At 42.5% G+C, this 72,089-nt stretch overlaps 1 long non-coding RNA gene across 1 annotated transcript; it reads left to right on the top strand.

Annotated features, from left to right (window-relative positions):
- Positions 1 to 34,061: 34,061 nt before the first annotated feature.
- On the top strand, positions 34,062 to 46,519 carry LOC144584731 (uncharacterized). Its single transcript, XR_013539157.1, has 2 exons — positions 34,062 to 34,168; positions 44,574 to 46,519. It is a non-coding gene; the product is annotated as an uncharacterized LOC144584731 (long non-coding RNA).
- Positions 46,520 to 72,089: the final 25,570 nt, after the last annotated feature.

The following is a 72,089-nucleotide window of genomic DNA, read 5'->3' as shown; positions in this document are numbered from 1 at the left end:
ATACAAATATGAATATCCCCCCACAGGTGCAGATAATCTCTAATTATGGGCCTGCTAGGTTTTTAAGAGAGGCTTCCTCTTGCAGAGTCTAATGTAAACCCCAGCATTTCTAGGTAGGCTTGGAGACGGAGACATCACTGCTGGGCTAGATGGATGAATGGTCTGCTAGTATAAAGAAGGCTTAAGCACAGGGTAGCCAAGACTGTGCTGCAGCTGAGCATCCCTAACCCTCCATTATTTGCCCTCCTGCCACTGGCTTGCTGTTGCTTTCAAAACATCCAAATGGAAGGGGCAAGAGAAATTCTGGCAGCCCCTCTACTGACTATTCTGCCATGAGACGAGGGGGTGGAGAAGAACATGTAAAAGGAGGTGGAACAGCTTGCCTCCCGAGGTGGCTTTCCTAGGAAAGCAAGGGGAGAGAAAAGCTGTGGAAAAGAGGAAGGAAAGGGACTCTGTTGCCAGGTATGGCAGGAAACATTTACCTTTTTATTCTGATGATGGATATGTCTTAGATTTTTTTTAATAAACTTTGAGCAAGCCTGCAAAGACATGGGTGCTCCTGAGAGGTTATATATTAAACTGGTCCATTCCTAAGTTTCTGGACAATTAGCTGAAGTTTTGGCAATGCGAGGTGAAGATGAACTAACTTGGCCAAATTTAAGGACCTGGTTTACCGCCGCTTTGGTTTTATGCCTGAGGGTCTGCGTCAACAGTTTAGGAGCACAGTGGTGCCTCGCTTGACAACAATAATCTGTTCCAGCAAAATCACTGTACAACGAAATCGTCATCAAGCGAAAGTAAAAAACCCATTAGAATGCATTAAAAACCAGTTAATGCGTTCTAATGGGCGAAATATCTCATCGTCCAGCGAAGATCCTCCATAGGGCGGCCATTTTCTGGTGCCTGTCAAGCAAGGAATCCATCCTAAACACAACGGGGAGCCATTTTGCACAGCAGGTGGCCATTTTGAAACCCAACAATCAGCTGTTTTTAGATCGTCGTAATGCAAAGAATCGGTTCCTGAAGCAGGGAACCGATCATCGTGAAGTGAAAATCGCCCTTTGAAACATTGTTTTGCGATCGCAAAAGCGATTGCAAAAACCTGGTTCTGGGAGAAAGCCTACCATTTATCACGTCAACAGCCTGAAACCATATCGAGACAGAGCAGCTCTCAGACCAGAAGAAAAAGCTATGGACATTTTGTTTGATTTGGAAAATGCCAGAAATTGTGTGGACAATTTTGTTCATTCAGGTACTCCTGATGAGCAGGAGTGGCTTTCTCAAATCCTGGAATACTACCAAGTGTGCTTTCTAATAAACCTGGTTCTACTGATTTGGTTACCCATGCTATAGATACTGGGGAAAGCCTGCCTGTGAGGTCCAGTCCCTATAGGGACTCATGCTGTGCAGATTGAGAAGGAGATTTTAAAAATGTTGGAGTTGAATGTGATAGAACCAAGCAATGCAGAATGGGCCAGCCCCATCATCATTGTGCCAAAGAAAAATGCTTTGGAAGAAGTTTTAGATGAGGTCAGATTTTGTGTGGACTACAGGAAACTGAACAGCCTAACAGTTCCTGACCTCTATCCTTTACCTAGGATTGATAACCTCATAGAATGCTTAGCCGCCTCCCAGTTCATTAGCATAATAGATTTAAGCAGTAATTATTGACAATTCTGTCTCGAAGAAGGATTGAAAGACAAATCCAGTTTCATAAGCCACCTAGGAATTTACTGCTTCAAAAGATTATCATTTGGATTAAAGAATGCAGGAGCGACATTCCAGAGGATGATGGGCAAACTGTTACATGATCTACCTTTTGCTTCAGCATATTTAGATGACATGGGTATTTTTAGCCCCAATTTTGCTACGCATATGTCTCACATTTAAACTGTGTTGTGTAGGTTGCAGAATGCTGGCCTGACAGTCAAAGCCCGCAAGTGTCAGTGGATAAAAGGGGAAGTTTTGTATTTGGGTCATTTGATTCAGCAGGGGGAGATTCATCCAAATCAGGCCAAAATTGACACCATTCAGAAGTGGCCTGTTCCACTTCAAAGCAGCAGGTCCAATCATTTTTAGGCCTGGTTGGTTACTACAGAAAATTCATTCCTAATTTCAGCAATATAGCTGCAGATTTGACAGAGCTTACAATAAAAGAATGCCTGTCAAATTGAGCTGGACACAGAAGTGCCAGAGAGCCTTTGATGCTTTGAAAGCTAAAATTGGTTCTTCTCCTATTTTGAAATCACCTGATTTTGACAAGCCTTTTATTTTGCAGACTGATGCTTCTGATTGGTGATTAGGAGCTGTGGGGGGATGATGGAATTTGTCATCCTATTTCCTATTTCAGTAAGAAGTTATTGCCCCATGAAAGAAGTTACTCTATACCTGAAAAAGAGACCTATTCTGTTGTCTGAATACTTCAGCATTTAGGCCCTTACCTATGGGGACGCAGGTTTATCCTGCAGAGTGACCATCATTTGTTAGTCTGGTTACAAAAGATGAAATCTCATAACCAAAATTCTTGCGTTGGAGTTTAACTTTACAGGATTTTGATTTTGAGGTTCAGCACATTCCTGGGAAGCTGACTGTCATCATAGATAACCTGTCCAGGATGCATTGTGGAATTTCAGATGCGGCAGATGGCTGAAGAAGTGTTTTCTGATTCAATGGTTCCTGGGCATGATCAAAGTGTAATTCTGTTTTACTACTAACGTGACTATTTTCTATTTTCCAGACTTCCAGTCTTTTCCAGACTTCCAGAAGTGCTTAACCTAGAGTTCTATATTCAATTGCTGCTGATAGAACTTACTCTACCTCGTGTTTTGCTAGTTATGATGCATAATTAAAATGTGCCCTTTATTTTATTGTATAACTGTAACACAGTCAGTGAAATTACTAGGCCAAAATATGTAACCTAGCTTTTGTTTAGGCAAAAATGTAGGGTCATATGTAGCTCTATATTTTTGAAATTTAAAGGGTGGTGTGTGATGGAGTTGAAGCAGTGTGGGATATATAGTCAGAGAAATGTAATACAGAGTCAGACAGATTCTGTGTGCAGGTGATTTGAGACACATTGGAATGTGTTTTTCTAAGTGCTATGAGAGTGTTTTTCCTAAGACCAGTACAGCGTGGTTTCAGATAAACCTGAAGGTCAAACAGAGAGGCCCGTGGAAGACTCAACATTCTGGAGAAGAGATAAAACACCTGGATTTCCATGGGAATTGAGGGCAGAGGAAGGTGTTACTGCCTCTTGAAGCTAATTGTTTAACAGCCATGAAATGTTAAGAAGAAGGGTGGAATTAGAGAATGTAGAAAATGGATGATGGGTTATGTGGGAGAAGTTTGATTCCATGATGATGGGAGAAAGAAAAAACTTCATGGTTTAAGTATGTGACCTGAAGGAGAGAGAATGTAAGGAAAGAGAAAGAAGGAGATGGGGCTAGCCCACCTTAGCCCAGTTTAGTAGTGTTTTTTTATTTTAATGGGGATTGTTTATTTTATTTAACTGTAATAATCTTTGAAAATGTTCTTTATGCTAAAGCATGAGCAATATAAACTGATTCTATGAAACTCTATTTTTCCAATAAAAATAATTATAAAAACTCTTACAAAAGGACTGGTCTCTTGAATAGCAGGGTTTGGCTAAATCCAGGGAGTGGAGAGGGCCACAAACTAGCTATCTTTAAGAGTCCTACCTAACTGAACTGTTGTGAGTTCTAAGGAATCACAAAGCCTAGTACTTGCAAAGTACTGGATAATAGTGTTTTTTAAAGGTCAGACTTGTTCAAGGGGCTTACGCTATGCATTGCTGAGGTGTTGGGACTTGCCTCAGTGCAAAGGTGATAGGTAAGTGGCCTGTGGAACCCTCTAACCGAGTGCTAAGCGCTCCTTAGGGAGGCTTGGGCACCACAGACAGAACATGGTTGGCCAGCACTGCACTGTCTTCAGGACGGCATGACCTCAGGCCATGGGACTCACCCACAGGTGTGATTAAGGGGTCCTGTGAGACCTCTGCTACAATCATTATTCCTCACTACAGCAGACCCCTCTATGTTTGTTGAAAGTGTGGCCCTGGTTTCAACCCATCACTTGCGTCTTGCCTCTTTATTCCAGGAGGGAGGGGGCAAGGCCTTTTAATTTATTGATGTTTGGAAGACTGTCACCCTCTTTCCTTTACTGTTACCTGAAGTGACTTCATCTAGTGGACTTCTCCCTATGTTCCTGGACTGAATCTCTCAAAGCGGTTGTGGGGACAGCCTCTTGGATTTCTAATGGGATTGGGAAAGAAGAGAGAAAAGAAAAGCAGCAAACAGCACCCCATCCACTACACATGTACTGACATGCAGAGCTTGCCCTAAGGCTGGTCGTCACAGAGATGTAGCTCATTTCCATACCCTGTACTTTGGGTTTTGGTGTTTGTTCATCTTTGTTTGTTTGTTTGTTTAACTTATATGCCACCCACACTACCCAAAGGTCTCTGGGTGGCTTACAGCAATTAAAATACAGTAAAAACTATAATACAATTAAAACACAATTAAAATATATACTCTAAAAATTGCCATCAGGACCCACAGTTAATATTATTTCAATTAAAAGCCTGCTGATGATAATGCTGTTATTGTGTGTGAAGATTTTATTTTGATTGTTATCATGAGTGATTTCTCTTTCTCATCTGAATTGTTTTCTGCTGATGAATTCATGAGCATGGTCAGGATCATGATGTGTTGATCCATGTGAATGATGAAGTCTTGTGCCTGCATAGTTCTGTGGTTGACTGATTTCCCCCCCCCAATGTATTGCTTACTTTTGAGGGTTCTGTAGGGCTTAATTGGGTCTAGCACCCAAAACTAGAATGGGAAATCCACAAATAAAGAACCCAAAACATTAGGGTACTTTTTGGTTTACCAAAAAGATCTGTACCTGAAAGAACACAAAACCGAGAGAAGAGTCTCCAGAAATAACTGCAAATGAAAGAAACATAACATTTCCCTTCTGCACATCCCTACTGCTGGCCACGAAGAGATGAAATCAGAAGCAGCAGCACCTCTGTTTCCTCCCTTTGGTTTGGTTCAGACCCATTTCATGAGCAGAGACACAGCTGCTGCAGCAGCAACAGCAGCTTAGGGGAATCCTGCCCAGCAGAGGTTAATCTGACCCACATAGAACTGTGTGAAAAAGCAACGTTTTCCCCTCACCTATGTCAAAGGCGCTTCTTGCTGTCATCCTCACACAGCCCCTTCAGCAAAATGGTGGCAGTGGTGAGAAAGATGGGGTGTGGGGATTGCATTAAATCGCCCCTGTTCCCTCGCCAGCTGCTCAGCATTTGCACATTATACAGCTGAGATATGTAGCATCTCTTTGGATTTAGGGAAGCTATGACAGATTGTCTTGTAACATATGTGGTACTGCCTGGAAATAAGCTGCATCCCTGTGACGGCCAGGCTGAGGGTGTGCTCAGCATGTCTGCGTCTGTGCTGTGGCTGTGGGGAGTACTGTTTGCTGCTGCTCTTTGCTCTAGTCTCCCCTAATTCCATTACAAATCCAAGAGACAGGGACAGTTCATGTTCTCCATGCAACTTCCCTCCCACTGCAATATTTACAACAAGCCATTCGCCTTCGATCTTTGATACCTGCCACTTATTTCATTGCCACCCATGATAACTGCTGCTAAGTACATATGCTAGATGCATGACTGAGTGAACAGGGTGATAAATACAGCAGCGAGAGAGGGAAGTGCTTTGTGATTGGAGAAAATGACTTTATGAAATCAAGTGGGCATTTTTGGAAACTTGCATGTCTTTCCATCCACTCTCATATTGTTCACATTGGAAGCTGTCTTATCCTGAGCCAGATATTCTTCCACCTATTGTCAACTATGCCTGGCAGCCACAGCTGTCCAAGGTTTCAGGATGGGTTCTTCCCATAACTTATCTGGAGATACCAGGATTTCATTCTTCAACCTTCTGCATACACCACATATATTCTGCCACTGAGCTATGGGCCTTCCCTTCTACTCCACATACGCAGAATTTTGAATTTTGCTTTCTTTCAATAGGCTCAGAATGGGATGTCGAACACGACTGGACAAAAATTGTCAAGGGGAACCTTTACCTTTACCTAATGCCCTGGTTGCAACTCATGGGAATCCAGGAATCTTGAATTTAATGAAAGACATAGATTTCTTTCCATTGAGCAGCAATTCTGCCATTTCGGGGGATTCCCTCATTGAACTACAATTCCCAAGGTTCCTGAAAGATAATAATGGCAGTTAAAGTAGAATTGCACTGGTATACCTTTGCAGTACCGATATGCTTACAGCTGGCTGGACAGCTCAGTGAGTTAGCCAGAGGTTGGTAGTTTTCCCACTGTGCCTTCCAGGAGATCCAGTATGTGCAGCCTGCACAGTCCCAGGATGTGTCCAGAAGAAAGCAATGGGAAACCACTTCTGAATGGTTTTCTACCTAGAAAATCTTCAAAAGGCTCACCATATGCCAGAATTGGCTTGACAGCACATGATGTTGATGATGATAAATATACTTCTTTCCTAAGAGAAATAAAGAAATATGAAGCCATAACTGGAACAGAAAATTTTTGAAAACAAAACAAAAGAAGACAGCATTTATGTCTCTTTTTTTTTAACTGCAGTCATCCTGGAAGATAACATGAGGTACTGAATATGTCTGGGGACATGTTTGTTCAAGATGAATATCAAAACTTGGAATTGAAAGTGGGAGTCTTTTTCAAGAGGAGAGGAAGGAAGCCAAGAATGAGTGAGAACAAGGACCTGGGACTGCAATTATTTACTGTAACAGATAACTCATATCGAGAGCATGGCAACAAAGTGCAGGCCATGAACTCATGAAGAAAGCTGCTTGAGGATGTCTTCACATCCCCAGAAGAGGAGCTGGGTGGTCTTGTGTCAAAATTGTCCTTGCTGGTTGAACATTGTCTGGTTACCCTCCTCTCTGGGAACTTGGTCTGTTTCCCATTTTCACATCTTGGTCTTCTTTCTTTTGTAGATGTTCCAAATGGATGAGAACAATCAAACAAACAACCCAATTAAATCAAACAAAATGGACTGAAGCCACTGGGAAGGAATGCACCAAATTTGGATGTGGTGAAATTGCTCTTGTCCCCTTGGTTGTCCATGTGCTCGCACAGAAGGCTTGGAGAACTCTATCTTGAATGATCCTTCCCACAATTAAAGGGTTTGCAGGCATTTTAGTTGAGGGTAAACCAGAGAAGCAAGATGGCAGCTCATAAAATTATATATGACTGGAGAAGACTGAATTGGATTTTCTCTGCTTTAAATAATGGGATCCCATCCTATATTTATAGATCGTGGGGGCATCCAGTGAAATGGAGTAGTGCTAGATTTGAGGCAAACAAAAGACAACACAACCAGAGTTTGATACTGATATATTGCAATCAATAAAGTTACTAATTACATTGGACATTTTCTAATGTAAGTGGACAGGTATTTCTAAAATGAAAGTGGTGGACATAAATTGTAACTTTTGCATGAATGTTTCTCCAGTAATGCTTTAGGATTGTAGTTAAGTCAGCAGTGGAACAACAAAGAACAAATCTATACCAACAATACACCAAAGTGTAAGCACACTTCAAATCTCTGTGATTCCCATAACACACAGGGAAACACTGTATTGAAGCTCCTTTTCCAATTACTGTACTTTTCCTGCTGTAGGTAAAACATGTCTACAGGTGCAGCTTGAGGACATAGACAAGATATTTGCATGCTGCAAAGCCACCACTTCTTTTCTGGATTTTTGCCCTTCATGGCTCCTGAAATCAGCTAAGGAGATGACTACAGAATGGGCTATGATAGATACCTCTGTCCATAAAGGACACTGTCATAAAACCCATTGTGAAGAAACCAAACAGCACCGAATGACTTTAATAACTACAAGCCAATTGCTAACATACCTTCTTGGGCTAGTAGATCAAGAAGGGGGTGGCTGACCAGCTGCAGGCATTCTTAGAAGACACAGATGATCCCTTAGAGTTTGGGGTTTAGGCCATGTCATGAAACTGAAAAAGCATTGGTCACCATTGCATGACAATCTTGTATTATAGACTGACATCTATCCCAGGGAAAATTCTGGAGCAGATTATAAAGCAGTCACGCTGCTAGCACCATGAAAACAATGCAGTAATAACTAGAAGCCAACATGGATTTGTCAAGAACAAATCCTGCCAGACTAATCTGACCTCATTTTTTTTTTTGATCAGGTAACCTCCCTGATAGACGGAGGAAATGCTGCAGATATAGTATTTCTTGACTTCAGCAAAGCCTTTGACATAGTGCCCCATAATATTTTCATTAGCAAGCTAACTAGCTGTGGGCTGGATAGAACAAGTACCATGAGGATACAGAGTTGGTTACAAGATCATACTCAGAGAATTTGTTGTCATCAACATGCACAGCTCTATCTTTCCTTTTCTTCATCTGCAGGTGATGCAGTGCATGTCGCGGAACACTGGCTGGGATAAGGAACTGAATGGGGACCAGTAAATTGAAACTGAATCCAGATAAGACAGAGATCCTGTTGTTGGGGGGAGGTTCACCGTGAAAACCCCAACAGGAATATTCACCTGTTCTTTATGGGATTACAATCCTGAAGGATCAGATGGTCAAGAATGCTTTTTATCGACTTTGGCTTGGTTGCCCGTCTGTGTCCCTTACTTGGAGAGGAAATGTCTAGCAACAGTGGTTCATGCTTTAGAAATCTTAAGATAGGCTACTGTAATGCTCTCTGTATGAGACTGCCCTTGAAGCTAGTATGGAAGTTCCAGCAGGTTCAAAATGTGGCAGCCAGACTGATTATAGATGTCAATAGCTAAGAACATGCATCTCCAGTTCTGGCACATCACCACTCACTTCTTGCTTGCTTCTCTGCTCAATTCAAGGTACTGGTTATTACCTATAAAGCCCTAAATGGTTTAGGATCCCAATATCTGCTGGAATGTCTCTTGCACAAAGGACCTACCTGTCCAACCCATTCCTCATACTCGTTATTGTTAAAAACAGCAATACTTACAGAAACCAAGAAAATTGCCACCTTTCTCAATTGTGGCCCAGTATCTGCGGAGCAAATTACCAGTAGAGGTTTGCCAGGCACCCTTTCTCCCAGTTTTCAAGAAATTACTGTACTGAGAACAGAATTGTTTAAAGCTGCTTTTGATAATGTATGCCATTTGATGTCTAATTGTAATTTAAATATGTTTACCTATGTCAGATTCAGTGAGTCATGTAGATTTATTTTATTGTTTATTGTTTATCTTTATTAGCATTATTATTGTATTACTTGTAGCTTATATGTGTTAACTACCCAGAAAGTGCATATATTCATATACTGGGCAGTATATAAGTTGAATGGATGGATGGATGGATGGATGGACGGACGGACGGACGGACGGACGGACGGACGGACGGACGGACGGACGGATGAACAAACGAACATGATTTAGTTACAGCTTGTGTTTGTGTGTGTTTGTGCATGTGAGCATCTGCACATCCTGTGCTGCGAATATTTTACGACTCTGTGCATACCAGTAACATGTGTCCGCTCCATTTTCTGCACTTTCTTGCCCCCAATTGTGTTTTTTAAAAACTTCTCCCATTCTTCAGATTATCATGTCTCCTTACTCGTGTCCCTGTCTCCTTTATCTTCCTTATCTTCTCCTTTTTTTTCTCCTTTGCTCTATTGCTTTCTCCTAGTCCCCTTATTGATCACCCATGCTTGCAAAATTGTATTTTTATTTTTTGCAAAATAAAATGAACCACGAACAATAAAATCAAAACATAGGTTGTATGCACCAAAAATCCAGAGTGCCTGATGATGTTCCGTATGACATCACTAGCACATGTTATACCCACAAAATCCACTTTCAATGTTTGCATGGCCACATGCAGTTCTAAAATCCAGAAAGATGGAAGCAGAAACTGTCTAGTAGCAGTGGTGTGTGCACTTACAAGTGCCTTTGCAATACAGGGAAAGTCAGCATCTGGAATAGATTTTGAAGAGTTGTAGATCTGCCCAAAAGCTGCAGATGCCTAAAAAAGAAGTGAAATCCATTTTGGAATTCTGCCAAGTTGGTTGCTGCCATTTGGGGAGGAGGAATGCTATGTGCACTGCTTTCAGTTCATTGCTGGAGAGGGGGTGTATAAAAGTAAATAATGAAATCATACTGGCCATTGTAGTAGGAAATAACATACAGCAATATGTCGAAATTCCAGTTAAGTTACAAAGGCATTGGTACATAATTAAAATACTGTGCCTGAAGTCTCTTTGCACACTTATGCAAATACAGTGCTGCCCTGCTTGACGATTACCCCACTTGACAATGAATATGCAAAACAATGATTCCCATGGGGTTTTCTGCTTTATGATGATCAGTTCCCTGCTTCGGGAACCAATTTTTCGTTTAACAATGGTTTTGAAACAGCTGATCTGCGGGTCGCAAAATGCTCCCTGCTCTGCAAAATGGCTCCCCGCTGTGTTTAGGACTGATTGCTTGCTTTACAGGCACCAGAAAATGGCCGCCCCATGGAGGATCCTCACTGGACGATGTGGTATTTCCCCCATTAGAATGCATTAACCAGTTTTAATGGGTTTTTTACTTTCCCTTGAGGACGATTTCACTATACAGCGATTTTGCTGGAATACATTATTGTCGTCAAGTGGGGCACCACTGTTGAAGGATATTGTCTTAAGAGATCTCCATAGACATTTTCTGTTGCATGCCAAACTGTGTGACTCAAGTATGCAACAGGTAATGCCTGTGGAGATTTCTTAACTCAAGGCAATTTACTTCCAAAAGTTACACTGTTTGCAATTTAAGCCCTCTGTTCTATGTGGAAATTAATCATTTGAAGGCTAGTATGCAAAGCACATATGAAGAGACTGGGGTGTTACTGGGTGGCTTTGAGCCAGTCACTACATTTTAGCAGGACTTTCCTCACAGGAGATCAGAAGAAAAACATGCCTGTTCTGGAAGCTGGGAGAGAAAACAAGTCCTACATCTTTGTGGTGAAACCTGTATCATTGCGTCTCAAACTCCCCCCCCCCCAAGTTTTTAATCTTAGATGGAAATTTAATTTAAATGCAAATACTGCCAGGAGGAGTTGGGGAGGGGTGTCTGTTTCTCACTCTGCATTGTCCAGACCAGCACAGTTGAAGTCTCCTAAATAGAGATGGGGACAATTTTTTTTTTTAAAAAAGGCCATTGATTTTGATCCATTATTTGTCAAAGTTAACAGATCAACATATACGAATATACAAATATTCTTCGATGAATTGATGCATCAATCTTTCTATTTGTCTGGACTTTAAATGGCCATAACACTGGCCTCGATGACCTAGAGACACCAAATTTGCAGGGAAGTTCCTCAGATGCTTTTCTATGATTCCTCAAATTATGGTGAACATTAGATCATGGACCACCGAGTTCTATAGTCACAAAGAGGACCCCCTTGCAGGAAAGCTCCCCCCAGGTACTTAGAGAATCCAAAATCAAAACAGAGCTTCTTATGTCTTTCCCCAACACACCTGCCAACTTTGGTGAAGACTGGATATTCACCCACAAATTGGGTCCCCCCAGGAGAGTTTACCCCACAACACAGAAGCCCATGACATTGAGGGAGTTGTATTTAGCCCCAGCAGAATAAGAGGTCCCTCTCGCAGAGGCATGCATGAGGCATCGAGTTTGTCTTCAGCTCAGCACAACATCACATTTGCCAATGAAGTAGAGTTTGCCCTCAGGAGGACTGGAGGCAAGGAGGTATTTGGCAGCACAGCAGGCTTTTTGGCTCCGCTGGGCACTGAGGACGTTGGCAGCAGGAAAGCAGGCTCTTTTGGTCCTATAGGGCACTGAGGTAGTTAGCAGCAGCAAAGTGGCATGTGCTACCCCATTGGTTAATCTAACCGGTTAATCCATGTGGGGCTTTTGGAGCCTGATCAGGACCACAAACTGAATCCGAGTGATGGGGTGATGGGCTAATGCCTGGAGAGAAGAAGATGCCAATCCACGATTTCTGTCCTGATTCACCAGACCTTCTAATTGGCACCAGCAAGCTCAGAGAGACTCCCCAAAAGGTACTGAATATATACAAATATTAACAGATCGACAGATCAACGAATAAAACCAAAGAAATTTTTGTCCAACCATATTTGTCTAGATTTATATTTTTATGAATACGGATCGATGATTATTTGACGAATCAGCTATATTCGTTGGAAAAAAAGGATCCACTTTTATAGTCGTCCCCATCTTTACTCCTAAACAAAAGAAGGAGGTTAAAGAAATAAATATAAGAAGGAAAGAGAGAGAGAGAGAGAGATGGAAAGGAAGAGAAGGGTTTTTGGTTGGTGGGTAAGAATTTTTTTTTTAAAAAAATTCATGTGGCTGTTTCCTTCTCTCTAAAGTTTAACACAAGAGTATAAGGAGAGGGAGGAATAAATTCATGGGATGGTAAAGATGCAGAAGAATGACAATAGATCATTAACACAGAGATGAAGGTATTGAGATGTTAATTATTCAAAACTGCAGGTTGTAGTTGGGGTGATTTAATTGTGTGCCAGATGATTTGACTGTGATACAAATGCAAATAATTGGTTTTAGGTCAGAGAACACTATATGTCAAGAGTATGTTAAAGGATACAACGATTTTACACACATAAGATGTTATAGAAGATGGCTTATTAATATATGTAGTTTCTAAAAATATTTATTTAAATCCTTAGAGAAACACTGGCATTTGTGTATGTGACCTCATACAGCTATCTTCCTCTCCAATCTCCCTTTTTTGTAATTCCCTTTTTCCCAAATGAATATATCTGTCATTTTTATTTTGTCTATATTAAACATCATCATCAACAACAAATTCAAGTTCTTTCCACCTTAGATTAGATTAGGCATCCTTCAGTCTTGAGAGACTATTGCAACATGCTCTGAATGGAGGACTTGGAAAAGCATTTAGTGTGGCTGAGAAGGCCAATTCTTTCCATCTTATTTATGAAGAATTTTGTGATTTATGATGAACTCTTATTAAAACTTTTGCTCCAGAAATTATTCCTGGGTGACACATGTAGAACAGAGCTGTGCATCACATGCCCTTATTCCATTGCAGTGGGAATTATTTTGGAGCTCGAGTGTCAAAGAGGGAATGTGCAGGGAAAGATCTGTGAGGGTAAGGAGACAAGCTTCAAGAACAGATCTCCATCCACCCCATGTCACAGTTCTGTTTTTTATTTTATAGAGAGGAAATTTATCTCTAAGCCCTATGGAATGGTCATCTTAACAGTTCCAAAATCCATAGGACTGGATCTTTAAACATGTCTTTAATTCTGTAACTGGTACAATTCAAATAGAAACAATAAGTGGAACTAGGAGTATATAAATTTGACCATCTCTATGAAAATTTGAAGGAAGAATGTTTTCTTAAGGAAAAACAACCCCTGAACAATTTATATCTTCTTCATTTCAAATGCTGTTTAGATGAGTTTGCCTTGGCCATTGCACTAACCAATGGCTTTCCCCCTTCTCACTCTGTATTGAGTTTTATTTCATCTGACAGTAAATCTGTTTTTCTCTTCATGTTATCTGTTCTACCGCCCTCCACCCCACACACTTCTTATCTGCCCTTTCCCCCTTGTTTTCATGTTATTTGCTATCTGATGATAAACCTTCACCCTGGCTCCAGCACCTGGAGGGCAGTGTACCCCCAGAGATCATCCAAATATTTGCACTGCACCAGCCTGTGACTGACTAGATGTGAGCCAGCCACCCAAGTGAAGGCAGCACTGGAGAAGAAGAGGGTGTGATGTGAGCACACTAGAGTTGGTTCATTTGGCTCTTGGCTTATGTCTAAAGGCCCTTGCAATGTAGATCAGTAAAGGGGATGGCTTGATTGGGCGGCATGGATAGAGCATGAAGTATGGTAACAGAGAAGGAAGAACCAGAAGATACGAGAAGGATATCCCCATCACCTGTGGCAGGTTTTACCAAATTGGTTTTAGTGAAATGCTACACAGACCACTCATCTGCACTGTTTGCCTGGAGGGCCTCAGCCAAATAGTGCAGACCGTTCTAGACTAAGGGGAGTGGGAGACTTTCACGTTACCTTTGCAAAAGGTGCATGTTTCTGATCAACGAGTTAGGACTCGTTGATCAGAAATAGAAGATATTCTCTTTTCTACTCTCAGTCACTGCTTCCAGGAGCCCGTGAAGTCTCAGACAATCTAGCTGCTCCTGGAGCCACAGACTGAGAGTATTCAGTGCTTCCTCATCCTCACACATTATAGGAATAATCTTGTAATCTCGCACTTCTAGAGGCCAAGAGGTTACTATATCATCTGTGGGTGAAATATGAGCTATGATGCTTTCTCCTAGATTGATTTTCTTGTCCTTCAGGAAACAGTCCTTGATTGCCATATTATGAATTATACTTATACGGCTGTACACATATACTCTAAAGCAGGAATGGGGAATCTGTGCCTCTCCTGACATTCTTAGATGACAATTCACCTCATCCCATTAGAAGGCAATTTTCATTGTTGCTAATGGATCTGACAAGAATTGCAGTCCAACAACTTCTGAATGCCAGTTTTCCCAAAACTTTTGTAAGTTTCTTCTTTGGGGGGCACGATAATGTTGAGGTGACCCTCTATGACCGATTGGTCTGATACCAGGTTAGGCTATTTGTCCTCATTGCCCCAATAATGTGCCCTATCTCAGTCATGTCAACAGCTCTCGGAAGTGTCCCTCATATTGCTCTCCACAACAACACAGAAGCTATGAATGAAGAGAGACTGAACTCCCAACCTGGAGCTGCTCCAGGTGATCAAAGTATCAAGGCAAAAAGCACTGTCAGAAAGCAGTCAGAAGACTAAATACAGGTAGATCAAGTGGATAGCTGACAACCAAGGACCTTCCAGTCAGGGAGCAAGGTACAAAGACAGTGGTCCAGCATGCTGTGCCTACAGCTTTTAAGCTTCCACCAGAGCGTAGCTATAGGCTATCAAGTGCTACCTGTAGATTTGTTCACCTTATAAGAATTATCCTACTCATTAATAACTCCTTACTCACAGGAAGACATTCTAATCAGGCAGGTGCCCCACCTCTTGTAGCTGATTGAATCTTAATTTTTAGTTTTATATACTTCTGGAGCTGGATAGCCACTTGGCTTGCACTTCTGATTAAGAGAAGACACTATCCACAGTGTGAAGGAAAGACTTCAGAGCTGTCTGCCCTGAAGATTTCAGACCCCCTTGTTTGCCCCAGTATCCTGCAACACAGCCTACTTTTCCATAATATTTGGATCAGAAAGCCTCAGATCATCCATCAGAGAAGATTTATTCAGTGGTGCTGTATGGCAGCTTCTTGATCCTTTTTAAAACTACAGAATTGAACCTGAGAACCACTGTAATCCATTGAGATGCAACCTGGTGGTGTGTGTATAATTTGTTCTCCTGCCCACCACATTCCTTTTCATTCTTTCAGGTGGTGACTTCGGTGAACTTGACAGTCTCTTTAATTCATATCAGGCAGCCCTCTGGAGATACAAAGAACACGTCACTGTTTGGAACAGGAGGACATCCTAGTTGTCAGTAAAGCCATCAGTGAAGAAGAGCAATGGATTTGGTACAAGAAAAGAGCAGAAAGTGGAAATGAAACAGTCTTTGATAGCAATTTTGATGCCCTAAGTGACAACATGTAGAGGTGTATGGTCAGTGGCAGAGTGGGGTGGAATGAGATGGGATGGAGGAGAAGGCAACAGGCAGGCATCAGACTTATGATCAGGGCAGGGAACACTGCAAATGAGCAAACAGTGCACAGAGATGAATAAACTGCCGTCAAACATAAATCAAACATAAGCAGAAGAGTACAACAAACAGCCAGCCAAAAAAGAGTCAGATCCTCTCTCTTCCTCTCTCCCTTTCTTTCTCTCTCCCGCTGTCTCTCTCTGCATTTGTTTGTTCATTAAGGCTAACCCACCCAAGCCAGAAATTGTTACTTTTTTTGGACTTTACCTCCTGGAACTCCACATCCAGCACAGCCATCGGCTGTGCTTAATTGAGGATTCTGTCAGTTCCACTCCAAAAAAAGTACCTTTTTTTCAAATTGTGCTGAAATCTCCAAATCAGGTTATAAGTACAACAATGGTAGGGTGAAAATGGGGAGGAGGGGAGAGAGATAATTGTGCAAACAAACAAATACAGTGAATAATACTTTTACTGGGCCCTAGAATGGAGAATTGTCAAGCTTTCAAGTTTGATAGGACTTTTCTTCAGACTGAGCATGGGAAAACTGGGGGGAAGATAGACAGAAAAGTCCAAAATAATCCTATATTCATGCTGAAGCTTCAAGACCTGTAGCTAAAACTCTTAAGATATAGAGTCATTAGGCATCCTCATTCTTGAGAGATGATGGGAACGTGCTCTGTATGAAGGACTTGGAACAGTGTCTAGTGTGGCTGAGGAGGCCAATATGAGAGTGACAATGCCTTCCACGCTGAAGACAAATCCGATCTGTCCCTTGTCCAGCTCCCTGATTTGGCTGGTTTCAGGACTTCCACTTTGCCTCGGCCTGCTGGACAAGGGTCTCTTCAAATTCGGAGAGGCCATGATGCAACGCCTGCCTCCAGGCTGAGCTCTCAGATGTCAAGGTTTCCCATCTGTTGAGGTCCATTCCTAAGCCCTTCAGATCCCGCTTGCAGATCTCCTTGTATCGCAGCTGTGGTCTCCCTCTAGAGCAATTTCTCTGCACTAATTCTCCATACAAGAGATCTTTTGGAATCCAACCATCAGCCATTCTCACAACATGCCCAAGTCAGAGCAAACAGACAGCTGCTCAACCAACCAGAGAAAAAACCCGCAGCAGAAGTGGCAAATGGCTGCAGGAAAACTGCTTACAAAGCCTCTTAACAAGCAACTCCTCCACAGCCCTTTCAGTGGTTTCTAGACAGGGAGTACTCAAAAGCGGCTGACCATTCCTTTCTTCTAGGGGCATCCTGGGACTGCTTCCCAAGGCTACACAGGCTGGCCCTTCTGGGATACACAGTGGCAGAAGTGAACTCTCAGCCTCTAACTCACTGAGCTATCCAGCCAGTATTATGTACATAGAGTATAGTATATATTTTGGTTTATATTCTATGCTTTATGATTGTTGTGTGACACTGAAGTGTTCAGATGTTTAAAAATTAGCAATGAATATTGTACGGTATTCAGACATGTAAGTGATCTTGAATAAAAGGATGATGGGAGCCATTCTCCTCTGGCCATCACTGCAGTCCATTCAGTTTATCTGAAGAAGTGTGCTTGGACACATGAAAGTTTATGAGAAATAAAAATTACTTAGTTTTGTTGGTGTTATATGACTTTCTGATTTTTCTTCTGTTACAAAACAGATTAACGTGGCTACCTGCTACATTAATTCTGCAACTGTGGCTTTAAATGATGGGTGCATTGAACTTGTTACAATTCAAAAAGGCTGGTTGAATTACAAATCCATATACTTAGAGGAAAATAATCCTGTGGCTCATATCTTTTGAATAGTGGCCAATGTATTTTTACAAAAGTAGATTAGTGGGAACTCCATTTGATTTGTGTAGGGTTGTAATTCCTTGTTTGTCTCCTCTCTGTGAGGATGAATATTATCCCCTATAGGGATAAGATTGTGTCCGACTCTTCGTGACCCTATGGACCAGAGCACGCCAGGCCCTCCTGTCTTCCGCTGCCTCCCAGAGTTGGGTTAAATTCATGTTGGTTGCTTCGATGACACTGTCCAGCCATCTCATCCTCTGTTGTCCCCTTCTCCTCTTGCCTTCACACTTTCCAGACATCAAGGTCTTTTCCAGGGAGTCTTCTCTTCTCATGATGGCCAAAGCATTGGAGCCTCAGCTTCAGGATCTGTCCTTCCAGTGAGCACTCAGGGTTGATTTCCTTTAGAATTGATAGGTTTGTTCTCTTTGCAGTCCAGGGGACTCTCAAGAGCCTCCTCCAGCACCACAATTCAAAAGCATCAATTCTTCGGTGGTCAGCTTTCTTTATGGTCCAGCTCTCACTTCCGAAATCTCTACAGGGGAAACCATAGCTTTGACTATTCGGACTTTTCTTGGCAAGGTGATGTCTCTGTTTTTTAAGATGCTATTGAGGTTTGTCGTCACTTTCCTCCCAAGAAGCAGGCATCTTTTAATTTTGGGGCTACCTTGGAGGATTTTGAACATAACCTTGCTAGCATGGGAAATGAGTGCAATTGTATGGTAGTTGGAGCATTCTTTGGCACTGCCCTTCTTGGGGACTGGGATGTAGACTGATCTTTTCCAGTCCTCTGGCCACTGCTGAGTTTTCAAAACTTGCTGGCATATTGAATGTAGCACCTAAACAGCGTCATCTTTTAAGATTTTAAATAGTTCCACTGTTATTCCATCACCTCCACTGGCCTTGCTGTTAGCCATGCTTTCTAAGGCCCACTTGACTTCACTCACCAGGATGTCTGGCTCTAGGTCACCAGCCACACTATCTGGGTTGTCCGGGACATCCAGATCTTTCTGGTATAGGGATAAGATAGCACACTTCAAATCCATGAAAGGTTGTTATAGAGAAAACGGACAGGATCTGTTCTGAATTGTTCCAGAGTGTAAGGCACATGATAGGACACTTCTTCTTTTCTTTATTTGTTTCAGAGCATTGCACGATTTAAAATGATGGACATATATGCAAATGTAAGATAGTCTGTTTTTGCCCAGAAGCAGGCTACTTCAATTGTGCTGTATCAGCCACCTATTAGATTTTCTTTTGTACCCATGGTGGAGCATGAATTGCATGCACAGAAGTGCTGCATTGATTGAATTTCTCCACACTCACAGAAAATTTGCCCTGTATCCAAGTAGCCCCATTTTACTTGATTATTCTTTGATCTTCCTCTTCCCTTTAAAGTTTATTAAGTGACTTCCAGAGGGTCCAGCCAGAATCTTGTCCTGGAGGGAGACACTCTTCTGTATTCATCCATTCAGCAGGCTGTGTTGTTCTTGTTCTCTATAGGCTTAGCCTGGTTTAATATTCACAGTCTGAGATGTGTGAGTAGAACTTTTCCTTGATTTTAGCTATCATCTAGGAGCTTGGTGTCCATGAACTAGATGGGTTTATTGCTGCATTACCCTATTTCTTTCATTATTTCCTAGCATCTCTTGATAGAATCCTGAAGGGGCAATGCCTGGCAAATAATAGATGTTTTCATTGGGGTCGGTGTAATGCAGGATTGAAACTGGCTGCCTGAAACGTATCCCCATTTAAAAGGTCTGCACGCACACATAATGGGCTCATATTACTGGAAGCCAGATATCTGTTAACTATCAGAAAAAAAAACTTCCTAACTGTTTGAGAAGAACAACAATGGGCCCAATCACCTCAGGTGAGCATTTCAACATTAGAACCATTCAAGATAAATTTAGACAACCATGTATCAGATATACTTTGATTTGAATTACTGCATTGAGCAGGGGGTTGAACTTCACAGCCTCTTCCAAATCCATTATTCTATTCTTCTATAGCTGGATCCAACTGGTAGCCCTGTAGTGGATGCACCGAATCAATTAGATTTACCTAGTACTGATGGATTATCCAATAACCAACTCATGGGGACTACTAAGCAGTTTTAGAAATTTAGGAACATCACTGGTTATTTTTGTGACCAGACAGCTATTTTGTTTTTCTGAATGATTTGGAAGCTGTGTGCAAGTTTTAAATAGGGATTGTACAAAAGAATAATCCAGGCTGTCGACCTCTTTAGCAACTTCTGCCTGACCATCCCTACACAGGATTTGATACAGTAATCAGTTGTTACTTCACCAAACTATGTTATATGTTATGTTATATATATACTTGTTTATTTTGTGTGTTGTAAGCCGCCTAGAGTGGTCGTAATTGACCAGATAGGTGGGGTATAAATTGAATAAATAAATAAATAAATAAATAAATAAATAAATAAATAAATAAATAAATAAATAAATAAATAAATAAATAAATAAAAATAAACTAAATCTCCAGTTTCTTGGTGGTTCCCATTATATCTCATTTGAATTGTGCTACTGTATTATCATGGTTATGAAAAGAGGGGATAGTGGGAGAGAAAGATGGAAAAAGGGTAGAAAAAGACAGCTGACGATCATCGTCATCGTCATTGTTGTTGTTATTGTTATTGTTATTATTGTTTTAATTTAATTTCTGTACCACCAATCTGGCACCCCAGGCCATTCTGGGCGGTTTACACAGTACAATAAAATAAAATATAAAGACAAAACAACACAATAACAGGACAATAATAAAAAAATAGTTAATATGATATAGACAAATTAAAATTATACCAGACAGACATTAAAATAAAATATTGAAAGCATGGTAGGGGTTGAACATTAGCGAATATCTGGTTATTTAAGCACTGTTGCATCAAGGTATTATAGAGTCCGGGAAGTCCTGTCTACATAAAAATGTTTTTAGTAATTGCTTAAAAATTCCCAATGAAGGGGCCAGGTGGATTTCGGGTGGGAGAGCATTCCACAATTGCAGGGCTACTGCCAAGAAGGCTCGATTTCTGGTCACTGTTTTCCAAGCCTCTCTCTCTCAATTGCCCAGCCTGGGAAGATCTTACAGGATGGATAGATTGGGTCAGAAGGAGGTGTTCTGCCATATAAAAAGGTTCCAAACTACTTAGGCTTTGTATGGTAACACTAGGCCAGGGTCTAGTGAAGAGGTGGTGGCCCTATAATGGTCAAACATCCTGTCAACCTCAGCTGACATTGCAGGCTGAAATTGTGTCAGTTTCTCTGGGCAAGATGGAGCAGCAGATGTCTTGGCTTGATCAATGCCCTCGATACAATCTAGTAGTTCCTGGTGGATGATCTCCACTTTTTTTAAAAAGAAGGCTGCAAATTGGTTACAAGAGACTCCTGGGAGGCCTGTCCTTGTGACCAATCCAGGATAAATCATGCACAATATGAAAAATTTCAGCTTGGTAGCCAGGAGCTTCGCTTATCTGGGAGGTGAAGTAAGATTGTCTTGTAGCCTTCACTTTAGCTAAGCAGATGTCAGATGCAATTGTTGCGGCTCTCAGATCAGCTTCTGTTGGGTCCTGTCTCCAAATGCTCTCTGACCTCCTCCTATTGTGCCTCATCACACATAGCTGCTGGTTATACCAAGCAGCTGGACGTGTTCAGCAAAGGAAGGGGCATTTAGGTGTGACTGTGTCAGCTGCCCTGGGGGTGGCAGTATGCCACCCACCCACCAGAGCTTCGACAGGAGCACCAACTAACTCAGCCAGTAACCCCTGCATTGCAGATGAATCTAATAGCCTGCGGGGGCCGACCATCTTAGTGGGGCCCTACTCTCCATGGGGGGGGGAGGGAATGCCACAGAAGGGTTGCATTTATCAGCTGGTGGTCCAACCATGTCATGGGGACCGATGTCAAATTAGGCACCCTCGGATCACTCTCTCCCTGTCCAGTTGAGAATACCAGGTCTATTGTGTGACCAGTCAAGTGGGTGGGCCCTTTAACATGTTGGGAGATGTCCAAGGAAACCATGGTTTCCAAGAAATGAAGAGCTGGACCTGTAGCCCCAGTCTTGGCATAGGCATTGAAATCCCCGAGGACAAGAAGCCTGGGGGACCTCAATGCCACTGCGGAGACAAAGCCTGTCAGCTCCAGGAAGGAAAGTGCTGGGTCGTAGGGAGCATGGTAAACCAGCACCATCTCTCTAGGTACAGAATCATAGGAATCAGTGGAGAATACCAAGATTTGCATGTACGTAGCTTAGTTTGGGCACAGAGCAGTGACTGGAATTGATTGGAGAAGGCAAATAGAGAGAGTTAGCTAGAGTTTTGAAAAGAAACAGAGCAGTTTTGTTGCAGGGACATAAGCCCTGTTGGGAAAAGAAAGAGAAGGGAAGGTTTTCAAGACAGCAGTTCACCACCTTCAGACACATTTTTATCAATGTATGAAAGCTAGCCTAGGCTTTCAAATCTGGTCACTCAAGTTCTGAGTAACCTAGCCTACAAATGAGTACACACAAGTGCATTGACACTGGAAATCCTTTCTGATCCCTATTCTGAAAGGTAATGTCTCAGTTTCCAAGGCTGCCATAATAGCATCAAACCTCCTGTATTCGGTGCTCAAAAGGTCACATGTCTAACTTGATCATTCTAAACGTGTCCTTTTTTTTCTTCCATGAAGGAGCCTCTTGAGTCTTTGAAACCATGCTGAAGTGGAAACAGGGTCAAACTTGGAGCGGTTTGTGAAGAGCACTGATGGCATTTAGGGGAAAACAGCATCGTTGAGGAGGTGGCCACCCAACCTTGAATGATGCCCTTGACCTTAATCTCTCCATTGGCATTTGCATGAGAATATTGAAGAATACAGCTGGGATTGCTAAACAAACAAACATACTGTGTGTGTTTCAGGAAGCTGTATCTTTATTTTCATTTTAAAAATAGATACTTGGTGCCCGTTTAAAGAGATATAATTACTTTATTCCACATGTGCCATTTTAACAGGGTCAACAGTTGTGGGAGAACAAGGTCCCTTCTCTGTTTCCTAATCTCCTACCTCCAAGGCCAAACCTACCCCTTTTATGAAAACCAGAAGATTTTGTTTGTAATTCACAAAAAGAAAGACGTTATGTGATGGGGGATAGCCTTAAAATGAATTGTACCCCATTGGAGACTTTTTGGGGAGGTATCCATTGGAGGCACAGTTTTTCCCCAGTAATTCAGAGACTCTAGGGGGGTTTGAAGGCTTCTGTTGACTACTTGGGGAGAAAGAGCTTAGTGGCCTGGATATGACCCACAGATTGCACTATACTCACCCTTGACCTACGGTATATGGGTTGGACTCAACATCAGAGGGAGATGAAGTTGCTGCCAAGAACCCTTCCACCTGCCTTCTTTCTGCTGCAGCAGATAATCTTTCTCCCATCCCCTCACCTAAAAACTGCCACCCATATCCTGCCATTTAAAAAATACGTTTAACTTGTTCTAGACTTCTCCATAGCCAAAGATGTAAGGAATGGGCTACAAGCAATAAAATAGAGCAATTCTAAAACAATGTAAGGGCTTGAAAACAACTGAGCAACACTGGAGTTAATAGACAGCCAAGCAGACCCAAATGGGCAGTAGTTGCCAATCAATGTTCACATACTGGATTAGTTCAACGGCTTCCTGTTTTTCTCTTTGCTGAACAGGGAACTTGGGTTTAGCCCTAGGGTGCCAAAATATAGGGAGTGCCGAAATCTGGAGGTGAATCTACTGGTGTTAGAATAATATGAATAAAGAAAAAGGTCTCCTTGCCTGATTCTCTTGGTTTTTTCTCTGAAGGCATAAACGTTCTACTCATTTGGGGGAGGATATTCTCTTATGCTTACGCTTTTTCTTGGTGGGAGCTTGCACCCAGGCCTCAGCACAGAATGGGTAGAAGCAAATGACATATGCCCTAGGGTGCCAAAACGTCCAGTTATGACTCTGTCTTGCTGTCATGTCCCCATTCTGCCTGGATCCAGTCCAAATATGTAGGAATCCTTGGTGGATTTTCAAAGATTGCCAAGACCCTACTATCATCCTGAGATCCAGGTTAAGTCGAGAAAGCTCTCCCTTCATATCAGCTTCTATCTTTGAGGAAAGAAAGACATCAGCCAGACTGCTTTCCATCATGCCTGGAATGAACAGATAACCCATTTTGCAGTAGCATTTTGTAATGTTTTTCTTTTCTCTCTTGAAAAGCATGAGAAAAATTAAGAAAATGCAAATGCATCACTTTTTATTAAATAAAAAGAAAAGGAGGAGTCTGATCAGCACCTATGTCTTCAATTACATTGTAAAAAAAACAAAAGAAAAAATATACCATGCCTCCAACCCACTCACATGTTCTTTATTCCAGACTTGCACTGCTTTGAAGTGTCCTTCCATCTGCTGGCTGTGAGTTGCTAACAATCTGATGACTCCCGACTGTAGATATTTGGATAATAAGGAACTGTGTTATCACCATTGACATGAGGAGTTGGGAAAAGCTATGTCTAGTATGGACAGAATGTCACAAAAATGAAACGGGGCTGTACTCTAAAACAGAGCTGTTATAATTGCCAGGCAAGAACCACGAATGGTAAATCAATGCCCTGTATTTCTCTTGTCTCCCTTGGCATTTTAATCCTTCTCGTTTTATATCCGGGGTGAACTAGAAAAGCTAGCAGTGAGAGGCTAGATCTGCCAGCCGTGCCCTTTTCTTTAGTGAGGCTGTGCACAGGTAAAAGGAAGCGGATTTTGAAAGGAAAGGTTGGGGACGGAGCCATGGAAGGCAGTGCTTTATGGAATCTGGAAGATATTAGAGGACTCAGAGGAGGAGGAGGAGGAGAAGCCAAGGTAGAATTATGGGTTGATCCTGATATAACCAGCAGAGCCTGAACAAACATACTGTTCCCAGACTATCAGCTTTTCAGACTCTGAAACTTGTTAGGCCATTACTCTTCATTTCTTCAGGACATTTATGTCCTGCCTTTCCAATCAGCATTCAAGATGGCTTGCAAGGCAGCTTTAAATGCAATAAAAGGCAAATTGCGAATAACAAGGAGGGAAAAAAGTGGGGGAAAAGGAGGCAAGCAGCCAGTGTGAGGTAGCAGTTAGGCTAGGAACTCAGGCTACCTGGATTTAAATCTCCAGTCAGCTTTGAAACTCAATGAGTACCTATTGTTGGGATCAGAGGGAAGGAGAAGATAGTTGCATATGCTGCTTGGATGTTTTGGGGGGGAAAGGTGTGCTATAAAAGTAGCAAATAAATTAGTGAAATAAACTGGAGCCAGTAGTTCCAAATTAGTCTAAACAACTATGAAATGCTATGCACCATCAAGTTAAAAGCAGCTTATGGCAATTCTATAATTAGTAGCTTCCCATAATAAGTCCTACCTTTAATAGCCCTGTGTGACAGCCTCCTCACACGTCACAGAGGAGCTGCCACATCACTCTCACACACACACTATAATCACGCTGCCATCAACCACTCCTTCATAAGACTCTTCTGACAAATGTATGATTTTAAAAATAAAAACTTGTATTTTATTGATAACAACAGAAGGAATGGTAAATCACTTTATCAACTAAAATAAAAAGGCAATCAGTAATAATAAAGTATCCCCTCATACACACTCTCTCTCAGACCTTCACTAACACAGTACTTTATAACATGTACAAGCCCTAACTCCCTAAGTCCCTACCAGACCCTATCCAAGCCCTATCTGACTCACACATCATTCACTCCCCCCTTAAATACCATAGCTCCACCCTCTGAAGTCCCACCTCCCGTCATGCTATAGGCAGATGAACTCCAGCCACAGCAATGACAGGCAGATGACATCATCGCTACCGTCACACCCTGCTCAAGTCTTGGGCACACAAAACTGGGGCCTCCTTGTTGATGTTCGGTCACATTCAGCTTTTCTTATGTTATTGTCTTATCCATCAAGTCTTGTCTTCTCATGACATGACTAAATGATGATAGGCTCAGTTTGGGACATTTTAGCTTTGTGAGACAGATGTACAGATGGAAGGTGTGTCATCTACTCCTAGGAAAACATAGGACATTACCCTGGCTGAACTGAAGGAACTGGCAGAAAGAATCACTAGGGATTTTGGTTTAAACCTGGAGATGTTAGAAAACCCAGGAAAGAAAGAACCAATTTTGTTGTTGTTTAGTTGTTAAGTCATGTCCGACTCTTCGTGACCCTATGGACCAGAGCAGGCCAGGCCCTCCTGTCTTCCACTGCCTCCAGGAGTTGGGTCAAATTCATGTTGGTCGCTTCGATGACACTGTCCAGCCATCTTGTCCTCTGTCTTCTCCTCTTGCCTTCACACTTTCCCAACATCAGGGTCTTTTCCAGGGAGTCTTCTCTTCTCATGAGATGGCCAAAGTACTGGAGCCTCAGCTTCAGGATCTGTCCTTCCAGTGAGCACTCAGGATTGAACCAAGGAACCAATAGAGGGCATTATTTTGGCAGCAAATGCGAAGGAAACGAGGAAGAGAAAGGGAGAAGGGGAGTTAGTGGAGACAGAAGAGTTCTGAGTGGCTGAGGTAAAGAAGGAGGATGAGAAGGACTGGGTTGAGTTAGTAAAAGAGGCCCCCTGGACTGGGGAATGGATCACCCTTAAAGTATCTCCAGAAGTGGTCGAAAGGGAATGGCGTGAGAAGCCAGGAAGAAAGCCTTCCTACTGGGGAGAGACTGAGGGGAGAGAGCAAAGAAAGGGAGAGATTTGCCAGATAAGCTAACAATAGAAAGGCTAGACAATGTCTAGATTCCCTTGGGACCAATCGTGGCACGACCCAGTTACGGATCAAGGTTTGCAAAGATGCAGGCCATAGAGTTTGGGAACCCGGATGTTTCACAAGTAAACCAATTTTTGAAATGCTGAAGTTTCTTCTACCCCAGTGACAGTGGATTTAATATTGCCAGTTGAGTTTGGTTAGACCTGAAGATGTTGCTGTAAACGCTGTTATGAAAGATCCATGGAACCCAAAAAGAGTTCTAAACATGTCTTTTATTAAAGAAGAAAATACATTAATACATGAAGAAAAGAATAAACCATTAACTGTTTTAAATGAATGTACGTCTGATGTTCAGCAGGAAAAAGAGGGTGCAAAGGAGGGTGTGAGCTTGCCTGAACCTCACAAGCTTCTATCAAGAGTTTAGGCTTGAGAAGATCTGCTGTTGTTCTTATGTGCTATCAAAGCATGGCCCAGTTACAGTGACACAAAAAAGGTTTCCATGGCCAACAAAGGATTTGAGCCTAGGTCTCTTGAGTCTTCCTAGTCCAACACTCTGGCCACTACATCACACAGGCAATCATGGTTTAAACTACAATCCATTGGGGGTGTGTGTGTCTTACTGATGGTCCATATTATCCATAAATATTTCCTCCAACACCACATTTTGAATGCATCTGCTTCATGTCACCTTTCTTTGTTGTCCAGCTTTCATATCCTTACATAGTAGTCAGGAATACCTTAACATGGCTAAATTGGATAAATCTAAACATAAATACAAAAAACACACTCACAGAAAATAAATCCTTAATGAAGTATATTTCTTCCTGCCAAAGGATACAACATTTGTCGTTTGTTGACCTTCTGCTGGCAAGTAATAATAACAGAAAAGAAAATAAAGAAAAAAAAACACACACACAAAGAGAGAGAGAGAGAGAGAGAGAACTTTATTCAAAGAAGTCTATTGCTGAAGGAGTTTTAATGGGTGGATACAATTATTTCTTCTTGACTGATGTGCTTTAATTTATATTTAAATTCTTCTGAATATTTTAAGTGATATTGGCTCACTTCAATTGTATTAGTATTAGCTAGTACAGTAGTTACTTGGATACCATATGACAAACTTATCAAATAAATGTGTTCTTTTAAAAAACACTATAAGTTAAAAAAAAATAGAGACACGTTTGTCCTTTGGAGATATGGAAGGCTGAGATCTGAGGGGGGACATCTCTCCCGTTTCCACACAATGCATTCCTGCTTCTTCGTCTGATGCTTTGGCATGAAACAGGTGCTGGCAACAAAACCAGGAGGCATTTAAGAGGTTAAATAAACAATCCATTCTTTGCTTTTCTCCAAGGATCTGGTCCTCATATAAACCAAGAATCCCACTCACATAAGGAGTAGAGAAATACTGTAGTTTTTCATTGAACTGCTGGGGAGTAGTTGTTTTTCAGCTGCTCATTCTGAGAGCCGGATGTCCTGCCCCCTGTGGGCGAGGAGGGGGATGACAAGCATATGAATCTAGAGACAACAAAACTGCCTACTTCAGAAGTCCTGAGGTCTTTCACTGGTAAGAATCTCTGGGATCTTGCTGTGTCAGAGGAAACAGGACTGTGGAGGTGCTCAAAGAGCTACAAAAAAGAAAGAAATAGAGGCAAAATGGGAGGGAGAAAGTATTTGTCCCAAGTTAATACCCCAAAAGAAAGTAGAAGCTGCAAAAAGCCACAGCAGCAGCAGAGAAATGGAGAAACAAGATAGTTTGAGTGAATTTAAAAAAAAAACTAATGGATCAGAACAACAAAGCTATTAGAAATCAGATTAAGATCAATCTGGATCAATAAAAGAAAGATACAATATCTGAGTTTAAAAGGGAAATGCACAAATCAGCATTTATTATCAAAGATAAGCTCAAATACATTAATACAAAAGTGGTATAAGTTGTGAAAATGGCCAAAGATAATGCAACAAAAATGCACCTCCAGGACTTCCGGCTTGATGCTGAGATGAGACAGCAGCAGGAGGATGGAGCTCCATCCCCTGGGCTGAATTTTTACTTGTTTGGGATCCTCCCCAGGGGGTTAAAACCACTCCAAAGAGGTGATGAGGTGAGGGAGAAGCCTGTTGATCATGGGGGCGGTTGGTGGTTATCCATGTTTGATCCAGGAAACTCCCCGATCAACCGACAGGTGGAAACAAGCAGCTGAACTAGCTTGCTTGCCAGTCAGCTGGGAATGAAGAAATAATAAATCACCCTAATTAACATAATATTACCATTGGGTGAGGAACTTTTAAAAACTGTATTCATTGACTAGCCCAGGACGAGACAATTCTTACAGCAGAAATAGTGGCTCATAGCTCTTCATCACTGATTGAGCTGTGGAGAAGTGTCACATTTCCAGGGGATACAGCAGGCGAAAGTCCAATAAGTCAGTCTAAAGTCAGAAGTCTGGGAAATACAAAACAGATGCCAAATTGTCAAAGCCAAAACATGAACCATAATCAGATGTCAGAGTCCAAGAGCCAAGGGTCAAGTAAGCAAGGTTCAAGATAGCAGGAATGTGGACGCAAGCCAGATAATGAACTTGTTGCTTTCACAGATTTCCAAGCCTTCTAGGTACAAATTATATAGGAGCAGCAACCATCAAAGTCCTAGAAGGCTTCCATCCTGTTAAAATTCAGAACTGGTTGACCTGATGTTCCTGTGGGAAGCATCTATGTGAGCTTCAGATCTTCGTGTCATGAGTCTTTGCCAAATCTTACCCCTCACTCTGGCTACTGGGGGAGGAGAATCTGGTGGTGATTGAGCTGTCTGTGCTTCTAATTGCCCAGTATTTTCCTCAGCTGAAATGAACCCCTCAGATGCTAGATCTTCTTTGGCTGGACTCATGACAAGGAGCTGGAGAGGGGAGGAGCTGCAGGGAGATGCAAGGAAACAAATTGGACATTAATTAGACATTTAATTATACTTAAAGGAAGGAAGTTCAGTGTTAATTTATCATTGTAAACCTAAGAATTTTTCCCCTGAAAACACTACAGGCAACAACTTTGGCAAAAAAAAACCTGGTTATGCTATGTGTAACAACTATCTAAGGCACTAGCAAAAATCCTAGAATCAATGACCTTGAACATTTTATGGCTGTTTGGAATTCCCTTTCTCTTTGAGGACAGAACTGAATTACAGACAAATCAAGCCTAGAAAGCCTAATCTAGCCAAAATGGAACTTATAAACTGTATCTTGGATGCTGAACTGAATGGGACTTTGAGCCTTTAGGTGGGGAAGACTCTCTACATTTGAGACTGGATTCAAGCTTAATAGAACTGGACTGATTACTTTAAGCATCTGGACAACTTTAACTTGGAATACAATTTTTGACAGCTGGAACATAATGACACAACAAGGACAATTTGGGGATGAAACAAAACCTACCCTTCAAGCAATCTTAGAAATAGTGAGATCCCACAACGAAGAGGCAAAATTATTCAAAGAGCAGTTGAAGAAGAATTATAGTCAACAGGAGATAGAGAATAATGAACAAGGAAATGAGAGGGTGGCGGATGGTGTATGCCAACCAAAAGAGGGGCTGGAGGAAATTAATGGGGAAAACCTAGGAGAAACAATTTTAATCTTGGAGTTGAGGAGAGTTTTAAGGGAAGATAAGGGGAGAAAATCAGCAGAATTAATTAAAAATAGCCTGGAAGATCTATTGGAGATAGACCAAGTGTATAAAGATCTATTGGAGATAAATCAAATGCATAAAATAGTTTGTGCTAGTCAAACATCGTGTTACATGAGTTGCTTACAATTTTATGCATAAATCAAATGCATAAAAATAGAGGACACTAAAGATGGCAGAATGTTTAGAGAACAGAAACAAAAATTGAAAAAAAGACAAATAAGAGAAGGAATTACTTGGAAAGATGAAAAAGGAAAAATAGGAAGGTGGCCCTCAATGTTGAAAAGCATGTATATACTTAACTTCTGGAATTGCAAAGGGGCATATCCTATATATTTAAGAAGTTAATTAAACCGAAATAAGGGAGCACTAATCAGGGTAAAGGCATAATATGGTGATTTTTTAAGGTAAATTGAAGCTAGATATAAGGTTGAGGCAAACAAATAGTACTTAATGAACATGTATTAGATATGATATTGTCATAGATAGAATAGAAAATGTGGAGATAGAAATGGCTAAACAAATATATAAAGAAAATCTGTATAAAATGCTCTAGATAACATATACAGTGGTGCCTCACTTAACGAGTGCCCCGTTTAACGATGAATCTGCATAGCGATTGAGTTTTTGTGATCGCAAAAGCGATCGCACAACAATGTTTTAGATAGGTAAAAATCTTTTGCAAACTGATATTTCTCACCAGGGTGGCAGTGCCGCCTCAGTCTCCCTGCCGAGGCTGGAGCTGCGAGGGGAGAGAGCGAGAGCGCCGAAGCACAGCTGATTGGCGGGGCCTTTGGGATGATCACGGGGAAGCGCTCCCCCGGGATCATCCCAAAGGCCCCATTTTCGCACAGCTAATCAGCAGTTCCAAAATGGTCACCCGCTGTGTTGCCTCACTTTAGAGGCACCAAAAACGGCCGCCCCTATGGAGGATTTTCGCATAAGGTGAGTTTTTAAGTCCATAGGAATGCATTAAACACTTTTTAATGCGTTCCTATGGGCTTTTTTGTTCCGCATAGCGACGAATCCGTATAGCGACGATTTTTTTAGAATGGATTATCGTCACTATGCGGGGCACTACTGTATTATGTATTAGGAACTTACTCAGTTATCATTGGTATAAAATACAAAGTTTGTCGGTTAAATCACCTCAAATTATATAGAATTGGAACTGGAATTACTTTTATTATGCTATTACAGGATTTTGAGAACATTGTATACTATGAGATTAATATTATGATAGTAGCCAATATTGTATACTAAAACACATACATGAACGGTTTGAATGTTTGAAAGATATGTGGAATCTGGGGGGAGAACTGGGAAGACACCAAGACACACACACAAAATAATTGTAAGCAACTCATGTAACACGATGTTTGACAAGCACAAATCGAATGTAGGTAGATTGAAAAATTAATGAAATGTATTTAAAAATGCATCTCCAGCAAACTAAATAAGATGAAATGTGGGGGGACTGCTGAACCGAGATAAAGCAGAAATAGTATTTCTACAATACAGTAGTGCCTCGTTTGATGACGATAATCAATTCCAGCAAAATCGCTGTAGAACGAAATCGTCGTCAAGTGAAAGTAAAAAACCCATTGAAATGCATTGAAAACTGGTTCAATGCATTCCAATGGATGAAATACCTCATTGTGCAGTGAAGATCCTCCATAGAGTGGCCATTTTCTGGTGCCTGTTAAGAGAGGAATCTGGCTTAAACACAGAGGGGAGCCATTTTGCACATCGGGGAGCCATTTTGAGAGCCGCCCATCAGCTGTTTTAAAATCATCGTTTAGTGAAGAATCGGTTCTTGAAGCAGGGAACCGAATGTCGTAAAGCGAATTCTCCCCATTTAAACATTATTTTGCGATCGCAATAGCGATTGCAAAAACCTCATCTTAAAGCGGATTCGTCGTGGAGCAAGGTAATCATCAAGCGGGGCACCACTGTAGACTCATTAACCAAAAGAAAGAGTAAATGAACTTAAATTAGGATGGTGTGTGTTTATGAGAAATCATATAGAACCTCACGGTAAAGAGGGGTTGCAATCATTATTGCTAAAAAAGGTGGAAAAAAACAAGAACAGCCTCTCCGTGAGGGGTGCAGCTGCTGAGACGGGACTGCTTTGCCCACCTGGCTGGAGAAGACAAGGCATTGTGCAGTGGCCCACATGTCTCAACAGCATGCTCCAAGGGTTGGCCGGGAGAAAACGCAGGTAGGAACTCTGGGGGTGGTCATAAGCCACCCGCTGCCTGATCTAATATGCAAAAAGGGACCCAGTCCAATTAAGGTTCATGTTTTGGAGCAGTAGATTAGAATCTACCCTAACAAGGTTGCAGGTAAGTTTTTGTTAGATGGGTTTAGCTTTGGTTTGTCTGTACAAGTCCCTGGGGAATGAATAGCCACATGGTCGGACAATTTGAAATCAGTTAAGGGAGAAGAGGGCATAGTGAGGAAGAAAATAGGCAAGGAGGTCAAAGAAGGATGGGTTTTGGGTCCTTTTCCGTTTCATCTCGTGGAACATCTAAGGGTGTTGCCACTGAGAGTTGTTCCTAAAAAGACACCTGGTGAATTTAGGTTGATTCTCCATCTATGTTTTCCCCAAGGTGATTTGGTTAACGATAGAATCCCGCAGCAACTGTTCAGTGTTCACTACATGTCCTTTGATGAGGTGGTGCACGTGGTGTGGAGTTGCGGGACTGGGGTGGAGTTGGGGAAATGTGATATTAAATCAGTCTTTAGACTCCTCTCAGTTCACCTCAAAGATTTCGATCTTATGGGATTTGCTTTCGAGGGCAGCTATTATATGGATAGGGCATACCTATGGGATGTTCAATATCCTGTTCAGTTTTTGACCAATTCAGCTCATTTTTGGAATGGGCGCTTAGGTGAGGGGTGCCCGAGTCATCCATTATTTGGATGATTTTTTATTTTGTGAAAGCTGGGGTAACTCTGGCAGAAGAAAAAACAGAGGGACCCAGCCAAAAATTGATATTTTTGGGGACTGAACTGGATACTGTTCAGCAGTCCAGTTGTTTGCCAGTGACAAATTTGGCAGACCTGCAGACACGGTTGTAAGAAATAATTGAGTGACACAAAGTTTCCTTAAGAGAATTGTAGGAAATTGTAGGACACCTCAACTTTGCTTGCAAAATGGTCACCCTGGGTAGAGCATTCCTCAGACATTTGTGTGAGGCAATGAAAGTCCTTAAGAAACCACATCACAAGGGAAGGCTGACTCAGGATAAGAAGGAAGATTTGAAAGTGCAGCTACAATTCCTCCAAGGCTTTAATGGAGTTTCCTTTTGGAGGGATGAGGTAAGGCTAGGAGCAGATTTTCAGGTGCAGACCGATGCAGCGGTATTACTAGGCTGTGGTATCTTTTTCAAGGGTCAATGGTGTGCAGGGACGTGTCAATTCTGAGCAATTTTTCCCGTGGTATAATCAGATGGAGGATGAGGATCTGACTTCTAACCCTCAGTTCTGAAATTTCCTCATTGCTTCATAAACTGGGTATCATCAACTTCTCTCTCACTCCTTGGAATTTGCCACAAATATCAGTTTGCTACAAATTGGTAGCATAGAAAGAGAATGGAAAAGTGTCCAAAAGGGTGCATTAAGAAACCTGTAGTTTGTTATTAGTACCACAATTGGAATCTGCATACAAACCCTTTTACTTACACATAGAAGGACTTCTTCACACATTGCTAGTTAAACTGTAATATTCATTGCCACAGGATGGCTGCCAAATCAGATTGCATTACAAGAGGTTTAGATAAATCCCATGTCATCAGTGGTGGTTGAGCAGAGCCATGAGAAGTGTCCTCAGACTTATTTTAGGCAATATGTTGCTGAATCTATATGTAAGTTGCCGGGGAATGTGAGGGGAAGGGGATGCTTGCCTTCCTATCCTTCTGGTAAACTTTCACTGGGATTAAACAACTCTCTCTTACTTTCTGGTGCTCTTATATAATCCTGTTTTCCCCTCAAGCTTTCATGGTTTAAGCAGCTGAATATAGGACAGAAAAATAATTGTTTTTTGTTCCTCTCTTTTTTGGAATGTAGGTCATAGAGCAGATCACCTGGAGATCTCCTCACAGAATGCAGTGACAGAAATCCAGTAGCCAGTCACAACTGCAGTAGTCTTACTGAGACAGTGGAAATTTGGTGAGTCAACTCCTCTGTAAGTTCCATTGATTCAATAGGCTTACTCTAGTGGCAGCTTTCTATTGGATGTATTCTCGAAGGGTTTCACGGCTGGGATCCTATGATTGTTGTGGGTTTTCCAGGCTGTTTGGCCATGTTGTTAAAGTTTTTCTTCCTAATGTTTCACCAGTCTCTGTGGCAGGCATCTTAAGAGGACAGAACTCTGTCTACTATTGGATATTAGCGAATCTTTCTGCCCATGTATCATTGATACACTGATTGGCAATTGCTCTTTAAGATTTTCTCTTCCAGTCCTACTTGGAGGTGCCAGAAATTCATGTAAGTACTTTTGTCATGTAAAACATGCACTCTGCCACTTCGCTTTGGTTCTTCCAATCAAGAAAGGCCAACAAATCTGAGGCATGCCCATGAAAGGGAAAATAGATGTGGCTGCTGAAAGCTATGTTACTTGCCCCGCCTTCTTTACTTTCAGATTTGAAAATCCTTACCTACTCCTGGGGGTGGTGGCGCTGTGGGCTAAACCGCAGAAGCCTGTGCTGCAGGGTCAGAAAACCAAGCAGTCGTAAGATCGAATCCACGCGACGGAATGAGCACCCGTCGCTTGTCCCAGCTCCCACCAACCTAGTGGTTCGAAAGCATGCAAATGCGAGTAGATAAATAGGTACCATCTCGGTGGGAAGGTAAACAACGTTCCGTGTCTAAATCACACTGGCCATGTGACCACGGAAAGATTGTCTTCGGACAAACGCTGGCTCTATGGATGAGCGCCGCCCCCTAGAGTTGGACATGACTGGACAAAAATTGTCAAGGGGAACCTTTACCTTTACCTTTACTCCTGGGGGTGCGGGGGAGGATAAAGCATTGTTCCAGGGTAATTGGATTGGTGGTAGAAATCACCCCCTCCTCTCAAATGATTAAGAATATTAGAATAATACATTTTACTAAATGGTTTTCTGTATTGGGATGGAATCAGATTATCTCTGCTTTTGCCGCTTTTCTTTCTCAGAAGTTTTGCAAAGTAAGCCAGAAACTATTCCATTTCTCTCTGCCCTGGGCTGGCCATATCACGTCTCTCTCAACTGGCAACCCCAGGTTCTCTGAAGTGCCAGTAAAACACAGCTGGCAAGGTAGGCACCTCTAAGGAGAGAGCTCTCTGGTTCTCAAAACCCTTGCTGTGTTGTTGACTCTAAAGAGGACTTCTGACAGATCAGTGCAAGGAAGTGGCTGCAAAGGGATTGATAAACATGCAGGGAGACCTAACTAGTGTGTCCAGTCACTCCGAATAGCCTATTGTCATGGGAGTGCTGCAGGGCAGTGTCGGCAGCTGTTTGTCAATGTGTGACTGCCTGTCTCCATGAAAGAATCATGCTGTTTTAGGGAAGAGCAGCCCACTCAGAAAGGGCTATAGAAAAGAAGAATGCAATAAACAGAGCAAGTGAGGGCCTTGAGGTCTATTCAGAGTACTTTCTTTCTACCTACAAAGGCCAATATTGGGGCTTTGCCAATTGGGCTACAGTACACATGATACCATTATTGGCTAGAAACCTATTCTTTATAACGTCCTTGAACTGTTTTCAACTATAATGAGTTTTTAGATTAGATTAGATTAGGCATCCTTCAGTCTAGAGAGACTATGGCAACATGCTCTGTATGGAGGACTTGGAACAGCGTCTAGTGTGGCTGAGAAGGCCAATTCGAGAATGACAATCCTCTCCACACTGAAGACAAATACAATCTGTCCCTTGTCCAGCTCCCTGATTTTGCTGCTTTGGGAATGCCTCTTTGCCTCGGCCTGCTGAACAAGTGTCTTTTCAAAATGGGAGGCCATGCTGCATCGTCTGCCTCCAGGATGAACGCTCAAATGTCAAGGTTTCTCATTTGTTTAAGTCCATTCCTAAGGCCTTCAAGATCCTGCTTGCAGATATCCTTGTATCACAGCTGTGGTCTCCCTCTGGGGTGCTCTCCATACAGGAGATCTTTCGGAATCCGACCATCAGCCATTCTCAAGACATGCCCGAGCCAACGTAGACGTCGCTGTTTCAGTAATGTATACACGCTAAAAATTCCAGCTCGTTCTAGGACTACTCTACAAGGAACTTTGTCCTGCCAGGTGATACCTAAAATGCATCGGATACAACACATATGGAAGGTGTTCAGCTTCCTCTCCTGCCGTGCACAAAGGGTCCAGGACTCGCTGCAGTACGGAGTGTGCTCAGGACACAGGCTCTATAGACCTGGATCTTGGTATATGCTATCTTCTTATTATTAAGCCACACTCTCTTTGTGAGTCTAGAGAACAATTTAATCTGCATTTAATTAACAGTTTAGCTCATGTGAACTAATTAGGGATAAATATGATAGCACCTTTCCAAAAGGTAAAGAAAAGCCTTTGTAGATCCTCCTGGGCAGCAGCTGACTACAGATGCCATGGTAGTCTGGATATCAATATCATATAGTCTTTTAATAATGTCTTCCTGGGCAGCCTCATATCCTATCCTGTGGAGGTAGGCTGGGGAGTAACTTAGCTTCAGTATAGTTGTGGATATCTTAGCTGCCTAAGAGTCCATTCCCACTTCTTCATAGGGCATTAAGACCAATGATAAGGCCATATGGCACAATGTCTCAGAGTGGAATGTGGCCATGGAAGTAGATCTTGGTAGTCCTAGAGCTCTGTTAAAAAAATTATGTTGGACAGATACCAGTTTTGTAAGATTTGAAAAAGTCCACACTGGGACTCCATAGAGCATCTGAAGAGGCAAATTGTCTTCATACAGTTCTATTAAGATACAATCGTACTATTTTCCCACCTGGTCTAGAAAAAAAACCCCAATAAATAGCATTGGCAGATACTCCATTTGATAGAGCTACAGATTCTAAGTGACCTGACAATGTTCCTGAACTTTTATATGTTCCTCCAAGGTATTTATACATGGTCTGTTTGAGCAATTTCCTGTGGCTGGATAAGGAGGGTACTATATTGTTTAAATATACATTAAATAGCAGGGAAGCTATTAAAGAGATTGGATCTGAAAGATCACCATCAGAGGTGACTCATGCTTTAGGGTGGTATTATTATACAGCCCTTGGATTCTCCTAAGCAACCTACAATTCAATTCAATTCAATTCAAGGATTCCAATTTGCTCTAGAGACAGGGTTGAGCTATGGAGTCCAAGGCTGCTTTAATGTCTACAAAAGCCAGAAAAATTGAGTGGTGGTGGTGGTGGGGATGATGGATTGCAATGCCACAAATGGCAGACATGAAATTTATTTATTTATTCAATTCATACCTCGCCTATCTAGATCAAAGTCTACTCTGGACAGCTAACTATAATGCATAAAAGTACAGACAATATAATAAAATAAAAACAACAATAATAATATAATTCAAGACATTGAAAATAATTAGGTGATGACAGGAGGAAAAGCCTACCTAAAGAGCCAGGTCTTAAGTTTGCTCTTAAAAACACCCCGCAAGGTAGCCAGGCAGATCTCTGTGGGCAGACTGTTCCAAAGGCGAGGAACACTGTCAAGAAGGCCCAGTTTCTTGTTCTTTCTCTCTGGGCCTCCCTTGGCATTAGGCCCCCCAGCCACCCATTTTGGCTAGAATGAGTGTTTCAGGTACATCTAGGTGGGAGGAGGCGTTCCGCTAGATATCGAGGTCCTAAACTGTTTAGGACTTTATATGTCATCATTAACACCTAGAAATCAATGTGGAAACAAATGGGCAGCCAATGCAAGGCAGCCAGAGTGGAGGAAATATGCTGATATTTTCTCACCCCAATGAGAAAACTGGCCACCGCATTCTGCAGCGTTTGAAGCTTCCGCATCAGTCTCAAAGGTAGCCCCATGTAGAGGGCATTACAGTAGTCTAATCTTGAGATTACAAGTGCATGGACCAGAGTGGTGAGCACTCCAACATCAAGATAGGGATGCAGCTGGGCAATCCACCAAAGATGGAAATAGGCAGAGCGGACCACTGATGCCACCTGGGTTTCCATGGTGAGCGCCAGATTCAGATGGACCCCCAAGCTGCGAACCTCACTCTTCACAGTGAGAGTCACTCCCCCAAAAGAGCGGTAGTTTCCCACCCTCAGGACCTCCATCTTGCCCAGGTTCAGCCTCAGTCCATTCTCCTGCATCCTTTGCAGCACAGACTCCAGGCAGCGCTGAAAGGACGGAACAGCATCCACTGTTGTTGGAAAAAAGGAAATGTAGAGCTGGGTGTCATCAACGTACTGATGACACGAAGCCCCACACCTCCTTATGACCCCAACCCAGTGTTCTCATATGGATATTAAACAGCATTGGGGAGATAATCGAGCCCTGGGGAACCCCACAGGGATCCCCACAGTTGAGACTCCACTCTTCACTCTCCCCAAGCTGTACTCTCTGAAGATGGTCCTTCAAGAAGGGTCGGAGGCAGGCAAGCACCAGACCACTGATTCTCAGCTTGGAGAGCCTCCCCAGGAGGATACCATGGCTGATGGTATCGAAGGCGGCTGAGATATCGAGAAGGACCAACAAAGACATTTTGCCTCCATCAGCCTCCCTCAGCAAGTCATCAAACAGGGTGACCAGTGCCATTTCCATGCTGTGGCACAGCCTAAAGCCTGACTGAAATGGATCTAGGGCATGGGTTTCATCCAAAAGGACCTGGAGCTGGTCAGTCACCACTCTTTCTACTACTTTGCTAAGGAAGTAAACATTGGTGATGGGCCTATAGTTGCCAACGTCATCTGTGGTGCCCAAGTTCTCCCTAAAGAGCACCTGGCACTCAGAGAGTTCGACAGGCCACTTACCTCCACTTTTGCACTGGGGCAAGTGTGTAGCATAAGCCCTTTGAACAACTCTGACCTTAAAAGTACACTTTACTTTTACTCAGTACTTTGCAAATACAAACACATGGGCTTTGTGATTCCTTAGAACTCACAATAGCTCAGTTAGGTAGGACTCTTAAAGATAGCTAGTTTATGGCCCTCTCCTCCTCCTGGATTTAGCCAGACCCTGCTGTTCAAGGGACCAGTCCTTTTGTAAAATTTTAATAATTAATTTTTATTAGAAATATAGTTTCATTAGAATCAGTTTATACTGCACAAGCTTTAGCATAATGAACATATTCAAAGATCAATGTAGTTAAATAAAATACTGTTTCCCATTAAAATAAACACTATTAAGCTTGGCTAAGGTGGGCTACAATGGACTAGCCACACCTTCTCTCTCTTTATTTACATACTCTCTTAGTCAAGTTCCTTTCTCTCCCATCATCATGGAATTGAAATCCAGAACAGAACAACAGAACAACACATAACCCCTTTCACATAACCCATCATCCATTTTCTACACTCTCTAACTCCTCCTTCTTGACCATTCTGACTGTTAACCAATTAGCCTCAAAGGCCTGTAACACCTTCCTCCTCCTTTAATTCCCATGAAAGTCCAGGCATTTTATCTCTTCTCCAATTAGCTCAGAATGTTGACTCTTCCACGGGCCTCTCAGTTTGATCTTCAGCGCTATCTCGAACCATGCTGTAACGGTCTTCTGAAAAACATCCTAATAGCCTTCGCGAATGTATCTTAATAGCACTTAGAAAAACACCTTCCAATGTCTCTCAAATCATATTCACACAGAACCTGTTTGACTCCATCTTATATTTCTCTGTTTACATATCCCATCATCATGACCACCACCAGACTTGGTTTCTTCCTGATGAGCCTAATGAGTGTCTCCTGGAGAGACCCATTAATTATTGCAGTGGCCCATTCAGTTGTTACTGGCCTGGCTGCTTTGATTAGCCAGGCCGGGCAAGGGTCAAGGGAGGTGGTGGTGGCACGACAGCGATCAAGCACTTTGTCCACCATATCTAACATCACAAGCAGAAAATGATTACATTTTATGAGGCAAGGCAGAGTGCTGGACGTCTTTGCTCAATCTACTGTTTTCAAATAGGGGATAAGATCCCGGCAGATGGTCTCCACATTAGATTTTAAAAATGCTGCAAATTGGTCAGGTGAAATGCTAGTGGGAAGGTAATCACTGTGACCAACTCTGGATAGATCGCAGACTATACGGAAAAGTTCCACCTGCTGATTAGAAGCTTCACTTATCCAGACAGCGAAGTGAGCTTGACTGGCAGCCCTCACCTTAGTAAGGTAATGGGTAGTCGAAATCCTGACAGCTTTCCGATTATATTCCATCGGGTTCCATCTCCAATTGCACTCTAGCCTTCTCCTATTCTGCTCCATAGCTCTCAGCTGCTGGTTAAACCAGGGTGCAGGGATTCCAACAGTGTTGCAGAAACTAAGTCCGCCAGGAATAGCTGGGTCACGGAGAGTGCAGTAACCCAGCAAGATACCAATACCATCCCTGGTCCCAATCAACATGTGGAGGGCCTCAAGACCCGGCATCACCACTGCAAAGCACCTAACAACCTCTAGAGTGTTTCTATAAACAATGGCTACTCCCCTCACCCCTTAGAGTCTACCCTGGTGTTGAACTGCATAACAGGGAGGGCAGGCAAGAGTCAAGGGAACACCCCCTTCCCTGCCCATCCAAGTTTCGGTTATGCATGCCAGATCTGGCAACCTCGGGTCTGACAGGTGGTCACAGTGCCAGAACAGTGAACAGCCTTCAAACATCTGTTCACCAGTCTTTTGAAACAAATAGGAACTGTGCCATCACCATATTCCCCTCTACCTGTAATCACTCAAATGTTCAAAGGATTTCTGCTTGGGGGGCAAGCCTTCCACTCCATGGCAAACAAACGAGAAGAAAAGAAAGAGAAAAGACCAAAGAATATAACAAATTAATAAAAGTGAGCGATACAGTAATGACAAAGTCAGCAAAATTAATTAAAACCATAACATAAAAATACATATTTAAATTATACAATAATCAAATTAAGCAACTGATAAGTTAAAACTTCATAAAAAGAGACCACCCCCCTGTCACACCCAGAGGCAAGAAAAAAGTAAATTAGGGGGAAAATAGAGCAATGAAACACACACACACACACACACACACACACACACACACACACACACACACACACACACACACACACACACACACACACACACACACACACACACACACACACACACACACAAAGTTTCTCCCCATAATCAAACCACGCCTAGGTGTCAGGCACTGCAAGCTCCAGAACCAGTCGTAGATGTCATAGGTGCAGAAAGCCTCGAAATAGGCTAGGATGATGCAGAAGTCCACTGAGGCAGCCAGCGTGTTAAGCCCAGGCAACCATAAGACCAGGCACGGAAAATAGAAACAGAGGGGCAGGTAGGCGGTAGAAGTGAGGGCAGGGAGAGGGTCAGGCATCCGAACAGTCCCACACCTCCTTGATGGCCCCTTTCTCTTCCTTCCCCCTCTCCCCCCCCCCACAGAGAGCTCCAACTTGCTGTACTCCAACCTGCCTGCCCATTTCCCCAACGGCGATGGTGCCAATGGCAGGAAGTGTGGCAGTGCTGTTGTTCTTACTCTGCGGTGATGGTGGCGGAGGCGGCAGCAATTGTGATTGCAATGTTTGTTGCTGCTGCAGCAGAGAGAAGAGAATAAAAAGCAGCTGCAGCAAAGGAAGGAGGCAAGAAACAAAGAAAAAAACAAATAAAGCAAAAGGAAAGAGACCAAAAAGGAAAGAAAAACCCAACCCAGCAGGAGGAGAAACACATCCTCCTGCTCTTGGAATGAATTGCAGCTAGTTAAGGCATTGACACTTGTATTCTTTGTAATATGCCAGTCATGTGATTCAGCTTGCAACAGAACATACGAGGGTTAATTCCTTCCTAGCAGCAGTTTTATGCTGCACTTTGATGCTTTTGCACCTACATGACATAAATAATATATTTTTGGCCACTGTGTATTTTTGCCATTAAATGTATCATATTTATTTATTTAAAGTGTACACTGATCTCTGCATGATTTAACACAATTTTAAAAACAGATTTAAACATTCTTTGAAAAGCAGATCTTGAAATTCTTTAAACCCAAATGAGAAGCTAAAGGCCATAGCAAAACTATACAGTCTCGGCTGCCTGGTAGAAGCTTGGCAGGGATGGAGCAAACCTAAGGGCATGACTACATTCACATAGGTTCCGTTTGCAAACCTGTGCTGCGGTGGATGATCAACTGCAATACTTGTTTGTAGTCAAACATCTGTTCACAAGCTGAGTTCAATCCTGATGTGTGGTCGGTTCAAGGCTGATTCAGTTTTCCATCCTTCTGTGGTTGGTAAAATGAGTGCCCAGATGGCTGGAGGGGCGGGGCAAAGTGTTCCTTGCACACCTATGTTGTACACTATCCAGAGAGTGTTACAATCACTATGAGGTGATATTTAAGTCAAAACAATCAACAGCAACAGCAGTGTTTCTTTCTTTTTTAAAAACTGTATTTGATTTAGCTGACCACATGAAGACTCTTTCATTGCAACTGTCCACACTAGCTCCTCAATCCAATGTGGTCCAATTTAGACCCATCCTACCCCTTCCTTTGATACTGCCCTCCTGCAGATACCTGACTGTTCTTTTATGGTATTCTGTCAAGCCACTGGAACTGTTTAAAGGGCTGAATGGCACTATGGGAAAAGGGACAGTTTCTCAAAACTCTCTATACACATAGAATCAGACACACCATAGAAACATTGTAGTCTGCTGGAGTTAATTTAAGTTGTTTCAATTTTTCTTAATCTCTCTCTTTTTGTCTGTGCAGAGTTTAGCACTAAACTAATAGTAACCTGCAGTGATAAGGTAATAGACTCAATAATTAGTTAAGAGAAGATACTTTACTTTAGATACTTTAAATTTAAAAAAAAGGTAAGTCAAGATACTTCAGAGTGACTAGATAGAAAGATTGTAGGGGTGGATGTTCTCAGTGTCCCAAAACATCACGCCTCCAAATGACTACATCACCAGAAAACCACCCAAATTTTCCTGGTTGTTTTGTAGAAACAAGCAAACAATGGCACCATTCAAATTGTCAGAAAAAAAGTAGAAGCCCATTCCTGGGGGGGGGGGGGAGAGTCTGGATTGGAAGGGGAAAAAAGGACAAGTTGGTTTGCATTGACCTTTACATCATGTGATCATTGAAAGTTCAGCCATATTTGAATATGTTTTTGTGTGCACCATATATTTTTAGTTACTCTTGCACCAAGCCTTCTTGCATCCCAGTTCTAGAAGGGTAGAAAACTGAATGAATATAAAAATGGATAGATTTCCGTGGAAATATTAATTCATGTGTTTATCATTTCTATTGAATTCTGTAACATTAATATCACAATTCTGGGTGTGATTGATTGGAAGAAAACATAAATCACATTGAGTTCAAAGAGGTTTACTCCCTGGTAATTGGGAACAGAATAGCCGCTTTCTTGTGTTTCATTTGAGCTCAACCATGGTCTTTGCTTTGGCTCTTGTTTAACCTGAGCTCATGCCATCAGGGTTCATGAGTAGCAGTTTTATCAAAGCTCAAAATTATCCAATCCAGGACTGGTCTGAAATTCTGGACTTATTGGAAACATTCTCTTTCTCCCCTGGTTCAAAATGTGGAATTAGATTCTGTCCAGAAGTGGTCAGTGTTCAACAGATCAGTTCCCCACACTTCTGCAGATGAATGTGCAAGAAAAAAAAACATCTTGGGCCAGTCCTGAATCTAAACATCTGTGCTAGGGATATTCTAAAATAACTCTACTGGTGTAGCTCTATCTTAACACATGGAACAGTGTGTTACTTCACTAGTTTCTAAGGATCAGCAAACCTAAGTGATGTAAAACACGGAATCCTTATAGGCTTAGGGTCAAACCAAACACTAGGTCCACTGTGCAAGTCTGCTGTTTGTAAATCATTTTCTCAGAGCTAGTTGCTTACGCTTGCCTTCTGAAGACCAATCTTACACAAAAAGTACTCTGGGATGCAAAATAACAAGGTGAAGCACATCTGAGGACAGACATCTTTCACCATTTAAGGTGGTACCCCTTTTAAATATGGCCATAGCATCTGCTTTGATCTCTGCTTGGTTCCATATATCAGGGAATCACAAGACAGTTCAGATACCTACTTTAGAAATGGATTCCTTCCTCCGTCCATTCTCACCACTAGAGCTTTGCCAAGAGCTTTGCCATCTGGGTGATTATGTCCAGGGAGCTGAAGTGGCCCATTCCACACTGACAATATTTTTGAAGAGGCAGCCTCAGTAAACAAGATGTATGCATGCTGATTACCCTTTAAATAACAAGCCAAACAAATTGAGATTAGACACAGCAGTACTAGGCAGGCCTGGCACGCAAGTATTGAGAAACGTGACTTGATTTATCATGATGCCTGGTTGAATTCCTTGCATTTTGGGTCCCCTTCGGTAACCTTTTCACCTCATTACTTTTTCTTTTCTTTTTTTTTTAGGTGGCCGACTGGCTGTTATAATTTATCATGAATGCATCTTACTTCAGTCTTGGCTCCAGTGACGGAAGGAGCAGCCGGTCTCCTGGAGGTCAAACACATTATTCTCTTTCCATCTTTCTCAGTTTCCACTATATATTTGTCACTTTCAAAAAGCATGAACTCAAGATTTGATGCCCTGTAATTGATTTCACCCTCAACAAGTCTGACTGTCCATCATTCCTTCTCATCATTTGCTTTCATTTTTTTCCCATCCTTTGTCCTTCATTTTTGGGTCATGATTTTTCACCCATCTGCAATTGGAACCTGGCATGAAACCCTTGCTTCTTGAAATACTTGCTGACTGTCGCTAGTAATTTTATCTTGGACTTTCGAGAAGAAAGTAAGAGATTCAGCAAGTCTTCTCCCATGAGAATATATCATCTGACTGGTGAGCAAAGAATAGGATAATGGGGGAGAAAACCAAACTGTGGCCAATAGTGAGGCTTGGTTTTGGTAGAGCTAGTCCACAAGAAGTCACCAAGTAGATGTCAAGAGCAGTGAATACTGTTGTTACAAGATCAAAGTCTCACATCAGAAGCAAATCAGCCTTGGTGGCAAGTGGAACCCATTGATATATTAATAATGCTTTACTAGTGGATGCTTGATGTTTTTTATTCTTAGCACAGGAGTCTCCGCAGATGTGCTGATCTACAGTTGCCATCAGCTCCAGAAATTATGGCTAATGGTCAAGGTAGATGTAGTTGTCATCCAAAATCTTATCCAGATGCCTGACACCTCATTTCATCTGAAGGTCTGCTGGTTCACTACCCAGGACAATGCCAGAGATTTCAGGGTCTCTAATTATTGAATTAAAAAAGACATATTTCTGCATGAGGATGAGCTTGGTACTCCCATCGAGAGCATATAGGTTAAAATAATTAGGTTGAAAAATAAAAAGAATGTTGTAGTTGGAGTCAATTACTGACTGGCCAATCAAGGAAAAATGTGGACGAAACCTTGGAAAAACAAATTGTAAGATTTTCAAAGAGACATAATGGAAGACTTCAGTTACCTTGATACCTGTTGGGAGGCAAAATTTGCCAAATATGGCCCTTCCAATAAATTCCTGGCAAGTATTGTTTCTAGCTTTTGCCTACAAAAGTGCTGGATTAAGTATCCTTGACTTGATTCTAACCGATAGGGATGACTTAGTAGATGATGTGACAGTAAGGGGGAAAATGACTATGTTATACCAAAATTCTTGATTTCAAAGGAAGCCAAAGTGGAGTGTAATCCCACATGTACTCTGGATTTTATAAAGGTTGATTTTAATAAACTCAAAACAATGATAGTTAATGTTGTACAGCAGGATATCCTAACAGAAAAAGCAGTCCAAGATGGATGGGAGTTTCTAGAAAAGAAGTTCTAAAAACACAATTACAAACAATTCCAACAAAAAATGGTAGAAGAAATTTAAAAATGGTGTGGTTTTTTAAAAAGAAGTGCAGAGAGGACCTGAAAATTAAAAAGGGAGACATACAGGAAGTTTCTCTTCACTATGTCTTTCCCTTAGTGACTGGCTCTCTGAGAGGATTTTTTTTTAAATGGATTGTTGTTCCTTATGAGTTTTTATATGCTTTATATGGGTTTTTATTGTTGATTTTGTTTACTGCATTTAGTGTGATATTTGTTTGATTCTTCTAAAATATTTGTATACTTCCTGGTTTTAGCTTTTAAATAGTGTTTTATACTGATGTGATTCACCTTGGGTTCTTTTTAAGGAGAAAGGTACAATAAAAATATTCCCAATAATTTTTTTAAAATCTTAACTACAAATTGGAAAACCAGTGTTTTGTGGTAGCTCAGGGTTTGTGGTTTATGGCTACCCATGAGCCATTAACCACAAACTATCACAGCCCACCACACACACCCCAAAAAAAACAAAATGACTCTTTCACGTCCTCCCAATACTCATACTGACCTCTGATAAGCTGATTGTGGTGAGCAGGAAATTCATGAATACAACTGAAACATTCTCCTTTTCCTTTCCTTTGGTTTCTTGCTAGGAACACAAAGGTCCTGGTTGCATAAACAGTAGATGATGTGATAAGGGGATGAGAGAATCTCTCTTTTCCATTTCTACCAGTAACTTCTTTCATTCTGCCCTACGGCCACATCAACCTGTGATTTAAAAGTCCACATAAAAATTGATTATGCCATTTCATTGACTTCCTTTTGCCAAATATACATACGTTTGCTTATAATGCTGCTAAGTGTTGTTCCTGCCATGACTTTTTATCAGTTTATTCACTGCCTGCCATTTATAAAGTGACAACTCCAAATTGTGTACGCAGAGTAAAAACAATTTTATTCGTATATAGACAAAAAGCCTGGTTCCGCTTACATTTTCCATATACAGGGGTGCCTTGCTAAACAGTTACCCCGCATGACAGTTTTTTCACTAGACATTGACTTTTTGCGATCGCTATAGCGATTTGCAAAACGTGATTCCTATGTGGGAATTTCGCTGGACAATGTTTGGTCCCTGCTTCGCAAACTGATTTTTGCTAGACAACGATTTTAACAGCTCCCTCCGCACTTGCAAAACGGGTGTTTTCGGGACCTAAGCTTCACATGACAGCTATTTAAACAGCTGATCGGCGGTTCGCAAAGCGGCTTTCCTATGGACGATCTTCGTTAGACAACGACGATTCTTCCCCATTGGAATGCATTAAACAGGTTTCAATGCATTCCAATAGGGAAATGCTTTTCGCTAGACAATGATTTCGCTAAACAGGGATTTCAGTGGAACGGATTATCATTGTCTAGCGAGACACCACTGTACTCTTGGTTCCCTGTATATTTTCATTCTTACTTGCACATTTCCTTAATATACTACTTATCTGAAGAACTACATGGCAAATATGTGAGGAACAGTAAAGGCTGGAGGAGAATTCGTGTTGTGGTTTGCATTCCGATTTGGGAATTCAGTTTTTACCAAAATGCAAACAAAATGAAATTTCTCCCATCACTGTTCAGAATAAGACTTGTCTGGGTTTTCTGAAGAGAAATCCTCTTTCCTATGGAACTGAGCCAGTAACACTCGTCATTCTAGTACCTTGGGAAGCTTTTACTATCTAGAACAATCTTCTAATCTGCAACTTGGTGGCTCAGTATATGGGGGCAATAAAGCATGACAGAAGGTGGGTGTGTTTCAGCTGTTTTGGATTTCAACCCCCATTATCCCTGCTCCAGCTAATGGAGGTTGTAACCCCCAAACAAAAGCATGAAAGTAGGTTCCTAAATGCAGCTGTAATTCCATCTAGTTTAGATCAATTGAATCTGTGGGGCATAAGGAGGTTTTGGCTTAATTCACTCATCCAGTGCTGCTTCTGAAGGGTCAGCTGCCAGGTTGATGCCATTGCCCAGAGGAAGGAGGCTCTTTCCATGTCCTCTATTGGCTTAATGAATCCCATTTGTTATATGAATAGGTCTACTCTAGTTGGGACTAGTAATTAGATATAGTCCTGGGTAGTCCTGGATATTTGGTAATGTAACTTTTTTTCAGTCTGAACCAGTAGAGCAGGGCTGATAGGGCTGGAGTGAAAAAGACCTGAATGACTAATTCACAGTGTCCATGGCTTTTAGATACATCCTTAGTAGTCCCCATGATTCATTTTTATATACTATTTATGGTTATTTTCTGTGTTTTTTTGGCTGTGAAATATTGGCATGCTCCAATGACATTAAGAAGTGCCAGGAGGACACACTATCGTTTTTCCTCTGATGTTCCTTTACCAGGTTTTTCTGCCCTTTCCCCTTCCCCTGTGGACAGCAATTTAAGCCAAATGCCCCAAGCTGAGAGGGGAAGACCAGCAGCCAGCCAAAGACCTTGACCTTCCTGTTGTAGGTAACAAATTGGACAGCATGTAAGCTCCAGGCGCCTGAGGAAGGAGGAAGAGTGGAGGCAGGGGGTGGGAAATTGAGTGGGGTTCAAGTTACAAAGCCACCATCTGGTACTTAGGGGATCGGCCTTAGAGGTCTTGCCATTCTCCCTGCAGGAAATGGTCCTGCATTGGGGGCAGACATAGGCCAAGGGCTTTGGGTCAACAGAGGACATAGGAATTGGGGCCTGCATCAATTCGGATGCAAAACAAATCCACCTAATGAACAGATGCAATGTCCAGAGGACAATGGGCAAGGTGGAAAGAAAAAGACAGGAGGGAGATGGTTTGTTTTCACATTTAACAGACTCCTGCATTGCGAGCATCTGATTTGAATTTTCTGTGATCTCTGCTTTTTAGCCACAAGCAACAGGGCGAATTGATGGGACATCTGGCAAATCATACCTGTCAACTATCCAGTCTTATATAGGGCTACAAACAAAACAAAACAAAACAAAACTGGCTAGTATCTATTCGTAGTCACCTAAGGGTGTGGTTCCATGAGCAAAAAGAACTACAGTTAAATCGATTTGAGCATTATTTAAATCAGATTATAATTTCTTGTGAACACAATGCAAAAAGAAAATTGCTTTATTTGGACTACAAAGCAAGGTGTTTATTTTTTCTTGGTGCAACTGACCAACAAGGACTTTTTAAAATAACTTGCTTCTAAACTGATATGAACAATTCAGTTTTGCGGGTATGGATGACGCTATTGATTTATTTTGTGCCCCTGTTGAATGTCTTGATCCTGGATAAACAGGCTGATCTGGCTTTTATAACAGACTTAGTTGGATGAGGCTGGGGGAATCAGTCTCATGCAGCTTGTCCACTGGGGTTCTCTGTGCAGCAGCAAGCAAGACAGGGGGGGCAGGTAGGTGGAGTTGCAGTGGTCTATCATGATCCTGTCCCTTTCACCAGGTGCCACATCCCCCAGTTTGCCAGGTTTGAATGTGTATATTTGAAACTGGGAGCCCAGGACAGATTAGGGATTGTGGTGGTGTACTGTCTGTATCACTGCTCAACAGTCTCCCTGCCTGAGTTCACTGAGCTCATCTCAGCTCCAGTGTTGGAGTCTTCTCAGTTTATTGTGCTGGGGAACTTCAACATCCATGCTGAGGCAGCTTTATCAGGAGTGGCTCAGGACTTCATGTCCTCCATGACAACCATGGGTCTGTCTCAAATTATATATGCCCCCACTCAGGCTTCAGGGTACACTTTAGACCTGTTTTTCTGAACTGGGGTGATTTGGGTCTGGAGGAACTTTCTGTTGTCATGGGTATATCATCATCTGGTGGGGACTCAAAGCCTCTGCAGGTGTGTTGGGGGGGCAATTAAGATGGCCCACCCAGGAGGTTGATGGATCCAAATGCTCTTGACGTCTCTTGGAAAATTTCCTGTTCGCTCAGCAGGCAATTCTGCTGAAACCTTGGTTGACCTCTGGAATGTGGAAATAGCTAGGGTGGTTGACACAATAGCTCCTAAGCATCCCCTCCCATGACGTAGAGACAAACTAGCCCTCTAGTTTACTGGAGAGCTGGTGGTGATGAAATAAACGGGATGGAGACTAGATCAATTATTGTGGAAAACTCAGAGTGAATCTGACCGAACATGGACTAGAGCCCATTGGAAGGCCTATTATGTGCAGTGGGGAAATGAAGAAGTCATTCTTTGCTGCCACCATTGTGTCTGCACAGAGTCACCCAGTGGAGCTCTTCTGAGTGGTCAAGGGCCTCTTACATCATGGCCCACAGGAAGATAGTATTGGCCACTCAACAGCTCGCTGTGAAAAATGTGCACAGCACTTTGCAGGCAAAATCGCTCGGGTCTGCTCTGACTTGAACACTGCAGTTAATACAGATCCTGTAGATGTAACTATGACTCCTGCTTTTCCAGTGTTAATGGATAACGTTTCAGTTTTTGCAGCCTGATGTTGTAGACAGGACCCTTGGAGAGGTGAAGGCTGCCACTTCTCTGCTAGACCCTTGCCTGTCCTGAGTTATAAAAGCAACCAGACAGGGACTGGTGGAGTGGGTTCAAGGGGGAGTGAATAATAACTGGATAATTACCAGTCAGTCTCTCATATTCCATTCTTGGGCAAGGTGTTGGAGTGGATTGTGGCTTCTTGACTCCAGGGGTTCCTGGATGAGATGGATTATCTAGATTAATTTCAGTCTAGGTACAGGTCTGGTTATGGGATGGAGACTGCTTTGGTCATCTTGGTGGATAACCTGCACCGGGAACTGAACAGGGGGAGTGTGTCCCTATTGGTTCTGCTGGACCTCTCAGCGGCCTTTGATACCATTGACCATGGTATTCTTCTGGGATGGGACTTGGAGGCATTGTTTTACAGTAGTTCTGGTCCTTCCTGGAGGGGGTGGTGCTGGGGGACTCCTGTTTGACACCATGGCCTCTGGCCTGTGTTGCCCCTCAGGGATCTGCTTTGTCCCCTATGCTATTTAACATCTACATTAAACCACTGGGAAAAGTTGTCCGGAATTTGGGCGTTCAGTGCCACCAGTACGCTGATGACACCCAACTCTCTCCTTTCCATCTAAATCCAAGGAAGCTGTTTCAGTTCTAAATCAGTGTCTGGTGGCAGTCGTGGACTGGATGAGGGCAAATAAACTTAAATTTAATCCAGACAAGACAGAGGTGCTCCTGGTCAGATCAAAGCAGATCAAAGAACTGGGTAGCAACTTCTGCTGGATGAAATCACATTCCCTCTGAAAACACAGGCATTCAGCTTGAGGGTGATCCTGGTTTCCTCTCTGAGCCTGGATGCCCAGGTTTCAGTGGTGGCCAGGAGTGCCTTTGCACAGTTAAAAAATGTGCCCATTTCTTGAGAGGGCTGATCGGACCATGGTGACGCATGCCCTAGTTACATCTCAGCTGGATTACCCTAACACACTCTACATGGGGCTGCCTTCAGAAAGTGATTGGAAACTCCAGAGGGCCCAAAAAGTGACAGCCATATTGCTGACTGGGATTGTTTAGAGAGATCATGTGACTCCCCCCCCCCGCCTCTGGTTACAGCAGCTTCACTGGCTGCCATTTTGTTTCTGGGCACAATTCAAAGTGCTGGTTCTAACCTACAAAGCCCTAAATGGCTTGAGTTCAAGCTATCCTATCTAAAAGACCGCATCTCCCTCTATGAGCCTGTCCAGGCTTTAAGATCATCAGGAGAGGCATTTCTCTCAGTCCCACCACCCCCACAGGTATCTCTGATGGGGACACAGGAAAGGGCCTTCTTTGTGGCTGCTCCCAAGCTCTGAAACTCCCCCTCCCGTGGGAATCCAGGCTGGCCCCATCTTTGTTGACCTTCTGCAAATAGAGAAAGACTCTTCTCTTCAGGCAGGCTTTCCCTCAGTGATTGGTGGTGTGAGGGTGTTTATCTTAAAATGCCTTGTTGTGCTCTCTTGTTTTAAATGTGTTTTAGTATTGATTTTATTGCTGTTTTTAATATAATACTTGTTGAATTCATTTTAAATATTTGTATACCTGCTGTCTTAGCTTTTAAATATTGTCTTTTTAATTATGTAAGCCACCTTGGGTTCAAGAAGATATGTGAGATGGATGGATGGATGGATGGATGGACGGACGGACGGACGGACGGACGGACGGACGGACGGACGGACGGACGGACGGGTGGATGGATGGATGGATGGATGGGTGGGTGGGTGGGTGGGTGAATATCAGTGCATTGCCACCATCACTTGTACTTTTTCTCTCTTTTAACATTTGTTACAATACTGTTTAATGATACATCGGTAACTGCCTTTTGAGGTTCTCAGGTGAATGAAGCCATTGATTTATTGCTATAACACTTACTGTATTTTAAAAAATCAAAAGGGCAAACAGGAATGAAAAATTGGTTCCTAAAGAAGATAGGAAATGTATCAGTTTCATCAGGGTATATGACAAAACCAATTTAAATCACCAGAAATAGATTTCCCTCAGTGAACGTGAACGTGACGACCAATTTAAATGCCACATGACTTGAATCCGATTTTTTAAAAGCCTGAACAATAATTGATTCAATTTGCCAGCGAGACAACTCTCTACCCGTCAGCTGACCTGCTGTTCTGTAACACAATGTGAGGGGGATATTAATGCTGAAGGGAAGAGACCAGGCATAGAATGGAAATGGTCCATGAAGCTACTGGAACGATACTGGTTGTTCCGTTTGATGGAGAGAAAAACCTCATGCAAAGCTTAGTGCCATGTTGGTCAGGGTGAGACAAAGATGGTTTTGGAAGGTGAACAGATTGAAGCTGTGAAGGCTTAAGGGAGGCAGGCAGAGCAAGACGGGCCCCGGGTATCTGTGTAGAGAAAATGTCAGAATGATTGGTAGTCATTTCTGTATATTTTATTGCCATATTTTTATTCACAGAATCATCAGAGAACATCCTTCATTATTTCTGCAGAATATCTATTTCCTCTTATGCCTTTTGGAAAACGTTCTCAGAATGACAGTATTACATCTTTTGTTTTTGCTGAGCAACTGATGGGTCATGTGCGGCTGGCTCATCCAAGACTAGTTCTCAAGAGCCTCTTAGAGCCCATCATGCAACAAGCAAACAAAGAATAGATAATTGTGCATCCAGTAACCACCAGGGAATGAGATTATCAACTTTCCAAGACTCTATTTTGCACCACTATTTTTTCCCAGTTTTTAAAATATTCAGTTAATTTAAAATGTTCATTACATTGCAGCCCATGTTGTTGTTGGCGTAGTTCAATTCATATTATTAATAATTCAAAATAATAATATAGTAATAATTAATAATTTTGTTGTTGTTTAGTCTGACTCTTCGTGACCCTATGGACCAGAACATTCAGCGGGCCTTCCTGTCTTCCACTGCTTCCCGGAATTTCATCAAATCCATGTTGGTAGCTTTGATGACACTGTCTAACCTTCTCATCCTCTGTCATCCCCATCTCCTCCTGCCCTCACACTTTCCTAACATCAGGATCTTTTCCAGGGAGTCCTCTGTTCTCATGAGATGGCCAAAGTACTGAAGTCTCAGCTTCAGGATCTGTCCTTCCAGTGAGCACTCAGAGTTGATTTCCTTCACGATGGATAGCTTTGATCTCCTTGCAGTCCAGGAGACTCTCAAGAATCTCCTCCAGCACCACAATTCAAAAGCATCAATTCTTCTTTATGGTCCAGCTCTCACTTCTATACATTACTACTGGAAAAACCATAGCTTTGACTATGCACACATTTGTCAGCAAGGTGATGATGCCTCTGCTTTTTAAGATGCTGTCTAGGTTTGTCATTGCTTTCCTCCCAAGAAGCAGGCGACTTTTAATTTCATGGCTGCTGTCACCATCTGCAGTGATCATGGAGCCCAATAATGTAAAATCTGTCAATGCCTCCATATCATCCCCTTCTATTTCCCAGGAGGTGATGGGACCAGTGGCCATGATCTTAGCTTTTTTGATGTTGAGCTTCAGACCATTTTTGGCGCTCTCCTCTTTCACCCTCATGAAGAGGTTTTTTAATTCCTCATCACTTTCTGCCATACTAGTTGGGAAGCACATGGGGCACAGTTTCTGAGGATTATTTTGAAGCCTGTCTCTTTAGAACAGCAACGCTTATGCCATTCTTCGAAGCCCTGAGGATAAGTGAATTGGTGGCTGCATCTAAAAAAAGACATGTCGCTATCCTCTCTGCAGAGGAAGGATGTGGTAGTATCAAAAAGCAAGATTACACGTCACCTACATAGATCCAAGATGGATCAGTTGGGAAAAGGGCAACTTGTGTACTTAGGACAGTGTTCTGAGGTTGAGATTTGTCCCGTAAGGGCTACGATAGAATTCTTGCAGTTCAGAGGTGATGGAGCTGGCAGTTTTTTTTATGTCACAAGGATGTGTCACCACTCACAAAGTACCAGTTTTGGAAGGTTACTTCCCAGGCCTTGTGCAAGGCCGGAATGCAAGGTTGGCGATTTGGGAAACATTCCTTTCGAATTTGTGCAGCATCCATGGCAGCAGCTTTGGGATATGAGGTTGAGGATATAAAATGAGTGGGGAGATGATTGTCTGGCAGATATTGTTCTTACGTTCACCCCATTACCATGGTGTTAGGTGCCACTGTGTTGTTGTTGTCATTTATCATTACAGATCCTGACAAGGTGTTGGCCCAAGTTTGAGTTCTGTTGTGCGGGCACAGTTATGTTTCCTGGGCAGCCAGATATGCCAGTCGGAGTCGTTGGAGTCACAACCTGGGCCTCGGAGATGTGGCTGCAGAAGAATGGAGGGGACGGAGAGGCATCCTCTGGGACAGGTTCATGGAACTGGCATCCTGGGGTTCTCCAAATGTGCCCCCTGACATTCTGGTGATTCATTGGGGGGGCAACAACCAGATCATAGTGGACCTAAGGGCGTTTGTGGCACGGTATCCCAAAACGTGCATCATTTTCTCTGCAATTATCCCACATTATCCCCCTGGGTGGATTGACAGGGTCCAGAAAAGTGTCCACAGAGAAGTTGGCAGGGCGGTCTGGCAAGGCCTGGGGTCATTTGTCCTCCATCCTCAAATTAAGGTTTCACAGCAGGAGTTTGGTGTGCACCTTTCAGAGTTTGATTTAGATATGTTCCTCAAAGATTTACAAGGGGACCATTTTTGGCATTGGGGGGGGATGGGGCATACTAAGCAGTCCCTATGCTGTGGGTGGGTAGTGCCAAAAGATAAAAGATTAACTGAGTTCCGAAGAAGGCACCCAAGGGATGCAACGCAGCCCCCTCCCCTCTTAGAAGGGAAGCAGCAGAGGTTTAGCTGAAGGGAGGGAAGCTGGGGACCCCTTGGGACACTGAGCACTTAAGGTTTGGGGGCTCGGATGGGGCGGACGTGGGTACCACAGCTAGTGGAAACATGGTGGCATGCTGTATGGTAGGACAGCACATTTCCCGTATAGGAACTTGATTGGCGGTCTGGACCAGATAGTCAAGGTTGACTCTGGTTAAAGAGGAGCTCTAAGTTCTAAATAAATTAATAAAGTTGTGGCCCTAGTTTATTCCATATAGCTATGTCTGTCTCGTTATTTGTGTGTGTGTGCGCGCGCATGTGTGCGCATGTGAGTGAGTGAGTGAGTGAGAGAGAGAGAGAGAGATGGAATCCCAGCCACCCACCCCACTAACATTGAATAAACATATTTCAGGAGTATGAAAGATTCAGTCCAAAAGCACTGATGTCAACTGCAGATTTTCACTTAAACTTCTAATATGGATTGCCATTCTCAGGCAAAGTCCTAAGATTTAGCACCTGCATGTCAGATGTCATCTGTCTCGGATTTAGAAAGGGATAGTGTAGATAGAAAGTAATGAGAGCAACTAAATGCAGTTGATGAAGGGACTTCCCTGATTGCTGGGCTCAAATGTCAGGTCTACAGAGACCTAATCAGGTAAGCCAGGCAGACCAGGTCCTTTCCATGCTCCATTCAAAGAAGGCCTTGTTGTGTAGAGAGGTGCCAATGGCAGGAGAAAAAGGAAACGTTGAACTTCAAAGCATATTTGAAATGTGGAAGAGCTAGTTAGAACAATTCTAAACAATCGTTCTAAATGTTATGTTGGGGTGGAAACAACAAGAGTGTTGTTTCAATTGATTAAGGAAGAGACACTATTGAAGAAGAGCATTACAGAGGTGTCATTTAACACAAATTATGTTTTAAATCACATTCAGAAGTCCTGCAGCAAAATTATAATTATGAATCGCTGCTTCTCACAGTCTCTCTCTATTCGCACAGAGGCCCAGGAGGCCCCATGTGTCTCTCAAGGCTATCTTCTCCAGGTCTGTCACCCACAGTAAATGATATCAGGGCAAAGGGGGGAGGATTGTAATTGTTGTTACTCCTTTTTTAAACCATGTGGAGGGATATTTTCCCCCAGTGTTTAGTTTTGGTCCAAGTGAATTGTGTGCTTACTCCCCATCAGCTAGTGTTACATCAGAATGGGCAAATTTGAGAGCTCTGTTCTTTTTTTCCTAGGAGAGAACAGGATTTGGAATGGACTGTAGTTCTAGGACACCTTCAAATGAAGAATTGTACAAAGAGGACCAATGACCAACCTACATGCAGTACAAAGTATTAGCTCTTCAAATATATATATATTGTTTGATACAATATGTTTGATACATATGTATGTATCAAACATATTTTCTTCAAAAAACCTCCAGTTTATGAATATGGGATATTGTGCTTCTATACCCATGATTCAAAAAAACCAGGAAATGACCCAATATTGCCACATAATATCCCTGCATTGCTAGCAAGAAATAGGATGCCAAGCTTTTCATAGCAAAGGGCTGCCTAAATGTTGAAAACACCAATGGCAGCAGTCAAGAGGGTCTACAAGATACCTTTGTCTTTTCACTACCATTCACACTTGTTGGAAAACAGCCCTGACAATTGCTTCGTGTTTGAGTGAGAAGTGATGAAAAAAGGAGTCAGTTTCTGGGATTCTCCCTTGTATGGTGTCACTTTGTGAATGGTAGTGGTGTTGGGGAAATTCTGTTGAACACCTTGAACTGTGGAATGTTTCAGGGTTCCATGATTCCCCATACTATTTCACATATACAGTGGTGCCTTGCAAGACGAGCGCTCCGTTTTACGACGAAATCTCATTAGGATGAAGTTTTTGCGATCGCAAAAGCGATCGCAAAATGATGCTTCCTATGGGGGAATTTTGCTTTGCAATGATTGGTTCCCTGCTTCAGGAACCGATTCTCGCAAAGCAATGATTTTTGGCCAGCTGATCAGTGGTTTCAAAATGGCCGCCAGGTAAAAAACATGGCTCCCCACTCTTTTCTAGGACAGATTTCTCGCTGCACAGGCAGCGAAAATGGCTGCGCTATGGAGGATCTTCGCTGGACGGTGAGTTTCAACCCCTTTGGAATGCATTAACTGGGTTTTAATACATTTCTATGGGCTTTTAAAGTTCGCTTTACGATGTTTTCATTCTACAGCGATTTCGCTGGAACGAATTAACATCGTAATCTGAGGCACCACTGTACATAAAAAAACTGAAAGAGGCTGTCCAGAATTCTGTGGTCTGTTACCACTAGTGTGCTGATGACATCCAACTCCATCTGCTTTTCAATATCTTCCCGGACACCCTTCTCTCCATCTCTCAGGCCCCAGTGTGTCGTCATCCACCACCAATTTCACCATAAAGCTGACTCCTTTTTTCATCAGCTAACCACTTCCCACCCAAACACAAAGCAATTGTCAGGGCTGTGTGATATTTTGTAGCTATATTGGACCATTTCCTGGCTTTTTGTATCATGGGTACAAAAGCACAATATCCCATATTCATAAACTTTAGGTTTTTTTAAGAATTGCATTTCCTAGCTTTTTAAAATAGGAGTTTAATGTGTTACCCGCAAATTCAATCAGAAATTTCCCTTCATATATAATTACCCAGGGGTAGAGGATTCCAGAAGTGTACTGTGGCGACGGAGCTTGAGTAATTCAGAGAAGCTGTGGCATATGCCATGCAGGGACACCCAAGACAGACAAGTCATGGTGGAGAGTTCCGACTAAATGCAATCCACCTGGAGTAGGAATTGGCAAGCCACTCCAGTATCTTTGTCAAGAAACCCCCATGGTCAGAAACAAAAGGCTATAAGATATGATGTTGGAAGATGAGCCCCTCAGGTCGGAAGGCGTCCAACATGCGGAGGACAAGGATAAGTAGCTCCAGAGCTAATGAAGTGGTTGGGCCAAAGCCAAAAGGACGCTCTGTTGCGGATGCACCACAAAGTGAAAGGAAAATCCGATGCTGCAAAGAAAAATACAGCATAGGAACCTGGAATGTAAGATGTATGAACCTTGGGAAGCTGGATGTGGTCAAACAGGAGATGGCAAGAATAAACATTGACGAATACGAATCCAAGGCAGATCTTTCAACATCACAGTAATCCTAGTTTATGCACCAACCTCCAATGCTGAGGAGACTGAAACTGACCAAATCTATGAACACTTACAACACCTTCTAGAACTGACACCAAAGAAAGATGTTCTTCTCATTATAGGGGATTGGAATGCTAAAGTACAGTAGTCATGAGATAAAAGGAATAACAGGTAAGTTTGGCCTTGGAATTCAAAACGAAGCAGGGCAAAGGTTAACAGAGTTTTGTCAAGAGAACAAACACTGGTGGGCCCCGGTACTTGCTGTCCTATTCACCGCTATTAATGAATCTGGCATGATGCCCAAGTCATGGACACAGGCAATAATAATTCCGATCCTAAAGAAGGGAGACAAGAAAACTCCAGCTAATTACAGACCCATAAGCCTCCTTGACATTATAGGGAAGATGTACGCCAGTCTCCTACTTTACAAACTGCAAGACTGGCTTCATGATCAAGACATCATGGGCCTAGAGCAAGCGGGCTTCAGGGAGGGAAAGTCAACACTAGACCACTGCCTGATCCTATCCCACATGATTTCTAAATACGCCTCGCAGCCAAACATTCGCCTTTATGCAGCCTTTCTAGATCTTAAAGGGGCCTTCGATTCGATCGACAGAGACATTTTATGGCTCAAGCTTGCCAGGTTGGGTATCGACAGAAGGCTACTTTTTCTAATCCAAAAACTGCACGCGGGTTCCACTTGCCGCATTAAAATCTCGTCGAAGGGGGCCCTCTCCAACCCAATTCCTGCCAATAGAGGAGTGAAGCAAGGCTGCGTCCTGGCTCCAACCCTGTTCAACCTGTTTATCAACGATCTCGCCCCTCTCTTACGCACTGTCAACGGTCACAGCCCCAAAATTGGCCACCTCTCGATACCTTTTGTACGCGGACGACATGGTTCTCCTCTCACGCTCAAGAGTGGGCTTAAAGAGACTAATTACTTGCTGCCTTGAATACCTGTCTCACAACAACCTTCAACTCAACTTTGAGAAAACCAAAATTGTGGTCTTTGGCAAAGCGTGGAAACCCTTCGTATGGTCATTCCATGGGAATTCCATTCAGCAGGTCAGAGAGTTTAAGTACCTGGGCATTACTTTCCATTACCGACACTCCTGGTTAACTCACCAACGGGCAGCAATCAAGACAGCCAAACTCTCAGCCCAAGCCATCCTACGATTTCACCACACCTGGGGCCATGGCTTTATTCCCGCTGCTTTACAGATCTTTAACGCGAAATCAGTTGCTCAGCTACTATACGGTGTCCCTATTTGGTTGTCCTCACTACACAGCTCTGTGGAGAGAGTACAATCTGTATTTTTATACAAAATCCTTGGCCTCCCTCACTGTGTCCCATACGCAGCTCTGTGTCTTGAGGGTGGCCAATACAGAATTGAGACTAGGGCCTGGCTCAGATTTCTCAAATACTGGGTCAAAATTTGTTTTTTCTCTCCCAAGGACACCCTATTGCAAGCGTTGCTAGCCGATAGCCTGCTTCCCAATGGCTTGGCCCTATTCACAAAGAAAGTTAAGACTCTAGGGCTATCTCCCGACCTTCTGGGCCTTATACCCCCCTCCAAGGTGTTTCCAACCATCAAAAACAGGGTCCTGGACATTGAAGGGCAAACTTTGTTTAGTGCGGCACAAAAAGTCTGCTCTCCACTTCGTCTTCACCTCTCACTCACTCTCGGACGCAGCCCAAGCTACTTATATTTTCTTGAACAACCACTAGAGCGCTGGGCATTTACTCTCGCCAGATGCAACATAGTTCCATCAAATCTAGTGCAGGGCAGATACTTGGGCCTTCCTACAGACCTGAGAACCTGTCCATGTGGCCAGGGAAAAACTGAATCTCTGCATCATATGCTATTTCATTGCATTTTGTACACGGATATCCGCCTGCTCCACCAGTCGGTCTTTCCCCCCTCCTACACGCGATGGGATGACCTAAAGAAAACCCAATACCTTTTTAATGGTACTAACAAGGAAGTTACTGTATCAACTGCTCGATATGTTCACGCCATTATTCAGAGACGTCGCAACATGCCCTCTCTAAAATGAGGGGCTTAACGTTGTTATTTTCTCCACCCCACTCGCATGCAACAAACCCTGTATGCGTATTTTATTGTATTTATTTTGCGGCTTCTTCTGCTGTATGCCAATAAAGGTTTATTATTATTATTATTATTATTAACAGAGTTTTGTCAAGAGAACAAACACTATTTTCCAACAACACAAGAGGCGATTCTACACATGGACATCACCAGATGGGCAGTACCGAAATCAGATTGATTATATTCTTTGCAGCCAAAGATGGAGAAGCTCTATTCAGTGAGGAAAAACAAGACCTGAAGCTGATTATGGCTCTGATCATCAGCTTCTCATAGCAAAATTCAAGCTTAAACTGAAGAAAGCAGGAAAAACCACTGGGTTAGTGAGGTATAATCAAAACCAAATCCCTTATGAATACACAGTGGAAGTGAAGAACAGATTTAAGGAACTTGATTTGGTGGAGAGAGTGCCTGAAGAACTATGGCTGGAGGCTCATAACACTGTACAGGAGGCAGCAACAAAAACCATCCCAAAGAAAAGGAAATGCAAGAAAGCAAAGTGGCTTTCCAATGAGGCCTTACATATAGCAGAGAAGGGAAGGGAAACCAAATGCAAGGGAGATAGGGAAAGTTACAGAAAATTCAATGCAGACTTCCCAAGAATAGCAAGGAGAGACAAGAGGGCCTTCTTAAATGAACAGTGCAAAGAGATAGAGGAAAATAATAGGGAAAAGCCCATTTATTTCAGATGAAAGATCTGTTCAAGAAAATTGGAGATATTAAAGGAACCTTTTGTGCAAAGATGGACATGATAAAGGACAAAAATGGCAGGGAACTCACAGATGCAGAAGACATCAAGGAGAGGTGGGAAGAATACACAGACAAACTATACCAGAAAGATCTGGATGTCCAAGACAACCCAGATACGATCGTTGCTGACCGTGCGCCAAACATCCTGGAGAGTGAAGTCAAGTAGGCCTTAGAAAGCATGGCTAACAACCAGGCCAGTGGAGGTGATGGCATTATAGTTGAATGATTTAAAATCTTAAAAGATGCTGCTGCTGCTAAGGTGCTATACTCAATATGCCAGCAAGTATGGAAAACTCAGCAGTGGCCAGGGAATTGGAAAATATCAGTCTACATCCCAATCCCAAAGAAAGGCAGTGCCAAAGAATGCTCCAACTATTGTACAATTGCACTCATTTCACATGCTAGCAAGGTTATGCTCAAAATCCTACAAGGTAGGCTTCAGCAGTATGTGGACCGAGAACTGCCAGTAGCACAAGCTGGATTCTGAAGGGGCAGAGGAGCTCAAGACTAAATTGCTGACATGTGCTGAATTATAGAGAAAGCCAGAGAGATCCAGAAAAACATCTACTTCTGTTTCATTGACTATGCAAAAGCCTTTGACTGTGTCAATCACAACAAACTATCACAAGTTCTTAAAGAAATGGGAGTGCCTGACCACCTTATCTATCTCCGGAGAAATCTATATCTAGGGCAGGAAGCAACAGTTAGAACTGAATATGGAACAACTGATTGGTTCAAAATTGGGAAAGGAGTACGACAAGGCTGTATATTATCTCCCTGCTTATTTAACTTATATGCAGAATACATCATTCGAAAGGCAGGACTGGATGAATCCCAAGCTGAAATTAAGATAGTTGGAAGAAATATGAACCAAATCAGATATGCAGATGATACCACTCTGATGGCAGAAAGTGAGGAGGAATTAAAGAACCTCGTAATGAGGGTGAAAGAGGGGAGTGCAAAAATGGTCTGAACCTCAACATCAAAAAATTAAGGTCATGGCCACCATCCCTACAAATAGAAGGGGAAGATGTGGAGGTAGTGACAGATTTTTCTTTCTTGGGTTCCATGATCACTGCAGATGGTGATAGCAGCCATGAAATTAAAAGACACTTGCTTCTTGGGAGGAAAGTGATGATAAACCTAGACTGACAGCCGAAGAATTGACGCTTTTGAATTGTGGTGCTGGAGGAGACTCTTGAGAGTCCCCTGGACTGCAAAGAGAACAAACCTATCAATTCTAAAGGAAATCAACCCCGAATGCTCACTGGAGGGACAGATCCTGAAGCTGAGGCTCCAATACTTTGGCCATCTCATGAGAAGTCTCCCTGGAAAAGACCATGATGTTGGGAAAATGTGAAGGCAAGAGGAGAAGGGAACAACAGAGGATGAGATGGCTGGACAGTGTCATTGAAGCTACCAACATGAATTTGACCCAACTCCGGGAGGCAGTGGAAGACAGGAGGGCCTGGTGTGCTCTGGTCTATGGGGTCATGAAGAGTCGGACACGACTTAACGACTAAACAACAAAATAGTTATTGGGAGAAGACAGAAGTGAGAACAGGTTGGATGTGGCTGTAGTCCCTCTGTGCCAAAATATTTTGAAAGACTGTTTTGGACGTATTGAAATGGTGAAGCAAAACTATGAATAAGTACAACAATTACAATGGAGAAACATACACACCCTTTAAGCTCTTGGTTAAACTAATGCTAATGTTGCCATGCCCACTCTGCAAAATGTAGACTAGAAAGCTATGTTTCAATTTCATATCCCTTTCTTTGCGTTAGGCAAGGTCAGGAAGAATGGCTGTATTGGACCAAAACGTTCATGGATTTGTTTCCAAAATACATCCCTTTGCTTTTCCAAATTAAAAAAAAAGGAGGAGGTTGGAGCTAGCAAAGAATGTCACTGAAAACCAGAATGCATATTCTGTGGAAGGAAGATAGTGAAGAAAGACAAGGACAAAGTTCACGTCATTTGAAATGTGGTGTTGGTAGAGACATCCAAAAAAGCAGAAAAGTGGGTGCTCAATCAAGTTAAGCCTGAATTCTCACATGAGCGAGTAACCTGAGCTTATTGTGTCATGTACATATAATAGAAATGTGAACATTTTAAATGACTGGCCTATTTGCAAAGCATAGCAATTTCACCTATCAGAATGTGTCTGCAGTAATGATTTCTATGTTGTAATCTCTGAGCAAAACTGTGGCCTCTGACTGGACAGTGGTTTAGGGATCATCTTAGTTAAAAATCATGTGGTTCCATGAGGATCCATGCATCAGATCTATGTTTTGCACCACTGCAAAGCTATGTGCTGGGAGACCCATGATTTTTATGGTGTAGCCTGATGGTTCTTAACCTTTTATTTACCACAGACCTCCTTTAAATATCTTTTATTGTCACAGACCACCAAGAATTAACTCAAGATTCAAAACCCTAAAGTGCATCAAATATTTATTTTAAGTTTCTCATGAAGGGTCTTCAAATTCGGAAAGAAGAGAAAAAATAAGTTAGACTGTTAATGCACACATTCCTATTAGAATATTTTTACTGGAATAATTCCATATAATTTTTTTAAAAAATCATCATCTTTAATCCTTGCTAGAAAAACTGAAATTACAAGCACATAAAATCATTAATATGACACACCTGTACAAAATGTCACATGAAAACACGCTAGAAAATGACATGGATATAATTTGTACAAAATTGCACCTCATTAAATAAATTGGGTGGAAAAAAGGAACATATTATATTCATTAATAAGAATGCTGATGCTACATTTCAATTACAAGCCTTGTTAACCTCAGGCTTAATAGCTGAAACTTGTATTCTGAATTCTGACTCTATATTCTTCAGATTGTTTCTATTCTTATTTTCTGAACCATTTCAGAAGCTTTAGGGCTTAAAAAGCATTAATTAAAGGGTCTGAATTAGAGCCATGAAAGGCTGAATCATCCTGAAAGGAAAAAAAAAGCACGTTATACTGAACAAGTTTTTTTAAGATATCCAAATCTCTTTTTATCCACCTATTTTATCTCTTTTCAGTTTGTTTGTTTTTTTGGGGGGGAATGCCTATTTTTTAAAATTTGACTTACAGAATGCTTTTAGCCCCCAAGAGCAAAATATATGGCTACATTATTGTGCAGTTATAATTATCATCTACAAACATGGACACATGGCTGCCCTCAGCCAACTTCAAATGTCATCGCTTTTTCCCCTCAATGTAGATAAAGAACCAGATCACTTTTCTCTACTGATGTCTCTCTGGTCTCCAATAATTTCCACCTTATCCCTGCATGTTTCATAAATATTCCTGCAATACCTCCCTGCAGTATCTCTGCTTGCAACAATCCAGTTTCACAACTGAAATGAAACAGTAACTCAGGGTTAATACCGGTTTACTACATAGAGGTCATTTTCTATTTCATGGCTATCCCGTAACACAGGCAACAAGAAACAACCTGATTTTCTGGGTCTTTATCCTTGCTTTCAAAAAATGTAAAGGGGGAAACAGGAGAACAAATTTTCCCCAGGATATGAACAAAATCCTAAAAATGGGATTTAGTCCAGATAGAATCAGAGCTGTGGGAAAGCTGTGGCTTGGGGAGTGGACCTCAATTAAAATATCTACTTCAAAATGCATGAACTCTTAGATTATCCCCTCAACTAGTCCCCCCAAGTGTCATTCGGGCTTCGCTGATCTGTTGTCCTCTCAACAGCTGGGAGTGATCAAGTTGGCTTCTCAGGATGCGTTGCATACAGGCCTGCAGGCTTCAGCCATTATCTTTAGTCCGCTAGCAAGTTTGTAGCTGTAGGGATGTCCCCCTGCTGTCTCTTTCAAGACCCATCAGAAAGGAGCCTCCTTGATAAACAGCACAGAGAGAGAGAGAGAGAGAGAGAGAGAGAAATCAGATCTCCCTTAGCACTCCAGGCAATGCAGAAGAAGATGGAACAAGCAACCTCTTGCTCCACTTAGGTGCTGGGACTTACAGTACTTGTCAGGTGCCTTCAAGCGGAGGGAGAGTGGCTGTTCTGTTGAAGAATGCCCTTGGTTAGACACAGATCCATCTGAAGACCAGGGATGGTTGATTTCTGTATAATTAGCCCCCAGCCTACAGACCTGACATCTGCTGAATGCATTCTAGGGGATTGGTTTGAGGGAGAACTAGCCTCTGACTGCTCCATGGATGGCAAAGAACTCATAAGCTTAGACAAGCCAACCCTCTGAACAAACACAGTGCAAAAAGCCCTACAGGAAATAACCTCCTCTCTGTCACCCTGCCTCAGAAATTGAGACCTGACTAGAGGACAAAGCAGTGGCTGCTGGGCAATGCCATGAGCATCACATGAAAATGAGGAGACAACGTCCATGTTCTTTTTCCTCCCAAAGACAATTAGCATTTGGTCATGTATTTAGCAATATTAGCCCAGGGACTGGAAAAGATGCTCTGAATAATAAGGATACTTGAGACAGTTCTTTTCCTGCATGTGCTAATTGCTTCACATACATTATTTTAGGAACTCTTCCCAAAGTCCTACAAGGACTATGCATATTATTGAGTTTATTGTATTATCCTATATTGTAAGCCGCCTAGAGTGGACGAGTAGTCCAGATAGGTGGGGTATAAATCAAATAAATAAATAAATAAATAAATAAATAAATAAATAAATAAATAAATAAATAAATAAATAAGGTAAGCTGGTGTCCCTTTCCCTGCAAAACAGATGGGATGAGTGCCAATGGTGAGATAAGGAGTGGCGATTTCTCTGGAGCCAGCACTGCCTGAGATCAGAGTGAGTACAATCTCAACTGAGGACTTGGCTTTCATCATTTGTCCTCCTTATTTCAATGCCATCCCAGATGAAAATGCCACTAATAAGGACTTTTATGTACCAGTCATCACTGTCTTTCCAAATTCCATGTCAGAAGAGGATATAGACCCCAAATCAAATTTTCTAAGCATAGGCTACCAATCTTGACTTCCCACAATTATTCCTTACCTGTTAAGGCCTCCTTGCCACAATGTTTTTAACTACCTTTCAGCAAAATACAGTGGTGCCTCGCTTAATGATTTTAATTGGTTCCAAAAAATTCATCGCTATGGGAAAACATTGCTAAGCAAAACACGTTTTCCCATAGAGATGCATTGAAAACCGGATAATCTGTTCCAATGGGAACGGATTGCCGTCCTTAAGCGAAAATCGCCATAGGAAACATCGCTAAGCGAAATGTGGTTCCCTCATTGGAATGCATTGAAACCTTTTCAATGCATTTCAATGGGGGAGAAAAAAAATCACCAAAAATTCAAAAAGAGTCAGAATGAAGCTAAATTTGGTTAACACACGGTTTATTAAGTGCACTAATGGTTTCAAGCACTCTAAACCCTTTTTAAACAATTTAACACCTTTTAAAAATAGTGAAAACGGAGCTGTCAAAAACATCGCTAAGCGAAACAGGGAGACCTAAACTGTCATCGCTAAGTGAAGCAAAGTCCCGAACATCGCTATGCGAAATTTCCCCATTAGAAACATCGCTAAATGGAGCACAAGATCGCTCCTAAAACCTCATTGCTAAGTGAATACATCGTTAAATGAGGCAATCGCTAAGCAAGGCACCACTGTAGCTAGACTGTCAGACTTAGACAATTGTTGCAGTTTTGTTAGAGACTGAGGCTGTCCTGCTCTGGGCACACCACGAGAAGGCAAAATTCTCTGAAAACAACAATAATCAAAACCTCATGCTCATTCTGCCCAGAGGAAGAGAGATGGGCATCAGCTCCACAGATTGGCTTGCCCTCTCCCAGATGGTAGAGGTCCTCAAGCTCTTCCAGGAGAAGACCACATATGTTCTTTGTGTTCATAAGGCAAGTCTGAGGCAATTCATAACCCCTATTCACAACCTTACCTGGACTATGGAGTTCTCTCTGTCTCAGGGATCCTCCCTACATCTGTGGATCAGGGCCTTGGTGTTCCGGTTTTGGGCAGGTGTGTGGAAGGGAGTCCATCCTCTGTGCAGAGAAAAAGCTTATTGCATGGCTTGCTTGTGTGATTCCCACATCAAGGGCATCTTGGCAACCAGCATTGCCAAGCTGGAGGAGTGGAGAAGTGAGCTCCCCACCAGGGTAGGAGCAACATGCAAGTGTGGAGAGCTGGGGATGTGAGGGTATGAGAGAAGGGCGGCTCCCAGGAGTGATGGACAAGGGAAGACTTCTGCTAGCAAGGGCTCCAGACGACATTACTGGAACTGGGTGGTGAGCTGGATGGTTGCCACCACAGGGGAGGTAGAAGAGGACTCTGCAGAGGCCATGGTGAGGGAGTGCCTGGTATAACCCACCCAGTCCTCCATGGCATGAAAAAGGGACAAATGTCCAGAGCTCTCCACTGTGGTCAAGGAAGTCCTTTCCATTCTCCACCACCTCCAGCGTCCAGAGCAAGCGTGTCTTCTCCCATCTTGGAAACATGCTCTGATCCCGCCACTCCCCATCTGGATTCCCTTAACTGAAGAGAGGCTGTTGTTCATCAAGGTGAACTTTCCCTTGTTGGGCTTCCCTTCATTGAACCCAACGAGACAGAGATCTCATTTCAGTCCCTCTGCCTCCTCAGTTCACTAATTTCAAATCAAACACTGTCAGTCTCTTCGCCCTCTCTGCTGCCTGTGCTACTACAGAAAACCAGTGTGCCTGCCTTTCTCCCACTGGTGCCACTCGGGGCAACATTCCTAACTTTCTCCAAGCCACCTTTGAAACCCAGGGGAACAATCTTACCCCTCTGAAAACTCTGCCACTCAGGGGGGGGGGGGAGAAACCCTGCCTTTTCCCAGCAAGCTCTGTAACTCAGGGGAACAAACCTGCCGTACTGAAGCCTGTGGAACCAATAGGAACAAACCTTCCCCTCTGCCATCAGGGGAACAATCCTACCTCTCTGCAACCCCTGAAATCCAAGGGTAGAAGAAGCCCACTTGTCCGCTACCTCTGTGACCCAGGGGAAGAAGAAACCTACCTCTCAGCAACTTGTGTGAAACCCAAACGTCACCAAACTTGCAGGGCTACTAGAGGAGAGTCACTGGAAGCTTCTCTGCACTTTTAGTGTCTCTAGGTGCCAGGAGGTAGTGTTTTGTTGCATTTTAAAGAACTAACAAGTCAACAAATTGGTTCATCGAAAAAAAAAATAGTAAATACGCGACAAACAACGAATCAATTTGTTGCTTCCTTGGGTCATTTTTTTTAGACAGCCTACGGGGCTATCTAAAAAACAAAACAAAAAATGCCCCGGCCACCTCAGCCTTCCTATGCCGTGTGGCATAGGGAAAACAGGACTGAAGCGATCCCCCCCAGCCCGGCTCCTTTTGCAAAGGCAGGGTGGCTATGGGATGGCTTTGGCTCCTGCATTCCCTCCTCTTGCTATGCCACAGTTCATAGGAAGAGGAGGGGAAAAGGGATCGAAGCGATCCCCCCAGCCTGGCTGCCTTTGCAAAGGCAGGAACCAAAGTCATCCCGCAGCCTTTACAAGGGGAGCCAGGTTGGGGGATTGCTTTGATCCCTTTCCCCCTCCTCTTCCTATGTCCCGTGGCATACCAAGAGGAGGGAAAGGGAGAACCAAAGCCTTCCCACAGCTGCGGGGTGGGGGAATCGCATTGATCCCGCTTTTATCCCTTCTCTCCTCCTCTTATGCTGCAGGAATAGGAAGAGGAGGAAAGGGGAACTAAGCCATCCCCCAGTGGTGAGATTCCCTTTGGGGCAGGCTTTAGCAAGCCACCCAAAAGGAAAATCTCTCTGTGCTTATGCCCCTGAGGAATAGGTGATCCGTGAGGGCAAAAGCCGATAGGGAATGAAGAGTCTAATATAAAAGGGTTATATTTGTTGCTTCGTATTCATCGGGGTCTCTGGACACCAAGAATAAGAAGCAAGAAATATCTGACGAATCAAGGATATTCAACGAATATCCTGATTCATTTTTATATTCGTCCCCATGTTTAATTGTGATTAATTGCCATTTTTCTGATTCATGCCCATCTCTACTCCTTTCTCTCCATTCTTGAAGTAAAAGTTATTGAATTAAAAACAACAAAACAAATTAAGGAACCAGACTTTCTAACTGCACATGAATGAAAAGAGATCAGTGTGCAAGCAGGCACAGTGTTAGAAAAGATCTGATATGGTCGCTGTCTTGCCTCTGTTTGGGCTGGGGGTCCTTTTTGCTAGCTGAACTTTTTGAACTCAAGTTTGATGTCAACTTCAAAGAGACATTTTCAAACACGGAATGTCCAAGGCTATCATCTTGGCTCAGCACCAGTACGGTATTTCAGTGTGGGGCCAACAATCTCACAGTATATTTGTTATGCAGCTAAATGTATGCATTCTTATTATTTCAAGCATTTATAGGTTGCATTCTTTGCCAGATGGCACTCAAAGTGGTGTGCAAAAGCAGCAGTAAAACACTACATAACATCAAAACATGAAAGCAGAGCTGAAAAGCAAAACAGAGCTAGATATTTTGGGGGAGGGGTAAGGATTAATATATTAGAATTACCAACAGGCCAGAAGCTAGAGCTGGACTGAAATTTCTCAGGGGAAAGATGTGTTATAATGTTTTCCAAGTTCTTGAATGCAGAACCCCCCTTCCCCCCCCACCTCCCCTTTTTTTCCAGGAATGTTAAATTGCAACTCTTGATCACACCGAAAATATTTTAAGTCTTGGCTCAGTCTTTTCTGTTCCCAGTCTTAACCCTTTGTTAATATTTGATCCGGTGTTAACTGAGCTGAAATTTCTTTGAATATGATTTTCTGGGAACATTCCCTTTCATTTCCTTCAACCCCTGCTCCCACAATACTGAACGCTTTTCTTCTCGGAAGAATATTGAAATAACCGTCTTCCTTTCACAACCCATAATAGTTTGGAGAATGGCACAGAGACATTTCACTCACCCCAGAAGTTACCACAGCATCTATATCAGTCAGAAGAAAACAAGAGAGGGGATGTGAGGGGAAAACTTTCATACTGCTTTCATTTTAAATTCTTCTGAATGGCTCCTCTTTTGGTTTCTGGTCCTTTTTTCGGCACGTCCTTTTGGTAAACCTCAAAGTGCCCAAACCTCTCAGGTTCTTTCCTTTTCGTTTTCCTATCCTGGTTTCTGGCGTGAGAGGCAAAGAAGCCCTACAGAATCCTCTAAACTAGTCCAAAAAAAAAGCATGGACAAGGCAAGAGATAGTCATATTTATCATCACATTAATTCATTAACAAAAAATACTACAGTTGATAAAGAGATATCATCATCACAGTCAGAATCAGATTAAAATACACACGGGCAATACTCGTAATCAAACTTGACCACCCAACCCCATCCCCAAAATAAAGGGGGTTGGCTGGGAGACAGTTCTCTTCCTATCTGTTAAGACACTTTCAGTTCAGCAGATAGTAGCTCACCAGGTGAAGGACAGACAGAGAGCCATTCCAGAAACCAGTAAAGAGTATGGGGGAAACCTCTTCAAAAATCAATGAAGTAAAAGGCAAAAATGGGCAGGGTAATTCAAAATATGAATTATGTACGGAATCCATAAATTTCATTAATGTATCTTTTGAATTCCTAAATCTTACATATTTCAGAGGCTTTCTAGAGTAAAACCATACAATATTCTGATAATGAAAGGAAGGGCCTCTTTTGTGTTTAACCCCATTTGGGTTCACTGAAAGTCCGATCCTTAATATGTACAAACATGTTGGAGCATAGTCTCTAAAATATAATGAATGCCTCTACAAGTGAAGGCTTACAATGGTTCTGAACTTTACAGAAACAAACAATCCTGCAAAAGAATGTATGTAGCAGGACCTGTTGTTGTTGTTGTTTAATTGTTTAGTCGTGTCTGACTCTTCATGACCCCATGGACCAGAGCATGCCAGGCCCTCCTGTCTTCCACTGCCTCCCAGAGTTGGGTCAAATTCATGTCGGCATCTTTGAAGACACTGTCCAACCATCTCATCCTCTGTCGTCCCCTTCTCCTCTTGCCTTCACACTTTCCCAACATCAGGGCCTTTCCAGGGACTCTTCTCTTTTCATGAGATGGCCAAAGTATCGGAGCCTCAGCTTCAGGGTCTGTCCTTCCAGGGAGCACTCAGGGTTCATTTCCTTCAGAATGGATAGGTTTGTACTCCTTGCAGTCCAGGGGACTCTCAAGAGCCTCCTCCAGCACCACAATTCAAAAGCATTAATACTTTGGCGGTCAGTCTTCGGCAGTCAGTCCAGCTCTCACTTCTATACATCACTACTGGAAAAACCATAGCTTTGACTATTCGGACCTTTGTTGGCAAGGTGAGGTCCCTGCTTTTTAAGATGCTGTCTAGGTTTGTCATTGCTTTCCTCCCAAGAAGCAGGGGTCTTTTAATTTTGTGGCTGCTGTCACCATCGGCAGTGATCATGGAGCCCAAGAAGGTAAAATCGGTCACTGCCTGCATATCTTCCCCTTTTATTTGTCAGGAGGTGTTGGGACCAGTGGCCATGATCTAGACCTTTGGTCTAGATGAGTGGGGTATAAATCTAATAAAATGATAAATAAAAATGATCTTAGTTTTTTTGATGTTGAGCTTCAGACCATTTTTGTGCTCTCCTCTTTCACTCTCATTAAGAGATTCTTTAACTCCTCCTCATTTTCTGCCATCAGAGTGGTATCATCTGCATATTTGAGTTGGTTCATATTTCTTCCAGCATTCTTAATTCTAGTTTGGGATTCATCCAGCCCAGCCTTTCGAGTGATGTATTCTGCATATAAGTTAAATAAGCAGGGAAACAATATACAACCTTGTCATACTCCTTTCCCAAATTT

This window comes from Pogona vitticeps, chromosome 14 (assembly GCF_051106095.1).
Source record: "Pogona vitticeps strain Pit_001003342236 chromosome 14, PviZW2.1, whole genome shotgun sequence".
Classification (NCBI taxonomy): domain Eukaryota; kingdom Metazoa; phylum Chordata; class Lepidosauria; order Squamata; family Agamidae; genus Pogona; species Pogona vitticeps.
Note: the sequence above shows the minus strand (reverse complement) of the source record. Positions and strands in the feature narration are given on the sequence as shown.